Source organism: Daphnia pulicaria, chromosome 6, assembly GCF_021234035.1.
Source record: "Daphnia pulicaria isolate SC F1-1A chromosome 6, SC_F0-13Bv2, whole genome shotgun sequence".
Taxonomy (NCBI): Eukaryota; Metazoa; Arthropoda; class Branchiopoda; order Diplostraca; family Daphniidae; genus Daphnia; species Daphnia pulicaria.
Window position 1 is genome coordinate 3480208 of NC_060918.1, and position 72089 is coordinate 3552296.

At 40.3% G+C, this 72089-nt stretch overlaps 1 protein-coding gene and 1 long non-coding RNA gene across 2 annotated transcripts; one reads left to right on the forward strand and one right to left on the reverse strand.

Moving 5' to 3' along the window:
- Positions 1 to 798: 798 nt before the first annotated feature.
- On the reverse strand, positions 799 to 28008 carry LOC124344620 (leucine-rich repeat-containing protein 15-like). Its single transcript, XM_046798223.1, has 5 exons — positions 27597 to 28008; positions 5053 to 5370; positions 4353 to 4932; positions 2448 to 2816; positions 799 to 2376 (listed from the first exon to the last, which is right to left on the reverse strand). Exons 2-5 carry the CDS (start codon positions 5359 to 5361, stop codon positions 1433 to 1435), a joined length of 2202 nt encoding a protein of 733 aa, XP_046654179.1. The 5' UTR covers positions 5362 to 5370; positions 27597 to 28008; the 3' UTR covers positions 799 to 1432.
- Positions 28009 to 39261: 11253 nt separating this feature from the next.
- On the forward strand, positions 39262 to 40499 carry LOC124341992. The gene is made up of 5 exons (XR_006918702.1): positions 39262 to 39379; positions 39921 to 39974; positions 40041 to 40164; positions 40218 to 40286; positions 40348 to 40499. It is a non-coding gene; the product is annotated as an uncharacterized LOC124341992 (long non-coding RNA).
- The last annotated feature ends 31590 nt before the right edge of the window (positions 40500 to 72089 follow it).

Sequence of the window (72089 nt, forward strand, 5' to 3'; positions counted from 1 at the left end):
GGCAATTGACAATGCGCGAATCGGCAGCATATTTGACTGTTCCTTATTCCGGTTCCGTTTCCCTCTGTTAGCCGTGTGCGAAGAAGAAAGAAGTAATATCCTGGATTAAATTCTTTCATGCTATTGTATTACTTAAATGACGCACTATATGTGCCCGCAAGGCGAAGCAATATGGGCGTGTAAGTGCTTCAGTGCTTTGTGTCCTGCAAAGCTGGCCAAATTTGCATTTAGAATTAAACTTATCAGTCTGTAGGGATGTTCAAATTTTTACTTGAGGAGTGTATGCGTCGTATTGTCCATCAAGTGTCAATTATCGAATCTCTAAAGGATGATTTGTTATTTGGTTTGGATTATGTATTTTGCTTCACGTGGACAACAGTACAAGATTTTCAATTTCCATTTTAATAATATGTATATATATGTAGACGCTGTCGGACGCAGTGTGGACGTAGCTATGGTGTTAAGTATATTGCAGACACTCAAATAATAAAAGTTCTTGAATATTTTCAGAGCGTGAAGCGTGTCGCTGCAAGCTATGCTTTTTCCTTATGTGCCACCAAGTATACTTACTGTATGTGTCTGAAAAAAAAATTTGAACACGACAAAATACAAATTACACATCGACAACATATGAAACCAGAACACACAAACGCCAACACACACATAGGATCGAAATCCACCTTTTTAATTTTTTGGAGATGTATGAAGTTGTTTCGCATGCACTGTGCTCTCTGGAGGTAGAAGGCACCATTAAAAATACGTCATATAATTGTTTATTGTTTATAAAATATGTGTGCCCGTCGGATTCAGACGGATATCTCATGTGTATATATGTACAGTTCACACACTGCCAGATCAATTTAACATATTCATTTGTTCGGACAAGTTGGGCCTTAATTTCACTCACTTGCAAACCATTTCTCCACAGACGAAACGAAGAAATTTAAAAAAACTAAATTAAAAACTGGCTGCTATATATGCCGTTCATGTCACACGAAGCATATAATATACCGCGCACTTCAATTATAAAACACATTTCCAGATTTTGTTTTTCCATTTGTTGCATCCGAGAGACTTTCTACACAGATGGCGTAATTTGAATGTTGATTGGTGAGGAGCGAACCAATGAATTCCTCGCATTCGGGGTGAATCGAACAACAGCGCACTTTTTCCGATTTTTAAATATCTCCCAAAGGCACTGGAACAGTCCCCCGTATAGTAAAATATGAACATCAAGATCGACGCATCGACTTACATGCCACACGCCACCGAAATCCGCACACTCGCACTTATTCCGAAAAAGGCAGGGTTTCTTTCTAACAATTTCCTTGAGGTTGGATGGGGTTTTTAAACCAATACAGTTCCCGGTTTGTATCCAATCTGAAACTGCATTACGACGAAGAAGGAATGAAATACCTAGAGAGTGACAGCTTCAAAAGAGTGAGCGTTCGTGATGGTCAGTCGACAAAGGATAGGCGTTGATGACGGGGCAGTTGACACCACGACTCGTGACGCTAATGGTCACTGCCCCGTTATTACTGGCCCTCGTTATTGGCGACGGCAGGACTTGCTCTGACGCCGTGTCGCTCTTCGCTCGGCCGTTGTTGTTTTTGCTGAGCTGTTGGCTTTCGATCTCGATCACATTCTTGAGCTGATCGCTCCTGTTCCCCTTGTTGCTGCTCTCGTCTTTGGTGACGATGCGCCCTCGATGCCGCTGTCCCCTGGCCGTTAGCGGGAACAAATCCTCCGATTCTTCGCTCGCTCTCGAGTCGGCCATCTGCCCGATCTTGTTCCGCTTCTCTTCGTTCGTGTAGTAGGAGGCGGCGTGGCGTGACACTACGGCGAAAGCGGCGCAGACGGCCGCTACGGCCAGCACCCCGACGCCACAGACAAGCGCCAGATAGAGCGGATTCTCCAGGAAGATGACAAAGCGGCCCATGGGCGTCAAAGTGGCTCCGGCGGCAGTGGCCGGCTTGCTGGGCAGCCCTTGCGAATCGATGAGCATGGGCGGATAGTTGCACGTTGGCAGATTGACGTGATCCAGCCGAGGCAATTCGACTCCGGCCACTGCCGGCGGATCTTGACAAATTGGGCACGGCTGAGCCCCGTCGTCGTCGATGTAGTCGGCCGTCAAGTTGCCGGCGTTGGTCTTTAATCCTCGGCAGCCGTCCTTGATGTGACGGCTGGCAGGTGAAATGTCCAGCCACTTGAGCATCGGGCCAATGACACAGGCGTCGCAGTACCACGGATTCCCGTGCAAGTAGATCCGGCGTAAGCTCTGAAGCGCCGACAGGGCGCTGAGCGAGAGATCCGTCAAGCTCGATAGTTTGTTGTACGACAAGTCCAGCTCGCGGAGCGACGGTAGCGAGCGGATCACTGTAATGGTGGAACAATCGGATGAATATTAATTACATAGCTTATAAGAAAATCAAAGTTGATAAGTGTACCCTCGACTGGTAGGTAATTGAAGGAAGTGCCGGAGAGATTGAGACTCCGCATTCCGTGATGGAAGGAGAAGAGATCCGTCTGGAAGTGCTGGTCGCGGCCGATGGGGATGTCCGCCACGTCAAATTGACTGAGATTGAGTTGGATTCGCGGACTGAGAATCGACGACCAGAGATGAGACACTTGCAGCGGATTACCGCCGATCTTCAAGTTGCGAAGTGACTGGTTGAGTGGCAAGAAGACGAACGGGTCCAAGCTCTGCAGACGGTTGTACGACAGATCCAGTTCGGTTATGCTGACGTTGATGAATGAGGCCGGGTCCAGCGTCATCATCTTATTCCGGGCCAGCGACAACGTCGTCAGATTGTGGCCTACATAGCGGGTGATTGCATGGAAATGAACAAAACGACAATAGACGAATTGATAAGCTATTATTCCTTCTTTGGCTTCTTAGTGGAATCGTTAGAGTTGAAGGAAGAATCCTTATATTCTTGACTATATTTTTATACAAGCTGGACGACGTACGTACAAGCATCTAAAAATAATCGTAATGTCCAGCTCTGTGCTATAACCAAAATAAAAATACTCGAGAGACTGTATAGTTAATAGTTATTCTTTAAGTTATCTTATTCTATCGGAACTACCGTCAACACAATACTTGGCTGACGACGTAAACTCCGATCATCTGGAAGAGATCGAATCAAAGTACCGGTACCACAGCAGCAAACAGATTATTAATACTGGTCCTTTCCCTCTTCACGGATGGTTGCTCTTCTTTTTAGCCATCAGCAGTTGGGATGGAGCCCAGGGAGCGAGCCGATGGAAGACCGAAAATATCTAGGAGTTGCTGGTTGGGCTGGTTCGCTATGGCTATTGGCTCCTGCGATTGCAACTTAATCAATAGCTGCTATTTTTTACGATACAGAACCTTATCTTCGGTAGTAAACTTTCTTTATAGTCTGAGAACCCTGCTAGCTATTTCGAAAAATTGAAGAACCCCAAATTTTGCTACTGCATTACCGTAAAGATTATTGCGAATAGAGTTGCCTTGGAAATTTTTAATCGACTTTCTCAGAGGAAGCGCGTAGTGAGTATTAATTTACCCAAACTGCTTATAGTTGATTTCTTCCGAATTTTTTCCCATCCTATTAGCAATCATTCGAATCACGTATACGTACGATAGCAGTCATAATTGATTATACGCATCGTGAAATGTTTGGACTAAGTTGACAAGGCGGCGATTTAATTTGCAGATAAATAAAAACGCGAATCTTTCGTTTCATCGAGGTTTCAATGGGTCTTGTCGGAGTCAACCCCGACGATAAAATAAATTTCCCTAAAAGTCTAAAACTTCCTTTTATACCGTGAAAAAGAATTGTCTTTTATAAATGTTTCTAGAGTAATGCTCTGAGTTTTTTCTTGTCATGCCTTCTTTCTGAGTTCTTATTGTCATGCCTTTTCATTTTTAAACGGAGAGTTTATTGCACTATTGCCGGTTCGATTACGGCCAGATAAAACTGATTCGCTAACGGAACGATGTGGTCCTGAAAATTATATCGTATCATGCGCACTCTTTAGTTACGCTACTTTAATACGCGATCAAAAACCGTAAACTTAAAAGAATTGACATTGAAACAAAACAAACAAAAACAAAAACAAAAACAATCAGATGATCTCACACTTAAAAATATCTATACAGTATGTACCACTCGATTTCGGCACACTACCCTCTAGCATTAATTTGAGATAATGATCTGGGAATTTTGGAGAGGGGAATTCATCGTTTTACCAGAGCGTAACAAAATTGAACGTATGAATAATTTTGCGGGTGAGTGTGTGCCACCTCTATAGGGAAAGAAGATGTCCAACTAGTACGAGGGGAAAAGGAAAAAGAAAAATAGGTTCACCTGTTAATACGCCACTGGTGAGCACGGTCACCTGATTCCCATCTAAATGGAGATGTCGAAGCTTCAAAAGATCTCCGAACGCGTTTTTATCGAGGTAGTGAAAATTATTATCTCCCAAATCGAGAGTGACGATGTCTGGCAGCAAGTGAAGAAGCAGCGGGTTGATGTAAGTCAAACCGCAACGTCGACACCTCAAAGCTCGCAAGAGGCGGACGTCGCGGAATACTTCGGGCTCCAGGTCTTGCAGCAGGGGGTTGTCACTCAACTCCAGTTCCTCCAGTCGATGGAGACCGTAGAAGAGGCGGGGCACGAATTCCGAGAGACGGTTGCCAGCCAGAGAGAGCCGCTTCAAGGCCGGAAGGTGTCGGAATGCCGCCGACGGAATGGAATCTATGATGTTGCCGTCCAGCCTCAGATCTTCCAGCGAGATGAGACCGCGAAAATTCGACTCCACAAGAGCTGAGATGTTGTTGAGCGATAAATCAAGGGTTCGCAGAGATCGAAGACCCCAAAATGAATGCTTGCCAATAGCCGGCACGAACGAATTGATGATTTTCAGCTGTTCTAACTTTGCCAAACTCTGAATAAAATAAAATATACAGGATATAACAATTAAGAGTATTTACGTTATTAAAATGGTGTTCTTATTTAGCTTTGATTGTCATTTTATTTAAAATTTTCAGAAAATGATAAAAATCACCTGAAAGATGGGGCCGATCGTCAAAGAATTTGGTTTATCGTCAGGCGCTGCTATAATTAGCACCTCGGTCAATGGATCCATAGTTCTGATGGGGATGGGGTCTCCCAGGTCGCCTCGGTCGCAAACGACTTTGACACGACCGCGGGGGTCCAATCCGCATCGACAGACTTCCACAGGGCAGTTGAATGCTTCACCGTTATTAGACGCTGGCACCTCAAGGGAGCCTCCAACCGCTAATAAGGAAAAGCTCGTCACCGCCATAACGCTGATTATTACAAAGACCCGGAGATCAATTCCAGAAGCAACCATCGTTGGAACCTGAAACAAAAAGTCGATGTAAAATCGACAAAATATTATGAGTATTCATTTAAAAAAAAAAAAAAAGGTGAAATTGTTTATGCTTCATTTGGAAAAGGCGTACAACAAACGACATTTGAGTAACCGGTGGACCCGACTAGGAGACTGCAGCATGCACTCGTTTCCCCTTATTTTTGTCGGCATCCCTACTAGGCTATATACACTCGGGCGCCCGGCGACGCCGACCTAATTAGATCGGAAGCGTTACGCCGTCAGCAACGGCGTGAAACATTACATTTTGAACGCACCGAAAATCGGAAGCGCTGATGCTTGTCATTCCACTCTGCTGCTACAGTGACGGGGTGGTACACAGCAGCATTCTCTAAATTTTTGTGCGTTTATTTCCAAGACTCTCGGTCTTGTACATATTGTAAAGTTGGAAATCGCGGGATTCCTTTGGCGACTGTGAATTCTAGCGGTAACCCTCGCACAAATGCTATACACATCGAATTTGCGTGAAAGCCAGAAGAAGTTCAGCACTGACGTTCAATGCTGAAGTTCGCCGCAATTCACTGTTGACATTTACAGAATTTGGGGCTATTTTTATTTTCAAACAGGGCCTGTACAGACGAAACGGCGTCTCCTAAAATTGCGATGACGCGCAATGACGCGATTTCATTTGTTAATCATGAAGTCTGCAGCCTTCCTACTTATTATGGCACACTTATACTGTCATTGTCACCGGAAGAATAATTCAATTTACGGAGGATTGAAATCCAATTGAGTTAAATCCTGAATTCCTGATGTAAATCCTTGTTTAGTGAGGTTGTATAGCAGATCAAATGGTTTAAATAGTTACAGGCTTTTCCTACGGCAAAAAATAAATGTTTGATTCCGTCGAAACACTCAAACAAGCACGATTCAAGTTCGTCGGTGACTGTCTGCTTGTTTGCTTGACAGTAATGATGTCTCGATACGTGTCAAGCTATAAACTGGGCGCATCACGAGATATATACAGTCTAGCCCGCACGCCTGCTATTATACGGATATTTTTGATTATACGGCTGACTTTGAACTGACTCTTTATTTTGCTTTATTTGTTGTTCCTACAACTAGCAACTTGGCTTTGTTACAGTTTTCGCTGGATTCATCTATACGTCACTCTTTCCGAATCGATCTGCATATGTGGCGCCGTGTAGCACACGCTATATAAAACAAATCTAAAGAAAAGAACGGAAAAGAATATGCTATATCCCACTCTCAACTGTGCTGGTATACTCCCGGTGTCCCGGAGATATTTTTTTATTCTTATTTTTACCGTTTGCTTTTCAAAACCATTTTGATTGCTGCAATCTGCAAGCAGTGAAAGGGAAATCAATAGTTTTTTTTTTTTTTTGTGTGTAATAAAGTCTGTGCAAATTGAGAATCGATCAGTTAATATCAATCGCTTTCGATATTAAACAAGAAGCGGGTAAAATAGACTGCGGAAACAATGTGTCCATTCTCACACGTTCGCTACGATGTTAAGTACAAGGTCTATTAAGAAAGATAAGCCGAATACTACCGGTACGGTATGTCCTTGAGCGAACAACTTTAATATGGTATTTTGAAAATGTTATCCCGATGAAAATAGTATGTTGTGTCCCTCCGCATGCCGCCTGCGACTTCCTTTTCTTAGACTCAGCGGAGCATTCCTCTCTATGTACCGCTGGATCGTCTTCACTGCCCCTCATCCGCTATAGCCATCAGCCCCCCAAAAGGAAAAGACGCACAAAGCGGTACATTGAATTTTTTCCCTCTTGCGATTGCTCTCGAGTGAGAATGAAGTGAAAAGCTTCACTTTTTTCTTTTTCAAAACTCGGAAGGTTTTTCTGCGAGCGCTGGATTCAAAAGCGGCTGCTAAGGCGAATGTAGCCCACCGCGTCGTTATTGGAAATCAAAGAAGAACCTTCTTGATAAAAGGTGATTAATAGTTCGCGGTAGGAAATGAAGGGAGAGTTTGCATTTATCATTCCTTGGAGCTATATGTATATGCTGTGATGTCAGCGTTGTAGAAGTGCGACTGTCTGGGGGAGATCTTCTGTGGAATCATCAGTTTACATGTTGAGAGAATAAAGATTTACTTCTTTTTTCGTTTAAGACGCGAAAATATTGAATGATGGCACCAAAGCTTCTATGTACAAGCGGTCTAGATGGGATTAATGATGCGCAACCCACGTAGTTTTTCCTTTTCTCTGATAGATGAACAAGATTTGAACTTTAGTGTGAGGTTAGATCCAACGCAAAGAAAACCTAATCAATCCATTAATCAAGAACACAATCTACCAGCTGGCCAGCTGCGCTGCATTATGCTGTCTGCTGAATATAGCCTAGAGTCGGTCGATAGAAAAGAATCGTTTTTCTTTTTCTAAAAGAGTAAAAGAGGAGGGATAAATAATTCGTCATCGTGGAAAAAAAAAGACGCAGTAGCTGGTGCGGATGCAACTCCAGGATTGCTACCGCATCGTCTTCTTTTCTTCCTTGTTATCCGCCGATTGATGATCCGGGTGCTGGGTTGGCCGCCCGCTGCCGACCTTTATTTTCTATTAGTTCTATAGCTCTCTCTCTTTCTCTCTAGCAGCATTGACTCACAATCTGCCATGGCGCGATATCGTTTAAGAAGGGGAAAATGGGCTTCCATTTATAGTTACTTTGTCAGCTATAGAGCTATACGCCGACGCCGATGGGGAAACCCAACCAATATTTCTGCACGCGCATCACGGCGAAAAGATTTACCTCCCCTGATTTGACTAAATCCCCCCACCCCAAGAGTTGATTCGATATATATATAGTGTAAAATATATACGCTCTTCTCTTCGTCTGCTTGAAAGTCAAATTTTGGACTAAGGACATTCTCGGCACAGGGACACGCTTCAACGGGTCTTTTGAACTTTCGGTGGCAGCTCTGCAAGAGGGAGTGGTTTCAGGTGTCAAGACGAGTGACAGGGGACTTTTGATATTGTCATAAAAGAATTAATGAATTATATATTCTACGTAGCCTATACAAGGAGCATTTATATAACTCCTCTTTGCCCTAATATTTCTCTGTATCTAGTATAACCGGATGTTCTTTACTGCTGATTATAAACGAGCTTACCACATCAGGGCGACCACACAGTAAAACGAATAACAACATTTGTATTCGGCTAAGACTTCCTGCTGATCAACGCTGATCTACAAAGACATAAGTCTTCCACAATTTCATCACAAAAAAATATCAAAGCTAGAGTTCTAAATTGAAGGTGTGTTTACTCTCACCGTCGCAAGACATGGGCAACGTCAGATACAAGCAAACACATATCGTGTTACGTAAGCCATAAGAAACATGAAGCTCGTTTGCTCTTCGTTGTACCGTGCCCGGATTTTATTGATATTGTCTCAAGCGTCTCAGTCTGATTAGTGTTGATCCAGCACTTCCAGCTCACGGTGGGGAGGGGATTTCGCTTGGGATTTCGTGTTATGTGGCGACGCCATCACACTTTTCTAAACCAAACATTCTGATGGTTGTCAGGGAAAGGGGAAAACATATATGTTGGGGGAGCTAGCTTTCATTTCCTTCGATATTCCGCCGGAAACCACGCATCTAGCTCGGACTAACTAGACGCAGCCTAGACAAACACACTGCGCGCATACACGTAGGCGGAGACGAGAAAAAAAAAAAAAAAAAGGCTATATTTTTCTCTCATTCCATTTTGAGGGACGGAGAAGAGTACGTATCTCCTCCTCCTCCTGTTCGGTGTTGTAGTGTAAAGTTGAAAATGGTGTGTCGTGTGTCCTGACGACTTCACACTAGCAGTAATAGAAAAGCTTCTAGACTCGGTTGGAAAACTGGTAGGACTGATGGGAACAATGAGTCTAAAAGGAAAGAAATAACTTAAATCAAATCAAAAGTTTGCAACTTGGGAAAATCAATCACCCCATTCCTTTTATCCCAAATGTTAAATCAACAATCGAAGACGCGTGCGGATTTAGATTTGGTATTTGTTTTTTTCTTTCTCTGATGAAAACCCGAAAGTAAATCAACATGTTTGTTTACCGATAAGCATATGCCATGCGTGGCAAAAAATAACCCCCACCCCAGCAAAAAACCAAATAGTGCTGCTGTTTAGTCGAATGCGCTGGATCACATCCGTGTGAACACCGCGAACAGCTCAGTTCGGATCGACCTTATTCAATCTCGGAGGGGGGATCAACGGCCTCAGAGAGACATATATATATATACATACACATTTATGTATTTAATAATAAGCAGCTGCATTTCGTCTCCCTCTCTTTGGGGTGTATTTGTGCGTAGGTATAGCGCCGGGGGAGACGGTGGGGGGAGGGGGTGTCTGGCATCACACCACGAATCGTTTTTGTCCGGTGGCAGGGATTTATCTATATTATTCTTCTCTTTAGTGTACATTTATGTATGTTACTATGACTGCGTACCATACAATATTTTTTTGGCATGGCGCAGGGTAAGTCGTTCACCGAGCGACGAGGGGGTAAAACTGAAAACTTATACTATAGAGAGAGACAGTATTACCCCACGAAAAAATGATGATAATAATAAGATAATAACGAAAAAAAAAATTGTGTTGATAAGTAATTGCCTTTCAGTGCTCCCTTTGAAAATTAAACCCTTCGCGTTGCAATCCGATTCCGTTTTAGGATTTCTTTTGACTCGATACTTTTGTTTCAGCTATAGGGTACATCCTGCTTATTCAGTGCTTTTTTGGCTTCAGATAAATGCAACGCATTACGGAACTGAAACGGAAACGACTTTAACGTATAGGAGACGTCTAAAATATCACGGATATTTATTTGATTGTGTATACCCTATTGGATTTATGAAATAAAGAAATTAATTTTTTTTTTTCCTTTCCTAGCAACGAATATTTGAATAAATTGAAATTCACGGCCCGATGAACACCGAATGCCACAATCGGTGTTCGTCAACCCTTACTTGCGGACGTGGGTGTGCTACGTATATTAGCTCTGGGAACATTTAATAATCAATGCAACTCCAAGTCTCGAAAGTAAACGTAAAATTGTATCACAACTTCAGCTTGCATGGTTTATCATGTCCTGAACTTTGTTAAAAATTCAATAGTGGATTCTTTGGGCAAAGATCACCAGGATGTCTATACGTCGTACGTGTACGAGATTCAAATCAGTTTCGCCTGTTTCTCTCGTAACGGGGAACGCGAAAGGGGAAATAAATCGATGCTGGGCGTTGTTGATGCCTTTGGCTGGAAAAAAGAGGTACTATAATATTAAGACTAAGAAGGACGGCTCCGAGCAAGGACATTGGGATAGCCGCCTGACCTTTTCTACGATGGCCACGGATGGGCCCCTCTCCACCATATCAATATCATGGTCTGCTGTTTCAATTCTAATTCGCGATGCTTTCACGATCGGAATGTTTCAGCCCTGAGTGCTTCTATTATATCGGATCAGTTGACCGAGTTGTCTCCCGTAGGACAACAACAGCACCAAAATGGAAAGGAAGACGAATTCGGATTGATCTTTCACAGTTTTCAACTTATACGGCTATTTATCAAGCGCAACTGGCAACGTATATGAGACTTGACTATAATCAATCATTCATGTCAGCCAAAGCGCTTCAAGTTAAATTTACAGAAATTCGAATGACGTAAGAATTAATGTGGTTATATATCTTAATGTCAAAATTTGAATTTTCAAAACATTTATCTAATAATAAACTAAGCTAGTGTGGGTATAGGCAACCAAAAATTTTTTAACACACCAACAACGTTGTTCTATAATGGAAGCCTGCTGGTCACTCAGCACAAAATTGTTCATGAGTTCAAAAATCAGAAATGCGCAGAAAAAGGCTGTGCGTTTGTTGCTGGACATAACCGGCGATATCACATCCACGTGAGATGAATAACAAACATCTGACCATCAAAATATGCTAATCAAGAACACTAAAGCAATGTCACAATATAAAAGCAAAAGGTTATGCATCGAAACGGTTGAAGAATTTTTGGATTTTTTCAAATCTTGGTATAGTTTGATGCTGATGCATTTAACTTCGGGGGCTTTGAAAGCTATAAAATAAATTATGCAGAATTCGTTTAACAAACTAATAAAAAAAAAATCACAGTCGTACTCTGGCAATCCCCAAAAAATAAGATTGTTGTCGACCCGTGGCTGTTCCTTCAGTTAGTTCAGTATTCTACGCTCTGTTGCCAAGACGGATGTTATTATTATTTAAAAAAAGAAAACGTTATAGTATTAAAGCCAGCAAGACTGTAATTGATGAAGCCAGACACATCTTTTCAGACGGTCAGATTCAAAAGTCTTACCGGATGTAATAGGTCAACCAAACTGGTGAGGGACACACATCCGCGGCCCACTCTTTTATCGTCATTCATTTCAATTTTCTTCAGAAATTTCTTTCTCGATAAATTTATTGCGTCTCACACAAAAGTAACCTGGCGGCGGTCTCGAAGGCTACGCTATACTTGATTTGATGATGAACGACTTCAAAATATTGGACACGCAGTATTTTCTTATAGTATATACGTAACGTTTTTCCTTTTGAATGCCTTCTCCAAAAGAGAAATATTTCTTCATCATTTTTTATTTTTGAATTCTTTTTGTAAACGTTCACGACTAACACCTACTTCCCCTTTCTCTCGCTTCAGCACGTCCAACATTGAACACATTGAAAGTGAGATATGAAAGAAACTTTTACCGCATCCAACAGAAATTGTAATTCGAGTCATTTATCTGAGGATTTAAATTCTCGAAACTTTTTTCTTTTTTTTTTACAAGCAAATACGTTTGTTTTGTATGTCATCTTGGGTTTGAAAATTTATAAACTTCTCACAACACGCAAGTTGACTAGCTAGTTTCGCCATTTGGCGTGTGTGTTATAATACCGTGTTGTTTAGTAGTGCGGATATTTCCAAAGCACAAGAAAGAGGAGGGGCTGTTCGTAAGAATATAAGCAGGAAGCTGTTTCTTTTTTGTGTGTTGATTTCCAAATTCACAAAATGGGATTTTCTGAAATCTCTCAGACGTGAAAATTTAATTTGAACTGAGGTCGTCGGGAAAAAGCTACGTGATACGGGATGAGTTACATTTGAGTAAATGCTAGTCCTACGTGCGTTGAAATGCGTGACTGCATCGGCAATGCTAGAAAGGGGGATCGAATGTGCGCAATACCTATACCTACTACGGGTCTTTGGACACCTGAATCTTGTTCATGAATAAACTCTACTTTTCCTTGAGCTCACAAAATTGTTTTGTTGTTGTTGTTGTTGTTCAAATACGAAGGAGAACTACAGACTTGGGGAGATGCGACTCCGCATCAAGAGGGTACCAATTTGAGAAAATCAATTTCTGCATTTTCAACTTTCATTTCAATAGTTTTCATCCAATAAAAACTGTTTGGCAACACAAAAGGCATCCATATTAGAAGCCTCACATGTATATACTGAAACATCTTCCGTGAAATCCAAAATCCGCAGATTAAGTTGTGATGTCGCAAAAACTTTAGCACAGGTGAACTGTGTGCACTGTTTATGTAAATGGGACGAACTTTGAGTGAATGAACTCAAACGATCCCGACGATCCCTGCTGTCTAATATAACTAAACTTAAAGGTGAAAGTGGGAACGCATTATTATAATGAAAGTTGCGCAATAGTTAATCTTATCGAAGACTAAATTGGTGGGAGAGGGGAAATTCAGCAGATGGACGAGAGAGTAGAGTACCCACGGGCTTACGGCTGACTGGATGGATGAGGGGCCAGCCCAGCTCGGCAGCTAGCAGCTAGCCGGGCTGGGGTTCGTTAATCATTTCCTCTCAAACATCAACAGCGACTCCTCCCACTTGCCAAACTTGACTGCTGACGACTGGGATAACGAGAGCAAAACAACATCTCATTTTCCATTTCCCTCTCAATTTCATCAGTTTTTGAGGGAAACGAACTGCGCTGGCCAAATTCATCCGCCAGCACCTATTGCAGTCGACGAATTGCACACGCGAGCTTCATATATTCCTAAAGTTGCTATCGATTATTTTCTTTCAGCAACGCGCATTTCATTCGTTAGAATAATTCTACACGTTGCTGTCTGCAATATAACCCGCCTGTAATCAAGTGCATCCTACTTTTTTTTTAAACAGTGGAAACGACAAATTACTGAACGATTTCCGGGCAAATTCCTATTTCCCGGAACAGCGGGAATAAAAATTTCAAAATCATTTGCAGACGGAATTTCACGGAATTTCATTAATGAATTATTTGATTTCCTTGGTGCGGAATGCTGCTCTCCCTGTAACCCCGTTATTTCTCAACTATATTTGAAATTTTAAAAAAATCTAGTTATTGGATTACTAAATAAACTAACGAATCGATAATAAATAAGGGGGGAAACTGCTGGCTATACCGGCGAAATATTTGCGTCGATTATTGTCGAATTCCGGATTCCGGATGACATGGCGAGAGACCAGCCTGGGCGCGTCCTGTTATTGAGTTCAAAAGAAAAACGACCGCTATGTATATACATAATAAACGGTTCAGAATTCTTTTCCGAGAAGATTGTGCGCTCGGCATACACAAGGTGGACTCATTTTTTTATGTTTTCTTTTTGGTTTGCCGTCGCTTGTGTGTAGTTGTGCTGCTGCTCCAAATGGACCATGGTTCCTTCTAGACTAGGCAGCACGCGGAGAGAGCTGGTGCAATACTAAGCACCCGACATAAATATCCCATCAGCGTGCGCTTTCCTTTCACATCTACACATTGATGAGACATTAGTACTCGCAGTCTATACACTCCTATTGACGTTCTGGGCTTCCGGTTAGCTCACAGAGATACGCTCACGTAGCCAGAACGTGAGTCTATCGGCCCGCTCTATTTCATGTTATAGTGGCCATCTCTAGACGTAGGCAGAGGGACTGATATATCAAAAGAGGTTCTGCTCCGTCAATCAACGAAGGAAAACAATTCCGCCAATTATCAAAAATTGGTCGCATCTGTATAGATTTCGGTTTTGAGCTTGGGCAGCAGCAGCAGTAGCAAGCTATTTTCACAATTCCGCGACGTGCGTTCTTATTCGATCCGGGTCACGTGTCACTGACTTTGCCATATGTGCGAGAGAGCACCCGGCTCTCATCCGAAACGCGTCGAAACGACGCCCGGCTGTCCGCGCACACATGCAGATGAATCTGTCACGCATTATTCATCCCTCTCTCTATTCTTCACCGCGCACTTTCGCCGCGAAACTACTATATACGATTATTACTTTTATTATTGTTGCCCTGAACCCACCCCCCATCTCCCTTCCTCCCCCTCCACTCCTGTCGAATCCAGCCGCGGTAAAAAAAAGTGCCGACTACCGATTCTCCTCTCCTCTAGACACGGACACGTACGGCATTTATTTGAACAAAAAATGATAATAATAACAACATAATAATGGAATCGACATCCCCAGCAATGGAGGCGGTTATAGGTTATATAGAACGAAGGGATTGAGTATAACGACAGGCTGGTACCCTGGCAATTTCGTTGGTTTTGTTGTTTTTTTTTTTTTTTTATTTAATAACATCCTGTATGTATGGTTTACATGCAGGATCTATTTATTTAATCGATTCGTCTGGCATCAGCGGGCAATATTATAGAATAAGTGGAAAATCCATATTCATTTTGTCGTCGTCCCGATCGATTTTATTTTATTTCATTTTATTTTTAAAGCCATAAGTCGTCGATAATCTTTCGCCTGTCAGGATACATCAGCGTTGAGGGGTGTCGAGAAAAACTGGTAGACCTCGTCACATTTTAAAAAGCGCGCAAGTTATTTCTCGATTAACGGAAGATGGAATGCGTCAGCGAACGCACCGGAACCAGTGGGTTGAGTAATATAATCACGTCACTCATCAGTTTTCATTGAAGTCGTTTAGATATTCAACCCCGCATTATGATGATGCATGTTACTCGATGTTACTATATAGCTGTCGGGATTTTCAAAAGTCTTTCAAAGCAGAACGGGATGATGATCAACGCTTGATGATTCTATTATTAAACATTCGGAAATGAATTTTTATATAAAATAAACCGAAATAAACGGATATCGTTTTTTTTATTTTTTTATTTTGGTATCCCTCTCCGTTAGAATAATAATAGACAATGATTGTAATAATACTCAGGGTTGCCCATTTAGCCGACTTGATTCTCTCCTCCTCCTCCTCTCTTGATAGAATAAAAGGCACAGCATATGCCGGTGGATATTGTCGGCTACTATACAAACTGAGCAGGTGATGGGGTCGACTGTTTGTTCACACTCGGTTGACCAACACCCCTCCCCCACTTTTCGGGAATAATGCAGTCGTCTGAAAAGGCATTGTAAAGAGGAGGACGAAGAACCAAATCATCTGAAAGTATTGCCGACACATACAATAGCCAACATGAAAGACCGGATGCCTCTAGTAGTCCACATAACACAGCCAGCAGCGGTAGTCAATTGAAGATTTGAATAGGAAGGACGACGGGAAACAGTCTGGCCGCCGTTATTACTTTTGTGCTTAGGCGCGAGCTAAGTCTACAACTATTTGGGCAGTAAAGCACTTCCATATCATATACTCACCCCGCCCACCGAATTCTTTTTCCTTTTTTTTTTTTTCGAACTTGTAAATTACGTCAACCAACAACAAAATTCAACTGCCCACGTACGTACGAAAAAAAAAAAGAAAAAGAGTCACATGGCGCCAAAGTATAATATGTGCATGTAGGTTCAATCCGGTTTCCGCTGTGTCGTCACACCGGAATCCGATCCCTCCCCACCACCCCCCTTTTTCCGTCCACGATTCAATAAACACCCAGCGAATATTTTTGTCATTTTGTTTTTCTCCTTATTTCCAATCGCCATAGTGAAATATTATAGGCGAATGAAATGTGCTGGGCATTTGAAATCGAGTTTGGCAACGAGAGTCGAAATTGGCGCGGCATTTGAAAAAAAGGTTAAAACAAAATTTGAAACGATTCGTTCCCCACGAACTTTTGAGTTAAAAGAGATGACGCTGCTGGATGGATATAGAATAATGTGTTTTTGAGCGATGGCACGCGTGTTATTCGCCTGCTCTTTTCTCGACTGCCTATTTAGGCGTACGCGTACGTAGTAAATCTTGTTACGGAATATAATAATAACAACTGCTGGGCGCTCTCCCACCACCAGCAGCAACTCGCTACGGTTGCTCCTTGCAACTGTTACGACTACTCTTTTTTCAAGCACAATACTGTTCCGCTGCGAGCACAAGGTCCGTTTTCCTACAATGTCGTCCAAGAAGTTGTTCGGTGTAGTACAGTATACCTTCGTGTCGTTCCGCTTTTGCTTTGACTCGACTTTAGGTTTGATCATGACGCGACGCAATAGCCTAGCCCATTTTCTATTTCTTTTTTTAGTTGTTTTTTAAATGCGAGTTTCTTTCTCCCTCCTGAAGAGTTTGGGTTTCAAAAAAAGAGGGAGGCAACCAGAGGCAACGTCACCCCCATATAAGAGGGAGAGTGTTTATTATATTCTTCGCTCCTCCATCCACATGTATACGCTGATGCATTGTCCGTTTAAGGATCGGATAACTCAATTGTTTGGCCGAGCTGTCCTACTGAACCATCCAGGCGACGACGACGTCTATAGTTTTTTCCCCTTGTCATTTTCCCAACGCACTGGCCGAAACTGGAGACCTCCCATACGTTCGAGTGAAAGACTCAATTAGGGATCAGATTTGATTATTCAACGTGACCTAACAATAGCTTCCATTATCATTATTTTCCTTGGACTGCATGCATGCACCAAAAAGTATAGACCAACTCTCGACAGCTAATGCACAGTGCTATATATATTATATTTTATTATACTTTCCTTGCTTGTATACATAATAATGGCGACTGGCTGACTTTGGAGCGATCTATCCATTTCACAGCACATATGGCTATGACGGATGATTACGTCGATGAGAGAACAAAAGACTCGAGTCGTTTTGTTCCATCCTATTTTTGGGGGTGAAAAGTCTATTCTATTCGGCGTATGCTGGGCATGCCGGAAACAATCTGATTATATGCGGCGTCGAGCTCTTTTATAAATATATATACATGGGTACACCATTAGAGCGCATCAGCACTCTGAAAAGTCAACTTTCAACCTCTAATTGTCTTTGCGCAACGCGACGTGCTGGATGGTGTTGCTGGGCTTATTCAGAAAAGAAATCCGTTTGAATGTTTCATCAGCAAGTTCGATCGCTCTCCACAAAATGCTGGACGACTTTTGTTTTCCACAGGCTGAGCAGAAACGGAATGGGGAAAATGGAACTTCTTTTTCTTCTTTTTATGGGGGTCCCATGTTATATGTAGTCCTAATGCCATTCCGTATAGAGTGTGTAGAGGAAAGTTTGAAGAGAATGCCGGAAGTCTTGATGGCTCAGCGGGATTTTGTGTTTTTAAAGACCCCCCTCGCTCGTGCTGGTTGCGCTGCAGCACAGTGTGAGAGTTGCTCAACTTTGTGACGTCGCCCCCCTGTAACAGATGAACCTTGTCGTCGTTCTCTCTCTCTGCTTGGCGCGAGGTGTTGGCACCACACAGAAACGCCCAAATGTGCGTCGCGCAGCCGAGTGGGCCCAGCAGGAGACTAAGTGCCTCCCGTAAAAATAAAAATATAAAAAAAAGGCGAAACAATAAAACAAAAGGGGGAAAGAAAAGAAAGAAAGAAAAGAAACGCATAAATAGGCTACCATAGCTGCCGTATTATATATTAGTGTTTTCAAATCGAGTTGGGGGGGAAAATGGGATTTTCTCTGATTTTATCGCGTATAAGAGTTGAGGGAGTCCCTTTGGCTCACGACGACGACGCAATAGCTGCTGCCGTGTAGAGTCTGAACCATTTGGAGTGAAGAGAGATGATGAGGAATAAGCTGTCGACTTTTTTCTTTTTGCTTCTGTGTGCTGTGCTGTGCCTGCTGGTCTCGCTCCATCACCGCTCGTCAGCAGTCGCGATCGGGCGCCGGCCAACGTGTGTGGGTCGCGCCAGCCGGGCGCGCTCGAATTCTCTCTGCTGCATCCATCGCTATACACATGCAGTCGCCAGTCGGCAGCAGACATGGCGGAAACATCCGTCATATTTGATTTGTATGGAGGCTTTTGTCTAGTGTCTTTCGGGCTATACCTTTGGCTGGCCTGACGCCTGACGCCCACTCCGCGTGTGAGCCGTCGGGTAATAACAGACTGTTGAACATCACAAAATGAGAGGATCTAACGCTCTGTGTCTATATCTCTCCATACTACTCCTTTATTTATACGTCGGCCCATCTGTGCGGAGCACAAAATTCGGTGATTTAATCCGCTTAAAATGGAACAGCTTATACTATTCGTTCTATTCGCTCGAAAAAAAAACTTAACTATTTCCCGTGTGGAAATAAAGAAATGTGAGGCTGATATCATATAGTAGATTGATGATCTATTCAAAATCCTCTTTGGAGAGTCACACACTGCTGCCACATCATCAAAGTAGTTAAACAAAAAAACTTGCCCATATATTGAGGTCAACATTTATTGGGTCGGCCCTGGCACTATGTCCGGCAGGAACCCCTTTTGATCTGGTCTTGGAAAAATAATAAACCAACAGATAGCGAGATGTCTGCTGTTAGAGCCACAGGAGGACTTGGGGGCTTTTGTGTCTAACGTAATCGACACGCATCACGAATCAATTGACTCGCGGGGAGTTTTATGTAGATGCACACGTGACACGAAGCTCACTCGGCTTGCGTGCGGATGCGTTATATATCTCCCCCCAATTCCTGACATACCGTACGTCAGCAGCAGCAGCAGCAGCACGCAATTCCCTTTCCCAAAAAATGTTCCAACTCTTATGGACATGAAAGAAGAAACAAAAATGAAAAAATGAAAAATTGTGTTGAATATTCTATCTCTCTCTATAATCTCGTGTGTAGAGATGGATTGTGTCTTGTCTTTTCTTCTGGATGGAGAGATTCACCCCATACGGAGCCACAGCGCAGCAACTGCGCACTGTATACAAGTCGCCTGATATGTGACTCAAATATGTATAAAGGCAATCTTCTGCTGTGGATTTTCATTTCATTTGCATTCGCTTCTTATGCGCAGTCAACTGATACGACTAGAGCTAGACAGCTAGAGAGAGAGAGAACTGAATATTGAATAGTTACAAAAAAATGAAAACACGTGGCTTTCATCTTCTTTGACGTTGTGTGTAGAGTGATAGGCATACATATACGCCGGCCTGCTGTGGGCCCCCCTATATCCATTTGTGTCCCCCCCCCCCCCCTCTTGTTCCCTCTTATTACTGCCTATTAACCGATCTCAAAGGCGACTTTTTCTCTTTCTCTCCCGGCACAAGGAGGAAATCACATTTCGGGATTGTCGAAGTGAAAGGAAAATATACTTGTAGGGTGGAAAAGAGGTGCGTGGAAAAGATGAAGAACGGCCAAAATCAATTCCTATGCGGAGTATCTTATATTCTTATATGCGCACATTTCTCTCTTTCGTCTCCGTAGGCATTGATTCGATATTCTAGCAAGTATTTGATACCTTCTACTAATAAATCAACTGCCGAATAAATATAATATTTAACAGCTGAGCTGGAAAAGAGAAAAAACAAAATGCATCCATCATAAAGGTTTATATTTTTGTACTTGATATTTCTGGGCTTGTCGGCTTTCTTTTCTAAGAAATTCCGTCAGAAAATGAAGAATAGGTTTTTAATAAGCGTAAGGTGAAATTCACGAGATGAATGTAAGCACTCGACGAAGCGCCGAAACAAACAAGTAAAAACAAATTAGTAGCAGCCGCAGGAGGGCGCTGTCTGTGTACATCTAGTCGGAGATAGATAGTAGACCAGCCGGGCTCAAGTTTATTATTATATTCCTCACATCGTCGTGTTATGATTTCTAAAGAAAACGGATTCAACAAAAGAGAAAACAAACTTTGTTTTAGGTCATTACTGAATTGTTTCTCATCCAACTCTTGATAGTTTTTTATTTCTTTTTCTTTTTCCAGACTTTTTCAAACAAAATTAGACCAAAAGTCTCGACTCCCGGCAGGGCTATGCTGGAGAGAGAGAGACCCCGTTCCTTTCATGTCGGTTTCAATTATTCATAGAACCATAGGATAGTAGTCGCAGCAGTGGACGTATGTCTGTATATGTATGGATGCGGAGAGAATATGGCGCATCTCTCTCGTCGGCATCTTTTTATCTTATTTCAGCGGGGGGCTATTTAACATCCTCACGTTCTCTAGCTCATAGAGAAAAGAAAGAAAAAGACAATGCACCAGAAATTCGAGGAACCTCGTCCCCCCCCCAAAAAAACTGTCGGTGAATGAAATGATCCGGGCACACATTAGTTGACGTTGTAATGCGGACAAAAAAAAAGAAGATTTATTAAATTTGGACTCTTCATTTCTTTTTTTCTTTTCTTTTTTTATTCTTGTAAAATGCACCGGGATGTATGGATTTTTGACGATGACGTGCCAAAATAAGTGGAAGAGCGCAGCAGCTCGTTATATAATAGGAGCGATGGCTGCTTGCCCTGTATTGACATGTCAACGTCTCTAAAAAAGAGGATGAACCATTTAGGGAATAGAAGGGCGTCGAGGATTGGCGCGTGGCCATTTACTGCGACTGGTGTCGTTGCGAGAGCGCGAGAAATGAGCTGGAGCGTCAGCTGAAGAATGAGTGCGCGTCGCAGGCGAGCAGTTGAAACGACCGTGTCTCTATACCATATAGACGGCCTTCCATCTGCTGCGCAACTTTTCAGGCTTAACTCATGAATCCAGATGGACGCCCAGCGTCTCGGCCTATGTGTCCCAGCACACAACAGTGACTGCTGGGGAAGAGAGAGAGAGAAAGACGAGCTCAGCATATCGCCACTGTGTTTTTCTCGACAAGAGGAGACCATTTGGAGAGGTCGTTCGGTCTGGCACGAGACGATGGCCAAGTTGCGACAAAGTGCAACGAATAGAGTCTGAGAAGGAACACAATAGCAACACACTGCTGCAACAGCCGGCCTTGTTTCAGACTTGACTTGAGAGAGAGAAGCGAGTCAATAGACGGACCATGTGGCAGAGCCTGTAGAGGTCGTGTCTGTCTGTCTGCCGGAATTGGAAGGAAAGGAATCATGGTCTTAATGAACTAGTTCCTTCTTAGACAGGCATTTAGGAAAAAGAGCCCTACTCGTCTGCGGTGTACACAGCGGCCTATTATATAGGCTGTTCTTTATTCTATCTATATACGTAATAATACTTTATAATGTGCGCTACGCAGGATGAGAAAGCGAAGCGGGAAGAGAGGGGAAGAGGGGCTTTCGATATGATTTCCGTGTAAAGCCAGAGACGGATGAGAAACGGAGCTGTAAATGAAATCCGACACGGCACGACTAATGGCTGAGATGAACTGGCGCTGGTGCTGGGGATGCGTAATGTAAGAGGAGCAGGATGCGATTGAACAGCCTCAGCTCAAAAAATAAATTTCAGGGTAAATAGAAGAAGAACAATCAGACTGGAAGGACACAGACGTAACCACAACAACATGTAACCGAGTTTCATTCGAAAAATTTGCTTGCCTCTATAGAGCTTGACGCTATTAGAACAGCCGCTTTACTCTGGCATCGCTTATTTAGCTCCGACCCGCTATTTCCACCACAAGACCGCGAAATTTCAAAAAGCCGTTGAACCGAGATCGTCGCATTATTTATTTGGCAGTGTATAGCTACTACAATTTTTACGTTTGCAAATGCGACACTGAAATTGTGACAATGTATTCGCTGTTGACAGGTTGCGCATCATCGCCAAGCAGAAACACTGCATATATCTACACAATGCAGTGTCATAAACAATTGATTTCCCTGTGTGTTAACTATATGGATGATGGCGAGTGCGCTGGCAAAAGAGCCCTTTATATGCTATGCAGTTGTAAATAAAGATAGACGGCCAACTCTATTTCCCCAATGGCCAATATAAGACTAGATTATGATGCTATGTACATTTCCCTCTAGTCTCGTCCACGAAAACTGAAATTTTCCACGGCAACCTCATCTGCGTCGACTTCAAAGGCCGACATTTGGCTGGGCGTGCTATTATACCAATGCCAACTCGATTTGGCTGAGCTGAGCGACACAAAACTTGATGCGACTAAATGCGGATTTCTAGGAAATTAAATAACCTTGTATACGTACTACGTACGCGGTATTAAGAAAAGCAATTCACCAATTGTTTCACTTTATGTGTATAGGATTGCATTTGTTAACAACCATGTCCTTCATCATCCCAACGAGTTGCTTCAATTGTTTTATTTTCACAATAAATCGATAGCACTTATTGTCTGATTCTTGTTTGTTTTTTTATTGTTGATTTCCGTAACAATGATGATGCCCGGGGCATTGAATTTCAGGAAACTCTGAACGACCGGCCAACCGTATATTAGTCGGTTCAATTTATATTAAAAGTATCAAATCAAATCAAAGACCCGAAAGACAAATTTATATTTAAAGAATATGCTGACCCTGTATACATATAGACGGTGATCAAAAGTTGTCTATTCGTATTATCTTTTGACTTTACTACAATTACTAGAAGAAGAAAAAATGATCATCCGGACTTTTATTACACGCTAACCCCTTGGGAAGTTGACCATTTTGCCCAATAGATTATTCGACTATGGGCTGGCACTTATTTGTATTAGGCAGCAACTCCGTTTTACGGCACATCACGCTAGCGTTCGTGGAAACTTTGTAATATAAAGTGCTGGTACGTTACTGCTATATGTGCGCAATTAACCTCATCCAATGTATTTCTCTTTCTCTTATTGCTGGTGTATTATCTTCCAGGTTCGATAGCTATTTCTTCTTTTTTTATATAATCACGGGATAACTTGAGTTAATACATAAACCATAGTCCCAGCAGCAACAATCGTTACGAAAATTGAGCCTTTCCACATTCCACAGTGATATTAGTTTGTGCGTAGTATGCTACACCATCAAGCTCGCTTAACGACCCAACTAACCAGCTGTCGGATGATTAAAACAATTGGCTAAAGAAAAAAGAAGAAAACAAGCCTTTGTATATATATGTTCGTGCCAGGCGTGTTTGATGGCGTTTCATTTTGCTATCTCAATTAAGTTGATGAGTTAGACCTTTTTTGCTTTTTTCCAGCAGAGAGAGAGAGAGAGATGAACCCCTAACATGCACGTTATTTTTCCCTTGCATCGCGCGCAATCTCGTAGGTTTACTCCGCTGAGAGACAAAAGTGATGAGGAGAAAAAACATAAAAGAAATGATTGATCAAATGATGTTACTTTGCCGTGGCACTTATGGGAGAAAAAGCCGCTGAAGATGCGCCACATCATCGTTGGAATGAGAATCAAACCGCTGGCCGTGCTTTCTTACGGTCTGCTGCGTTCCTTGACAACTTACTACGTCCCGGTCCCGTAACGAAATTACTCCAACTTTCTCTCTCCTCTCCTTTATTCTTTTTTTTTTCTCTTTCTCTCATTTCCATTTGATTCTCTTTGACTTGACATTTCTTTTCTTTCTTTTCTTTTTTTCTGTGTGTGTTATCTATTGGTTTTTCAAGCGTGCACGCATCTAACTAACCCTTTTTCGAACTTTTATTTTTCCTTTTTTTATCCTTTCTTTCAAATTCTCCCCTCACGCGCGAGATCGGAATTATGCGCATATGGATTATTATTATTGCTGATGATGGGAGTCGGTTGTTATATCCAGTGCTATTATTGGCGCCCTGAATGCTGTAGCGGCCGTCATCATCTTCAGTTGGGCCATCTGCTGCCATTTCTGCCCTCTCGTCAAAAGTCAAATCAGAAAAAAAAGCCCATGTAGTGAAAAGGCTCATTAGTCATTACATCATCGTTGCCACCAGCGCCATTGTATTTGCTTTTTTAATAATAATAAAAAAAACTTTCTGATTTTTTTTTCGCCGTTAAAATGACGATGAGAATAATAGAGGCATATGCTATCAAAATGTTGATGGCGATTTTTTTCTCTCCACTCTACCATTTTTTGATGGGGGGGGGGGGGGGTTATACGTTGGAATTGTCTCGTTTCACTCATTGTGCCATGTAGGCGTCCCTCTCAACACTTGACTATTGTGCTGAGAGAAAAAAATATATACTCGGCTCTGAAAGAAAATATCGATTCTTTTGTACGTCAACACCCTACGCTCTGTCCGTTATTATCGACACGGATAAAAGCTTGGAAAAAAAACGCCATCAAGACGCCATCTGCAGTGAATCTCCAATGACGACGTAGGTACACAACTACACATACCATTTCATACTTATATATCGGAGGAGGCTGTTATACTCTATTTGGATTATATAATGTTATTTTTTTTCCCCATCTTCTTGAAATAACAACACGCTGTCTGGCTCCTGTCATACATGTAGGGAACACACACATGTATAGATTTGCGCAGCATAGATCTCTCGGCCTATATGGAGCACGTGGCTTGTATAGTCGGCCACATGTGTTGCGGTAGCGACAGAAATTTTTTTTCCCCTTTTCCCCACTGTACTTGAAATAAATTTTTTTTCAAAATTTGATTTTTTCCCTTTCACATCATCTTCATTCTATATACTCTTTGCAGCATGGGGTCACGCGGGATTTTGATGTGCTTAAGTTTTTTTTTTAAGCGCGACTGGTTCTCCTTATGTTAGACTTCCGCACGAAAGAGTTCAATTTTTCTATTTTCTTCTGTCATCTTTTTATTATTTTATTTTGCAGCGCGGCTCGGCTGTTTCCTTTTAGAAAATGAAAACCGTGAAAATTGTCGGTGCGGAGGATGACAACCTATAACGTCGTTGGGCGACTCTTGCGCTAAAGTTGCTTCGCACGCGCGAGACGACGACTCTATAACATCTTCTTCTTTCTATAAGGTAAAAAGGATGGAGTGTACTTTATTATGCGCATTCCGCCCAAGTTGGCGCGTGTCAGAATTTTTTTTCCCGCTGTATTTGTGTCATTCTTTCGTGCGTAACCCAACGACAAAGACATATATCTGCCCATTAACTACACAAGATGTGTCAATGCTTTTTTGTTGTTGTTGGGACTCGCTGCAAAAAGTTTCCCGGTGAAAGTTCCCCACTTCTTTTTTTTTTCCTGAAATGTCACTTTGATTTGTTCGGAGATGCGCAAGGGCCGTGCGATATCAAAGCCAAAAAAGAAGAAACGAAACAACACACAAAAAAAAATGTTTGCGCGTTTCACGCGCTCAACTCTTGTCGTTTCTCGTGTGTCGATTCGATTCCCAGTTGTTCGTGTGGGCAAGTAAAAAATGTCGAAGAAATTTGTGTTTCGATAGATATGCCAATGGCTCTCGTCGCCAAGGGTCAAAAGCTCAAAACAAAACAGTTATACGCTAGACAGTGATCTCTCGCGCTACGTGTGTTGCGATGCAATGCAAACTCGGTTTCTTGAAAGCGGGGGAAAAAAAAAGGGTCCTTCGGTCCGACATAATGTAGAAAGCTTATCCTGGAAAAAGTCCGAAGGAGTTGGCAACCTCCAGACAAAAAGTTGACCGATAAAATATTCACCGAATTTCTTATACAGCTTTATTTCAAGACCTGATTATAAAAGGATTTCGGCTTAAAAACCTTTCTACTCTAGTGCGTACTTTTGTTTTTCAAATATATACGCAGTAGCCTATACTTTGGTTTGAATTAATTGTTTGAGAGCAACGCGGCTGTCCGTGTCGACCGAGTTTCGCGGTTCGTGAATTGAATTCTTTCCTCTTGTCACTCTAGCTCGAATGGAAATGAATTATCCGTAGAAGGCGTTGGCGGTTTTGGGGTTTAGACTTTAATTTGAGAGAGACAGAGGTCCTCAAATCGATTGACTTTTGCTCTACGAATGAATGCGCGCGCGCGCGCCTTCGCTTGCGTTCGTCTTAGTCAATTGCAGTGTGGGTTGATCGTATAATCTTGTCGCCAATCACATCATTTATCACAGGAAGAATACAGGCGGGTTTTTTTTCAGTTCATCGTTTTTCTTCGTCGATCGAAACGGTTGTTTTTTGTCGGAAGAACGAAACCTCACGAAAGCGTCAAAAGTTCTTTAGATCAGCGATTAGAACTTGGTGAACATAACGAACAACAAAGCAAATGAAGCAGCAAGCAAACAAAGCAACAACAGAGCAAATGAGATTATTTCTATTTGCTACATATTTACAGACATTAAAACCTATCATTTCTGTTCCACTCTAATGAACCTTGGGACTTAAAACCCGTTCAAGTCTTCATTTTTTTACAAGTTCCGTACCCTGAGCTCAAACCATATTATATCAACACATATGGACGGAAGAATTGTGAACCACAAGTCTAAATAATGCAATCTAGCCATTTGATATAATAAGTTGTAATGGAAACTAGTTTTGGGCTCGTGGACTATAATCACTAGAACAATAAAGAATAGGTTACACTTATTTTTTTTTCCTGCAAATAATAATTGTCGGCCGGGTAATGTGTCTGGCGAACAGATCCGGATGGGGAATCAGAAGCTCGAGGGGGGAAGTACGATTTCACGAATAGTTCCTCATTACGGTAATTAGGCAGCACGCTTTTATTTTTTATTTTTTTTTTACTTTTTTTTTCCTTCAGATAACACAGTGAGCGCTTCCACACAGCGCACAGCCTCCCGGGCGTTAAAGCTCCCAGTGACGAACCCGATTCCTACTGTAGAAAATAAAAATAAGAAGAAGCCGGAGCGCGCTAACTAGTTTTGGTTCAATTTACCTCTCGGCTGAGGAGAGAGAGAGAGTGAGAGAGGGCGGTAGGGAAACGCGGTTGTTAAATATATATCTACTGGTGCTTCTCGTATTTTACTTTTTATTTTCTCGGCTCAGGCTCTCCCGATCTTTTCGAGGTTATTCACATCCGATAAGCTAATTATCACCTGAGGTATGGCCACGTTAGTAGTCGAAGACTATATCTAGGCTCTCACAAACCACCCGCTGCTGCCGCGAGGGTATTGTAACAATGTTATGAGACTTGTGATGGATTCGGTGCTGGATATACATCAACGGCGGACACGTTCTCAAAACACGACAGACCACTGATATCTATCAAATGATGGATTCTCTCTTCTAGTTTCCTCCCATATGTATCTCAAACCATTTCAAAAGGTGTTGGGAAAACCGCTTTATTTTCAAAGAAAATCACACTCACCTACAGCGGTAATAGCCTGAATGTCGGTGGGAGATGCAGCACAGCAGCAGAGTCGATCTTTGTTGGATAACAAAAGAAAAACAAACTCGTTGCACAGAAGCTCACAGGATCACAATCACAACCCGATCATTGTTATATTATCCAGTGCACACTATAGAACTGCTGATCCGGTTAAAAAGAAGAAGAAGAGATCCTCTGTTTTTTTTCTTCGAATTGTTAGTTATATAACGATGATGTGGAATTGTGGAGTTCTGGACACTTTTTTTTTATTTCCGTTGGCGAAATTTGGTTTCGTAGAAAACTAAAGATATATTTGATCAAATATATTCTTTCGTTTGTTTCTTTTTTCGTACGAGGAGATGTGATGCGGGTCGACGAGCGGACGATACACAACGCGACTGACTCGGACGGTGGTGCGTCTGCTACTGAATTGCTCACGTTGGTAGCTCCTGGTTCAAAAGGGGGCTTCCTGAACAACAACTTAAGGGGAATAGCGCAGCTAGCGTATATACAGCAGTGTGTAGCAGCAGTGAGTATAGTATATAGGTGGAGGTCTTTAGAGCATCTACACCAGCATCGTCCACCATAGAGAGAGACCAGAGACGGGCGCTTTTGTTAGATTTATACTCAAGCTAGAGCCCTAGATGAAAAACACCAAGAGAGTGTTTAACTTCAATTCGATTTCTATACAGTCTCATGGGCAATCTATATAGGCTTCACACGCGATCGAAAGAGGAAGAATATAACAACTGGACAAAATCTACCAGGGCACTATATAGGCGACTTGTCATTCCCTGAACCGCACCAATAGTTCGGACGCAATGAATAGTTCCTTCTCCAGCCCCCCTCACTCTCTCTACCCTTTTTCAATAGCTTATATTCTTATTATTTAGCCTACACGCATTTCTTTTTTTGTATTGTACTTTAGACTATACATGTGAAGGGGGGAAAATATTTTTTCTAGCTCTCTTTCTGACCAATAGCACATCAGCTCGTCTACATAACATGTAGGCCGCTTTACAGGAAACGCGGAAAGAGTGAAGTATGTATAAGGGCCGTGAGTTGAGACAAACACGTATCAGACACGCTATGCAGCAATAGGCACAAGTGGAGCGTTTATCGTCCGAGTATGAAGAGTGATTATTATCAACGAGAGGACCGTATTGTTTCGTGGGCAAGAGTTCCTCGAGTTCCTTTGTATTATATATCAAGACCGGGGAATGGGTATGTGCAGGCTAGATTCGTATGCTTGGATGTCTAAGCGTCTTATATCGAACGCTGAGAAGCTGTGTGGGCTTTGTCTGCTGGGAGGGGGATCAATCATAAGGTGGGTTACCTCGTAATTAAAACGACAAGAAATTAATTGCGAATGGACTTTAAATGATCCCGATTAGCAGACGTACAGCTCAAGATATATCTCTGTTAATGTATAACTTAACAACTGCAATTACACCATCATGCATTTATTATGTACGAGGTACCGGGTACAACCTGGTACAACATCATCCAAGATTATTGGTCTCAAGTTGGGTAATACTGCTGTGTTGTTTTTAAAAGTTGTGCGAGATGTGAAAAACAATTTTAGGAACAGAATGAACACTTAATTACGTTTTTCAATCTAATATTATAATAACGTTATTGGTAGGGAGTCTTTTTTGATGGATAATTTGTCGGGGATCACGTAATTTGCCGTGGCTTTTTTTAGCTTCTCTCACATAGAAAATGGAAATGAAGAATCAGGTTGAGTTGATAACGTGATCAATAAGCTGCAGGCTATTCCAAGGTACGTAAAAAAAGAAATATGTATATACAAACCCCTCAACTTTGCCAGCGGGAAATAACTACGTGCCGCAGCTCAAGCTCTGTTTTCGACCTTTCCCTCTTCACCTTTACAATTTTACAGTATACATATATACTATTACTCATATAATAAGAAAAGGATCGAAGACCATCCAGCAGGTAGTATATATATACATCGGCGTTTGTCGGTGCTTTTCCAGACGGATCTCATCATTTCGACTATATACTCGTTCCACGATTGTGACAGTTTAATATGTAGTTCGCGAGTTTTTACTAAGAAATCAAAAAGAAAAAGGAAAATAAGATAAGTTCTCTCTTTTCTCCGACCAAGTGTAGACAATGGCGCGTGAATCGCGCGCTCGACTGCGCACGCCCTCTCCACAAAACGAGAAGCGCCCCTTCAAGTGTTCATCTTCTGTAATCATGTGTCCATCACTAACGAGCCATCCGTTGTTACCCAACGCGTGTTATCTCTCTAAAGTGCGTAGCACTGGTCTATAGTGCGCAAAAGGACTTCTTGAAAATATCTACCTCATCAGCGCGACGACTATAGACTTCCACCAGTTCCTACCTCCTATACCGGTGTGTATACGTACGTGATGGCAGATATTTCCAGGTGCCTCTATTCTAAACCAGAAGATCTTTCTCCGGGTCTCATCCATTTCTGCTCTCGAGTTTACCCATCAATCCTTTCATCGGAAAAGACTTATTCTCGTTTCCACGTACGTTCTGCAATATTCATTTAAGCTATAGGTACATCACCGGAACTATAGCAAGTAATTTGAGAATCGACCATTTATTATTTAGATATTTAAAAAAAATATATGTAATTAAATACGTAGATATAGTATAACCTTTATTTCTTTCCAATTTCATGCGCGCATACGGCGCATATACCATAACTCAATCAGGAACGAAAGCTGAAATAGGTTCGAACCGAAAAAAAAACATCAAACGATTGATTTATTGGTAGGCGAGGGCCTCCCCCGCCAAGGCTGTCCATACACACATTTTACACAAACATAACAAAAGACCCAAAAAGGAGGGGGTGCCTTAGGCGCAAGCCCATAGCCCAACTATTTCGAATCCAATTGGCCAGTGAGAACAACACCTGCGGACCTTTCTGCTGTTCAGGTCAAAGTACTTAAGAAATGACCATCATCATCTCTCCTTCCTCCACTTTCAAATAAATGAAGTTAAACCATACGAAAAAGAAAAAAAAATTAAAATACATTTTCACAATTCATTTAAAGATTGTTGTATCTGAATGCGTAATCTTGTCGAATTACTAGAGCCAAATTGGCGAAACACGAACAGCGGAAATAAGTGCATAGCCGAAAGCCGCCTATTATTTTTGAAACAATCATCGACAGACAGAGATGCAAAGTAGACTTAAAAGAAGTACTAGACAATAACACAATAACATTCCAAATCTTATTTTGTGTTGATGGGCTTTTAGCGCCTTTTGGCCATCACACGGAAAATAAATCGAACCTTTTTTTCCCTCCGCGACTTTTTCCACTACAACAACAACACAAAGGCGCGGATGCTTGGCCAAAAGTCTTTTCAGACGTCATTCACATAATAGCTGTTTACCAAATTCCTTATATATTTACTACACTTGGGAGCCCATGCAGTTATGCTGGAAGCGTTGGAAGCCTTTCACTTTTTTTTTATCTCGTTTGCGTTGATCGATAAGGACGAGGATACAAGAAGAGCCGAAATGAAAATGACGGGCCCAGGAGAGATGTGTGTCTTGCTTCCGTGTAGCAGACGAGATGACTGATGAAGAGAGGTGTCAAGCTGACGAAATGAACTGATGTGTTCTGGCCGCGGTACTTAATAAATTCGAGTCGTCGGCGATGATTCATCACTGCTCTACTGATTGCATCGCATATCCATCAGTCTTAATGTGGCCGCCGAGCCCAGCTCTACTACACAGCAGTTGTTCTGTGCAACCAGTTTTATTGATTAATCATTTGTTCACCAAAGGAAAACTAGCCGGCGATGAAGTAGATGGACGTGTAGAAATATAAAGAAGAGAAGAAAAGAAAAGAAAATAAGAAAAATGTTCTGTGCCTGTCAGAACTGCCAGCATCTCAATTAGGCTGGACGAGTAAACATACCAGCAGGAGTAGCTCTATACAGCAGACAAGACGCATCTTCTTATAAGATTGAATTTGTGAGTGGGTAACAACTAATGTATAATTGTATGCTCTATCCCTATAGAGTCGGACACAGGGTCATCCGAGATCTTCTTCTAACCAGGGACTGAAATGCCACTAGCATCTTAACGATTTCTCCATCAACCAACCTCTCTGATATTGCTGCCACATTCCTCCACTATACGGTCGGTTGATACCGCTGGCATCTTACGAAATAACCCTCGCCATTTAGGCAATCATGCGTTCGTCTAGCAATTCAGTTGTGCCGCCGTAGAGCAATACAACTTATACAAGAGGATGAGAACAACAACAACAACGAAAAATGCTCACACTTCCATATATAGGAAAGGAGATAACTAGGCAAATGATATAACCAAATTGCCTTCAGTTAGAAACGTGGTAAAGGAGCTGGGATTTTTTCAACCTTGCTTGTCTTCTATAACTTCCCATAATTATATGGCCTGCTGTGGTTTTTAGTTAGTGCTCATCTTTTTCTCCCTCTCCTTCCCAATTTATTCAGTTAATATTTGTATAAAAAAAAACACGAAAAATTTACAAGATGCTGCTATTGGGATGATGAAGTAGTTCTTGGCATTACTTTTCGCATCTGATTACATGCCTCGCTTTCCATTTCAAATGTTAACATTCTGAAATTCTTTGAATATATTCAGTACGTTAATTAAAATGTTCCCAGTGCAATCCTTCAACTTGCACTTGGCAGTCGCCTGTTCACGAGCGATACGAAAAGCGAGCAATAGTAATTGATAAATAAAATTGAGCAGTCAAATGCGGTGAATAAATTCTGCCCAACTAAAAAAAAACAGCCAATAATTATGTGTTACAATACACAACAGCCAACTCACAGTTTTGTAGAGTTCATATAACATTTTTTATGAGTAGTATATCAGCGTGAAGTTTCCCTGTTCAACAGTTTGAATGTTGAAAAGGTTCAGAAAAGACTCAAGTTTATAATCAAATAGATTGCCATCCGGTGAAATTACAAGGAAAGAGATACTCGGGTTGAAAAATAAAAGCTTTGATCAAGACAATCGGGCAAAGAGCTGGGGGAGTTTAGTGTGACAAAGTCATTTAATAAACGGGAAGGAATATTATCATTCCGCAAAACGCTTACTGAGGAACAGAGACTATAATAACACGAAATGCAGATGCAGACCAGGATTTTGGTGCGCTTGATCGCTTGTTGTTTAAAATAAGCAGGTAAATAAGCGGCAAAGTTCGAAAAAGTGGCATAGAATTATGTATTTAAATGGTTTAGTCTGAATTTTCTCGCTAAAGTTCGATTTCTTCTCGCTACACGTAGTCACGTACGCAAATTTTTAAAAATTTTGACGATGAGGTTAGAAGGCACTTTAGGTACGAATCCGTATCGACAAATGGCGGCTACCAAAGGACACCTTTAACACCTTTGAAAGATGTTATAAAGTTGTGATAAACGCAACTGGGCCGTAACTTGACTTATCGATTATAGTTGGTGTTATCTTTTTTGCTTTTGTGTGCGTGGTCATTCGTTGTTTGGACAGCTGATTTCACTCTCGATTAATTTGGCAGAATCAAATCCTCATTCAGACGATTTTGATCTTTTTACCATCTTAAGATTCGGGCTGACCGGGCCTGGCGTTCACTTGACTCATCTTATCCTTTGTACTCACTGACCTAGCTTGAGTTATAACAACAATTCTATTTGAGTTATGTTACACCAATTCCGGCCGGATTCTGTCTCGTGGAAACTTTTATTCTCACACCTTGTGTTTATTCAATTTGCTCCACATCTGTCAAAAAAAATAACCTGAATCTAAACTATGTGGGAATTTATTTCACGGGGGAATAAACCAAACCAATGGTCGTTTTTTGTTCAAATGACAATTTAAATTCCACAAAATTTTACATCAAAAGTGTGACGCGCCGTTTGGCTATGACGCGCCGTTTGGCTCACTACCCCTGGCCGACATTGAAATACCGTTGCGCCACCTAGTGAGCGTATGTGTAACTATCGGATAGGGGATGCTCCTACACCAGCCACCGTGTAGTGTAGTGGATGGCGTAGTGTAGTGTGGTGTAGTATGGTAAAATCCCGATTACACCTGCCTGTCTCCCATATAGTGTAGTGTATGGCGTAGTGTATGGAACGCCATAGTATGGAACGCCATAGGGACAAAAAATTAACTGCTCCAAAGTTAGCATTAATTTAGTGCTCTCCAAAAATAAGTGCTCAAAATTAAAGGCTCTCTCGCATCCGCCCTCTAGCGGGTGGTTCAAAATATTTCGTTTCTCCGCCTGCTTGTGAGAGGAGTTAGAAGCTATCGATTAAAATCCAATATTTAGCTTAACTATGGGATTTCTGAATTCGAATGCTTGCCCTTTTTCTTGCCTCATCACCTTTGCCAAACCCCTTATGTCTTCCGAAAATCCTGAAATCCGTCATCCATCCATTCCGGATTCCGGCGATGCTGAACATCGGAACATGCCAGGACTAATATTGTTATTTCTGCTGGAGAATAAGAAAAAGTATCGACGAAGAACTATAGGCACGAAGATTACTTCGACAAAGATGGAATCATAAAAAGACACGATCAAAATCACAGGACAGAAGGGTGGTGGCGGAGGTGATGGGGCAAGACGCTGATCGACGCTGATGTATTCGAAAATTAGACTTTAATCGATATTCAATTGTCAATATTTTCATTGATAGCGAAATATTTTGAACCACCCGCTAGAGGGCGGATGCGAGAGAGCCTTTAATTTTGAGCACTTATTTTTGGAAAACACTAAATTAATGCTAACTTTGGAGCAGTTAATTTTTTGTCCCTATGGCGTTCCATACCATAGGGACAAAAAACTCCAAGAAATTAACTCTAAGGACAAATTTGTAGAAAGACCCGTTTTCACTATACTATACTATTACTACACTACACCATACACTACACTATATCAGGAGTCAGAAAAAAAAACGGTTTCACTACACTATGCTACACTACACTACGCCATACACTACACTATATGGGAGACAGGAAAGTGTAATCTGGATTTTACCATACTACACCACACTACACTACGCCATCCACTACACTACACGGTGGCTGGTGTAGGAGCATCTGGTATACATCACCTACATTTCACAAAGATAGACCTCTTCTAACAAATTCTCTAAATCTTCTGCAAACTTTTCGCGAATTTTGCATTAGTTCAAAAGGGCTTTTTCCATAAACTTAGATAGGTCTATCATGAAAAGCTCAAAACATTTGATGTATTTTTTAAAAATTTGTTAGTGAAGGGAGCCGTGTTTAGACCACGTTGTCTGCTTGTTTTATTTTTCCAAGATGTTACGGTACGCGTCACTCTCGTCAGTCACTTTCACTTGATTACTTCCTTTGTATCCTTAGTTTTTTGCTTTCTGGTTTTAATTTTCAATTTATGTTTAGTGGAATCGTAATAAGGGTGAAATGTACTTTGGGGACATTTACATTCCCCAACACGAGTCCCATCTGTTACAATGGATGCCAATGGCCCAAGATTAATTATCACCCACATTGAAAACTTCTACTTTAACAATTATTGTTACTGTCGTCCTATATAATAGTCCAATATCTGTAACCTCTGTTTGGGAGCCTATCATTGACTTTCCGATAACTAGAAAATATAGTTTAGAAAAAGTATCCAGGGGTGATTTAAGGAGTAACAATTTAGTAAAAAAACACATATTTTCATTAGAGAAATGAGAGAAAACGGAAAAGTGAAACTGTCCAACATGGGTCCGATAAACCCTACTTTCTTAAAATAAATATTTAAATTAGTTTTATGGTTTTGGAATTCTTGAATTCTGTTACTGTACAAGAATAAATTTATTATGTTTTAGCTTCCCCTACTTTGAATTCCTTGGAATTTTTGGCTGGACTGGTTGAGTGGATGGACTAGAGTTTTTTACTCTTTCTTCTCTAACCTTTTTGCCTTCTTTCATTAAAGAGTCCTCTTCTTTTTGTTCGTTATCAACCCTCTTCAATCAACATCTTCATAATTTCCGTCTAAAACTTTATTAAAAATCAATTTTTAACGTTAATTATTTTCACTTAGGCATCGTTTGGCATGTTACCAGATTCGCTGACAAGTCCATGTGTATTCTGTTGTGTGGGGGTGTATTCCTTACTATTCCTATTAACAGATTTTTTATGCTAAAAATTTTATCACAAGCTATTGTTTTTTAAAAACAAAACTTAACATTTTAATTTAGGTTATTACTTGTTAAATGCATTTAAAAGTGATCAAAACATTTTATCAACCATCCAAGGAGGCTTCGTCATTTCCTGGCGCAAACCTTCTTTCTATTTTTCCTCTTGATCTGCTGTTTTAAATCAGGTATTAAAAGCTTTTACTATTTAGAGGTGTTTAAATATACCACATCGTATCCTTGATACAGTACCCACCACAGGTATCGGATCACCCCGGTCCGAAACAGGCGTTTTAACCCGCGCGAGATAGGCCTAACGGTGTCTCGTGCTGGATTTTTAAAAAAATACTTAGATTGGTCGTACGAGGTTTATTTTTTTTTGCAGAAAGATAAAGAAATATTCTTCATCTTTCTGATTTTTAATTTTTAAAAAGTGTTAAGGTTCTGTATTTAAATTAACCGTTCATAAATATTGGATCACCCTAAAAATATGCCGCATGGCCTGTCCCTACCCGCGGCATGGCCTTAGGATATGGCAAACAAAGGATTCCTCCCCGCCATACCCTAAGGCCATGCCGCGGGTAGGGACAGGCCATGCGATAAATTTTTAGGGTGATCCAATATTTATGAACGGTTAATTTAAATACAGAACCTTAACACTTTTTAAAAATTAAAAATCAGAAAGATGAAGAATATTTCTTTATCTTTCTGAAAAAAAAAATAAACCTCGTACGACCAATCTAAGTATTTTTAAAAAAATCCAGCACGAGACACCGTTAGGCCTATCTCGCGCGGGTTAAAACGCCTGTTTTGGACCGGGGTGATCCAATACCTGTGGTGGGTACTGTATATGTTTTCAGTTTCTCTCACTTCCTCCTATTCTGGCACTTTTGCTTCCTCCTTATCATAATCTACACCATTTCCTGGCGATCCTCCTACTGACTTCGTCCTCATCATCTACAGAGACTTCGTCCTCTTAAAGCGGCCTCGTACTCATAATCTGCAGAGAAGACTTCTTTTTCATCATCTTCAAAAATTGGTTCTTGAAAATTAATTTTTCGTAGTGGTTTTACCTAAAACAAGACTATCCCACAATGTAATACCACTATGCATCTTGTAACCGACATCTTTCACTCCCTCTTTTGTCTTAACATTTAGAATGGAATTCATTTACTTAGCATTCTTGTCCTTTCAACCTTAATTCAAGGTTTTCATGATTAACTATAAATCAACATTTAATTTATCAAAGACACTGGCTCTATTTTATTCAAATATCACCCGATTATCGTCTTTTAACTCTGTATTTACATTAATTTTTATTTGTTTACATTTTACCCACTAATAACATTTAAATTTTTAAAGGGAACACAAGTTTCTTCAAAGTGGTTGCTATAAAGGCTCCTCCAACATCGATGTTGTCAGAAAATTTTGGTAGACTGGGTTGTTCAGCTGATAGTTTTTATGAGACTTTTTCTTGCTTGTTTTTCTCCATTCTAGCTCCTTTAGCCTTCTTTTATTTCGTGGCTTCTTTCTTCCGTTTAAAAATACTTCCCTCCACCTTTTCATTCTTTATCATCTTCTCCATAGTGAGACTGCGTCCTCTTCATCTACAGAGACTTCGTCCTCTTCATCTACATAGACGCTGCGCCCTCTTCATCTACAGAGATTTCACCCTGTTAATCTACAGAGACTTCGTCCTCATCATCTACAGAGACTTCGTCCTAATTTTTTACAGGGAAGGCTAGGCTACACGAATCTGAATGTATGAATTAAAGACACCCAGGTCATAGGTATCCATAAAACCAGCGAGAGTGAATTGCAGAGTGACGGTGTTTTGGTTGATTTCTTTGTCCAATTTGACGAAGAGTGAAGCGGACATGGACGATCTGTCTTTGTGTAAAAACCTTCTAATGAAATGAGTTGCCTTTACATCAAGTTGCTCACGTCGTTCTGGCTTACGGCATCTTCATGATCCTCTTCGTAACAGCCATCATTGTTGTTTAATTGCTGTGTAAGATTACGATGAGCCGAGGGCTCCATAACTCCGCCTTTTCTCAGGTGATTTGTTATTTTTTTAACGAAATCTTGAATTCAAAAATTTTGAAATCGATATTATCTTTATTCAAATTTGAATCATATATAAGGGTCCGAGTGTAAAAGCAAGTGGCACTCTTGACAGTGTAGCAATGATTTTCAGAGATATGAGCAACGAGGGATGCGGAAATGAAAACTCAAATTGATGACATGATTCTTAATAAGGTGAAGACTCATCTGCTTAGCCTATTGTTTTGTTATAGACTCGTTTCTCTCAATGTACAGGGCTCTGATTTCTGACATATTTTTGTGATGTCTTTAAAACATTTTGCCTCAGATGCGGCGTTTATGTATGGGTAAAATGTGTTGCAGATGAAATTATCCGGATGATGGATCGGATGGAAGAGGTAGATAAAGGAAACTCATAAAACGCCTATTATCTTGGTGCTATAAACAAACGTGGTTATTCCGGAGAAAAGATCAAAATTTCAATGTTGGACCGAATCAAGTATTTCCTGAACCAAAATCTCGAGAAGCAATTGATTGGCTGGTATATATCAAAGCGAATGGTGGAATGACCCAAAAAATCGAGGAATGGTGTCATCACTGTGTCATCACTTTCTTTTTTGTTTGCTGGAACATTAGCTTTGCGATCATCAGTGTTTGGAACGTCAACGGAATTGAGCAATTTCTGATGTTTAATCAATCGTCACCGTCAATCGAAAACGGTTACGTCAAACGTAAAAAAATCAACGTCAGCGTACCGTCAAATCTTGTTAACGTCAAATTTGACGTTAAAACGTTGCAAACACTGAATAAATAACTAAAAAGTGAATAATAAAGAATTTTTGTTTTATATTTTTTTTATATTTTTTTTTAATTTTCAAAATAATTAATTTTTGCAGCAAGCTATCGGACAATCTTTTTCTCCGTACCATTAGCACGATTTCTGCAATAATAAAGAGTTGCTCGACAGGAGCGCTTGTCGGTATAGAGGTGTTATACCTCATGAACAAAAGCTTTAACTTGGGGGTACTTGTTCAGCATTTCGATTGAGGTATCTTTATACCTTTAAAAAAAATCTACTTCGTCAAAATCTTCTTCTTTTTCAGACTTCTTATCTTGGTTTTGTAAGAAATCGCCAGCTAGCGATTGCCGATTGCGTTCTTTCACTGGTGCAAGTGCTTCAAATACCGGTTGCTTCAGTTTCAATTTTGTAATTTTGGCTGCTTCTCCACTCATAAACTTAATTAACATTTAAAGAAGGGGTGAGTTGCAATTTGAGAAAGGGTGAGTGCAATAAAGTAGCATTTATTATCAAACCTTCTCAAATCTGGGAAATACAAATTTTAAGTTTGAAATATCCGTTTTTAAATAGATCAATTAATACTTTCATAAATTTTCTGGATAATCATGTCACGCATTGAACCAAGATTGACGAAAAACTTCTCACGAAGTTGTTTCTTAATTCTTGTTAGAAGAGGACGTACCATTCCAATCCCGTGGAAGAATTTATTTTCTCCTTGAAGTACAGTACCCTGCACAGAAATTGGGACAGCGATTTTTCTGTCCTAAACCACCTAGCGACTGGTCACAAAAATGTAAGTCTTTGTTTTTGGAAAAAAAGGCTGAATATTGAGGAAAATGATGCACTTTCCAGAGCAAGAAAAAATTAATTTGCTGAAAATAGGAAAAATACGCACTTTAAGCACTCTAGGCTACGTCTCACCTTGAAACGAGGCAGTCTGGAATGCTAAAAAGGGCGTTTTTCCAATTTTCACCAAGTTTAACTTTTTCTTGGTCTGGAAAATAAATCAGTTTCTTCAGCATACAGCCTTTTTCTAAAAAAGTCTTAGCTTTTTTTTAATATTAACATTTTTTTAGAATTTCAAATTGTTTTTTAGAGGATGTTGGAACTCTCATGTGTAATAGGTTACGCTGCGTGGGCGCTTAACTCTACTTGCATAAGAATTAAATATATGAGAAGAAGTTAATTACTAAAAGCTTGTATTTACCGCATTGTAACACTTATAAGATGATGCAGGGCGAACAATCGATAATACGGCTGGTCAATACAGTTAGGTCAAGCATGTTAGTTACCTAACTTACTTAAGAGAAGTTTAATCAGGATTTTATTTTAAGATATGGCTGTCTTCATCATTCCCTGACAACTGAAAAGTGCGGAAAAGTGTCCCAGTAAGTAATATTTAAATCACATGAAACATATATAATTAAACAACCCAATGTTTCAATACCTATTAGCACTGGAAGAGGGTGAGCTGGTTGAAGACGAGAAGTCTGTGGATTTTGATTACCCTGGTGGGGATCATGATTTTTACGAGGGAGATAAGGATGACCAACAGATGGATGCCAATTGACTATAACAGTAACTTAAATGGTGTTATCTTTAATTTACAAAAATAATACATACATTTACAGGTGACAAGGAAGACAAGCAGGGAAGTGGAAGGGATGAGGATGGCGAAGATTCTGCTGAAAGTTTGTCAGGTAAGAATGATGAGCCTAAGCACAAAAAGACAGTTAAAATTAATTTCAAATTAAATTTTAGAGGATGATGGGCAGCCAGAAGCCAAACGAATGGAAATTGAAAAATGAAAAACGGAAAAAAATGCATCACCTACAATACCTATACTTCAGATTTAAAATTCTCGTTCTTATATTCCATACCTGCCATTTTTCTTTCTACTTCTTCGCACAAGTTTCCAGGCTTGAAAAATAAAATATATCATTCTGAAAAGCTCATATCTCTGAAAAGCTTGGTTAATGTTTGAATAAAAACTTGTTCTCTTCAAAAAGGATGAATTATCCTAAACACAAAAAAATTATTTTAGATACCGAAAAAATAGCAGTTTGGAAGTTGTCTTCGTCATTCACTACGCAAAATACAGCTTAAAAAAAATGAGAGAGAAAACTCGGCCATAAAAACACCGTGAACTATTTGTGCTCCCATTCGCATCGAATTGAAACAAGCTCTGGATGAAGTGAAAGAAGCATACCAGAAATCGGCCCCAGCCTCGGGTAACCCCGAGATTACAGGAGCTGGTTGCTGAACTGGCGATTCGACTATTTTTTGGTCTTCATCTGATGACACAGTTTTGTCTTCGCCTGTAAGCAACTACATATTATTGAAAGCTAAGAAGAAATATTTACTGTAAGTATTTACAATCCTGGACGGAGCAAGCTGGTTCATAGGTTTACTTTGTAGTCTATGGTAATGTATTGCATTTATTCATTTGTCTGATTATTTTGCATACATTCAAACATAGCAGGTCGCAGGAATACAAAAGTAACACAAATGAGATTATCCTAGCGATGATAGTGAGGTTGATGACAAGTCAATACCAGCTTGATTCTCAACATCTCGGTAAATTATATTTGTAAGGATCAGTAAAGCAAAATGGCGCTCTTTTACGTTTACTTTTCTTTTTCGTTGGATCAAGGAATGATTATGCCAAGAGATCCCATGCCCTTCAATCATCAGTTAGTAATCCACCCACATATAGAATAAAGAATATAATACCTTGAAAGCCATTTTAGAGACAACAAATTGTGATTGATCAAACTCGATCGAGGAAAAACAGTTTCAAAAAGGGTTTTACTTCTTCACACAAAGTTTTGGGCTTGCAAAATAAATTATATAATTTCTGAAAAGCTCGGGGTAATGTTTGAATTTTACTTGTTCTCTGTAAAAAGGATGAATTATCCAAACCACAAAAAAAATTATTTTAGATAACGACAAAATAGTAGTTTGGATGTAAATATAGAGGAATAATAATATATTCCCTAATAATACATTATACAAAATTTAGGTATATTATGCTATCCGGGAGGAAACGGGCGGGAAGTTTCTGGAACAGATGCTGAGCCTCATCCCTGCTTGGAGAGTGACGCCTGCTGAAGGTACCACAAATATTTTATTTTATTTATCAATTTTTTTCTCATATCGTCACCATCATACATCAATTATTAGCATTAGCATAATCTTTGTCTAGGTATAAGTCCCTGCCTCTCTGGTCATTTTTACTCACAAAACTGGGAATCCAAAGCGTTAATTTCGTGTCCAAATTTTCATCCCAGCTTTCGTTTATTTGGTGTCTATTCTATTTCCTATCCATCGAAAGTTATTTTTGTAAACTTTAATTGGCACTTGATTGAATAGCGAGGATTTGAGTAGGAGGATGCCATTAACGGTATTTTATTAAAACATCATCACATACTTTTTTTCACCTCTTGCTTCCCTTTGTCCCAATCAACTTGACCTAACCCCTATCATCACAAACATCAGCTGATTACAGCCAACAAAGTCCAACACAAGAGCTGAGTTTAGTGTTAATCCCTAGCTCTTTTTAAGTTAAGATTGTAAATAATGGACAACCATTAGATCACTTTTTACTTGTGCCAAATGTAAGTATGTTAATTACTTAACGCTGTTTTTATCGTAATTATCGACTCGCTTAACGACTTCCTGATGAAAGGCTTGACGTTCGGTATGTGCTGGGCATTCAGACCACTCTTGGAAGGGGATGATTTCCTCTCTGGAGTCAGTGGTATCATCCATGATGAAGACTTACGCTTAATGACCTCATGAACAGTTTCTGCGGTGTCTAGGGCTTTCTCCGACGATGATGAAACAGGTTGAAATGACCTGGGTACTTGAACCGGTGCCCTTTTACTTACTGCAACAGGTTTAGTGCTTGAAGCCACAGGTACAGATTTTATGGCTGCTGTTTGTTGCTTTGTACGGTTAGTGAAATTGGAAGAACAGGGAACTGTCAGCTTCTGTTTTTGAATGCTGGTTACTTGAGTAGCTGGATGGGCAACAGCCTTTTTAGCTGAGGTTGGGATGGATTTGAATGATGTTGCTCGTTTCAGTGTGGCTCCTCCATTAGCTAAATTTGTTGTTTTACGACTTGTTGCAGTCTGACCAAATGATAAAGTTCTTTTAATTGGTCTTGATTCAGATTTGGCAGCATTTTCTATTTTAACAGCAACAGCTTCATTGGGCTTGGTTACTGAAGTAGCCTTTCCTGTTCCTTTTTTGTTTTTCAACGATTCTCTCAAGGCATCCAAGGATGAAACATTTGGTTTCACTTCCTTTTCAATTTGGGCTTGAACAGCTTCTTTGGATTTGACAGCACTCGTTGGTGCTTTTTTGCTTCTCAATGTTCCCGTCAATGCTGCTCAAGATGAAACACTGAGAGGATTACTCAAATTGCGACCCAATCTCACCATCAGTTTCTGTTTTCTTTCCTCACGTCTTTCCTGAAGGGTTCTTCTATCAAACATTAGTAAGATATTAGCATACATTAGTAGTTCAACGAATTTAGGTTATGTTTAAGCTTTTAACCTAATATCTGCATCTTTGTCTAGAACTGTTTCTGACTGCTCCATTTTTCTTTATGAAAGCCAGGTTATATCTTAGCAGAAGCTTATTAACTATGTAACTATTTCTGACAAGAGTGACAGCCCAACTTATTGCAGCTTTCCTTCACACTTTTGACTCTTAATCAAATGATTTCCTAAATCACTAAATCCTAATAAACGAGTTTGCAAAATTACGCGTCTAATCAGGGGCACCCCACCACTACGCCATTGCCAGAGCCATTTAATATGGTTACGGCTCTCAACGTTAATGGCTCTCAATCTTAATCAAAATAAATTTCTAAGAATGAAGAAAAAATAATTAAAAGTTTTTTAAAAAACCTAAAAACGGTCCAGCTACCCCTTCAAAAAACAACTTTGCAACTGCAATACATTTTTATTCACTAAACATATGATGGGATATTTTGGACAGAGTCGTCAACAAAACTACAAGTCCTTCCACAAAAGAAACAAAACAAAGAGATTAATTAGTTTGAACGGTCTGACGAATGTCACCAAAACGGAGTATCTAGAAAAATACTATAACTATATCAACCGATTAATAGCATACTGCAATGGAGTATTGTAATTCCCTGAATCCCCTTGTAAAATTTTGGATGACAAGACCAAATTTTAGCTGTGTTAATTTTATGCTTCCACGCGTGCCATGGTTCCTTTGCTCCATCAAGGATAACGATAACACCAGAACGGAAAACTTGCGTTACTTTCTGGCAACCAACGATAGCCGGTAAACCCTAAAATAAGAACGTATACAATTATTATCAATTCAGAGGAAGACAAACAATGTGAATTACATATTCTCGGGCCAGAACAGCTCCATGAGAAATCAGGCCACTGAGCTCCGTCACGACGACAGACAACAACGGGAAATACGGACTACATCCAATGTCTGTGCTCCGCGTGATGAGGATGTCTCCGTTCTGGATTTCTTTGGCTTCTTTCAGATTCAAGGCGACACGGACTGTTGCTCTAACGGTTCCCTTGAAGACTGGCGTTCCCGTCAACTGGACTCCATTACCGTCAACCGGACTCCATCAGCACCCACCATCTGAAACTGCGATCCTTATTGAACTATATAGGTTCATTGATCTGGTTTTTTGCTCAAAACTTCAAAGGCGCGCTTTAAATTGCTTAAAATCTACCTAACAATATTGAGAACTGTACATTGTACACATAACAAAGCTCACTTGCTAGTCTTTAAAAAAAAATTCCGGGAGTATACCGGAAGTAACCCTAGCGCCTCAACCATTGAGCTGTCATCAAATTAAACCACATTATTATTCGTGATCTCCATGAAATTTGGGGTCGATTAGATGTGATTTAAACGAAATCCAAAATTTGGCCAAAATCGAGAATTTTCTTCAAAACCGGAAGTACGAAAACGTACAAAAGAAAACATGAACTTTACCAAAAATTTGACGAGGATCACGAATATGTGGTTTTTTGTACGTCGAATGAATATTTACTGAACTACTGACTGAAATGAGAAAACCAGAAGTAGAAAAAAAAGCAAATGTCGAAAATTTTACAAGTGAGCTTTGATGGTGGAATATTTATCGTCAGTTTTCACTAAAAAATTTCCACACAATAACTGCCGATGAATATTTAAAGAAATGTGCAAAGTAACTGAAACAGACTGTTTTGACAGCTGAAAATGATCGAAAAGCCATCTAGCGTTAGAAAAAAAACAACGTCTAAGTAACACTTCGTTAGCGCGCAAGAACGGCCTGATTTTGGAATTATTACACAGACACCGAGTTTAAATAAGTCAATTATCGGGTACCTGGGAATAATTCCGTGGTGAGTGACAGTAGGTCTGTCGTTGCGGACGGAAGGGACTGGAAATCCATAAATGGTGGGGATCATCCTAAAAAGGGCAGCAAAGAACATGCTCGACGTACAGCTCTACAGATCTTGCAGGAGCAAATGTGGACCACTCTGTACTTCTAGTAAACAAAACGGCTTCCGGATTATTCGACAATCTTCCACTTGCAGCGTTGAGGAGATTAGCAAGTCCGATACAATCTGCGCTAGAACAGTCGATGACGTCAATCTTGTTTGCGTTCCTGAAACAAAATTTCAGGGCATCTTCTAAGTGGAAAAATACTTGAATGTCTGCAATACGACTTCGGTAGGAATTCACTATGTCTTTCAGAATTTTTTGGCAGGTGGGTAAAAGAATTTTGTCTTTGACTGACGTTATTAGTTGTTGATCTTGCGATAATGGAAGATAGTCAAGGTAAGGGCACGATGAGTAGTGGACGTAGTGGACTTGCCATTGCTCGGTGTTAGGATTTAGAAACGACGAATTAATACACACTGTTTCCAATTCATTTTGAAGTCGGCAGCTGCCTCTTAATTCGTAAAAAGCTTGAAATTCCTGCTCAATTATTCGCCCCACAGAGTCTTCCAGGTCTCCAATCGCATTTCTCTTCATTAAATACTGGGTGATCTCGTTTACTGCTCTTGAATAAGCTTTGGCATGGTTTATTTCTTCATCTGAATTGCGAGGGGGCAAAAGAGGGTTATAGGCAGTAAAAAAGGGTGATATGGATGAATGTCGTTTATGGACGGGATTATACTTGGATCTTGTCCAATAGAAGCTGGGCTGATGTCAGCTCCGATCCCTCCCGTATTTTCACGGTATTCCCGAACAAAGCCTCTCTCCTCAATTCCGCCACCAAGACCGAATAAAATTTGATAATGCCATATGTGTGTTTGTGTGTTTAATTGTTCAGCCGAAGATGGTCCAGAAGGCAAATCGCAATGCAAAGCAATCAAGAAAATTGAGTTGAAATCATCGACTTGCGGGAAAACTAAAATAAAAATAAAAAATTCGAATTTGTATGGCCTGGTTTTTCCGGTTTCGTAGACTGAAGCCCAATTTACGTTTTCCAGGAACCACTTGTTTTTTTGGAAAACATCGAAAAAATGCAGTTTTTTTCGCTGATGCCAACTGTGTTTATAAATCTTAGTAAAAAAAACTAATTAATAAGATATTCTAATTTTACTTTCAGGAGTAGGGGTAATAAGACAAAACACCGGTGCCATCTAGCAGCCAAGCACCCTAAGCTCTCAAGAATATATGCCACAAGGTAAAAGAGAGTTAGGCAGCTATGTAAAAGCAATAGAGATAAGAGAGTGGTGTCTCTTTCTTTAGGTATGCACGAATGGGCATCTGTTTGCAGACTTCCAATTGCTTAGGAGGTTTGGTTCCTAGATGGCACCGGTGTTTTGTCTTTTTTCAAATTTTCCGTAAAGTAATTCGCAATATCTCTATAACCGTATATTTTAGGTATAGGACCATTAGGTAAAACAATGCATATTTTTAAATTTCGATTTCGATTCTCCCGGAAAAAATTTTACATGGCCGACATTGGAAAGGCCGAAGAGTCCCGTCCTTTAGTTACAGTAGTCCATGGCGGGTGTAACTAAAACTCGGGGGTCAGGGCTCGGGGGTCGGTTAACTAAAACTCGAGAAAAGACAAAGGGAGAGTGAAAAAAGGAGGGACCGACCCCTTTCTTCCCCAATCTATTTTTCCCTTCCTTGACTGTCCTTCTATTCGTACACTTTTCTTATGGACAATGCCAATGCTTTCCAGTTGTGGCTGCACTAAAAGGGGCTAAAACCGTGCCAAGATGGCAACCTCAAACAACTCTATAGGGCCAGAGCCATTAACTATAGTTACCCGACTGTTATAGTGGAAGATTATCTCGGAGACGGCGTCGTCTTGATGGGTCCTCTACGGATAGGAATCCTTCAAACTCTATTCTTCCCCTCGATTTCCTATCGAGATGGTACCGCCACTAGCGGTGATAGTCTACACTTTTTACAGAAAACGGCGAAAGCTGAGCCATCGTATCAAGTTCTTACGAATTGATTGTAGCAAAATGCATTCGTTTTCAATAGGAAGTAGCCCAGTCGTTAGAGCGTCGAGGTACGGATTTAACGATCATAAGTTCAATCCTAGCAAATACAAACCTTTTTTTAATATAATTTTACCTGAATTTAATTAGCTTGCAAAATATTTAGAGGAAACTAATTAAGACAGTAAGCCAAACCTATAAAGACTAAAAAGTAGAGCAATAGTTTACCAAAACGTATTGTTAGAACTTAGAAATTTCAAATGGTAGTAAGGTGGCGCCTGGCACGCAGTGTTGTTACACACCCACCAGGTGGCAGTGATTGCCGATAGGAATTCAAGACGACAACAAAAGCTTATGGAAGCCATTAACGTTGAGACCTGTAACCATAGTAAATGGCTCTGATAGGGCTGTTTGACATATTTTTTTACATTTTTTGCGATCGCGGCAACGCAGCATTTAAGTCCAGATGATGTCTGCTACAATAGCCCGTCCTGCCTTGTCTGACCAATTGAAGTAGGTCACATGACGTCAGATTTTGTCTGACGTCATCTGACCTTCGTCAATTGGTCAGAAAAAGCCAGACAAGGCAAGGCGGACAATTGTATCAGACATCATGACAATGTCAAGATCAATGACAAGAGAGAAAAACCTTCTTTTATTATCGTAGTATGAAACACTAAATGTGTGGGTAAAAACAACTAAACAAATTTAGTTGTTAGTGATAGATATTAGTGAAGACAGTGAGCAAGCATACAGTTGTAGAACTTTATTTAAATTTAGGTTTAGAAGATGCTATGGGAAGGGAAATGCTCTTGGTGCAATTAAAACCAATGCCCATCCAGAGATGCCCCTTCGGTTTTCTTGACTTTCGCATTTCTATCCAACTAAATCTTTTCGCTTTAGCCTTTAGCTTCGTTTGTTTTTGTTGGCTCTGTAATTAAACATTTTTTCAACGGATTCCGCCTCAACTATACCTTCATTACGCTCTTCTTGTGGTTCCTGATTGAAGGTTGCTTTTTTTCTCGATGATATCTCCTCAATAAGACAAGCCAGTTATAATATCAGTAGGGGAGAGCGGGGTCACAAAGGACACGTACTAGGCAGGACAGAAGCATTTCAGGTCTTGGTGATGATTAACTGGGGGAAAAATACTGGGATGTTCGCAATGTAAATGTCTATGTGTGACAAAAAAATAGTAATGAAATTCTGAAAAATTCATGAGTTATAGAGGAAAAACGAAAAATTTGTTGACTTCTGATCTTTATTGACAACACATTTTTTGGTATGCCCACGCTATGACTCGTCAAAAATTAATATAATAGATAAAGTAGCTAGTTCATTCATTTATTTCTGCATATCCGTTAAAAATTTTTTTTTACGGATTAAAGTTTAAGAGTTGTGAATGAAAAGAGACCCTCCTTAGGGGTAATTCTGGACTTTAAGCAAAAGATAGGCAATATCTGAGAAGCCCCTTCCCTCTTCTCCGTTCTGTCCAGTTCTACCCCACAACTTCATTCGTTAATTTTCTTCTTCTTAAGATATTTTTTTGAAATTTAATTTTCGCTACAATAGATGTTCTATTGATAAAGTATTTAGGCAAGTAAAAAAAAAATTAATAACTAGAAACTCTTAGTGTAATTAACCGTGTCTAGTATGGGACACACTCTGTCCAGTTTTCCCCCCACTTTTTTCCTCAACCACCATTTCCCCCAAATTTTTCTAAATTCAATAACTCAAAAAGCTATGTAACATATGGCGCTGAAATTTTTTTTTAATGTTATAGAAACAACTTTCTTAACACTAATCTCATTTAGTTTAGCATAGCATTGTTACACAGTGAATTACAGTTAAAATAAAGTTTTTGTCCTGTGTAACCCCGCTCTCCCCTAATCTCTTAATGTGAAGTAAATTATTAAGCTGTGTTGTTTTTATTTTGCTTTGTTTAAACTATTAATTAAGCCCCCACATGCATTGTCTTACACCGCCCGGGCTGCTGATAATCTTATCGACGATGTGTCTACTGGCAGTTTTTTTAGCTGTCTTCTGCTGTTTTCACTCCCTTTTACCACACTGCCCTACGAAGTCTTTCTCCCTTGACTAATTTCTTTCCAATCTGTCTGCTCTTTCGCTTATCGTGGAATCTTCCACCTCACAGGATTCGATTGTAGATCAATAATATGGCTGTCTTTGCAGTCTCCTTGATTGCCATGCACCTTTGTGGACGAAGGACGTCAACCTTCGCCCTAGCGCTTCTTGCATCAACGAAGAGGTGTGGCGACGGAGGAAGGCACTCGGGAAGGCTGAACGAATTGGAGACAGCGAAAGCTTACCGTTGATCTCGAGATTTTCACGGATTGTCGACGCGCTTTCAATCGGCTTCTGGTTTCTACTAAGTCATTTGTCTTGAAGAGTAAGGGGGCTGATAGCGGGCAAGACAGTCGGTAGCTATTTCAAATGATCGGCGGCATCATGGGGGTAACTTGCGAGCGCCCCCTTCCAACGCAGCATCCACCAACGTCACTACCTGGCATCTTCAGTGAGTTTTTCTCAACGAGAATCTCTTCTATTCGTTCTGATCTCTACGCCACCTGCTCTATGCAAGGACTTTCGACTCGAACGATGGGCCTTCTTTTCTCTCGGGTAACCATGACTCACAAAGTTCTGCTGTTCTCCCTGTCTACCCTGTCTACTGAGGAAGTCTTTGCTCTTATCAATAACGAAGCTTCCAATAAGTTTTGTACTCTTAACCCTATTCCCACTAGACTTTTGAAGAGTGCGTTGCACGTTCTCGCTCCGGTTATCACTCGCATTGTCAACCTCTTCCTCTCCACTTCTTCATTTCTTTCCTCTCTGAAACATGCCATCGTCACTCCACTTCTGAAAAAGCCCTCTCTTGATCGTGAGGTGCTTGGGAACTATCGACCTGTGTCCAATCTCTCCTTCCTATCAAAATTTATCGAGAGAGCTGTCAACTTTCCGCTTATGGGACATCTTGATGCCCATGATCTACTTCCTGATCGACAGTCTGCCTACAGAAAACACTACTAGACAGAAACTGCTCTCCTTCGGCTGTTTGATGACCTTCAACGCGCTGTATAAATAGAAGCGAGACAGTGTTACAGTTGGAAACTGAATCAAACAACGTTTTGGATTGGAAAAAGGTTAATTTTCATCGTTGGTTTTGAAAGTGCATAGTGAAGAATCGCGTTTTTTTTATCTTTGTTAGATGGTAATTTAACAAGCTGTGGCCAGTTAGCACCTGTACGGTTTCTGCATGTACTTGTCTTTAATCTAGAATCACCGGGTGAAATGTCACGAGCGGATTAGCGTGGGTTTCACGGAGCTGTGGCTGACCAGTGGTGTAGTTTCACGGAGATGGCTCTGTGATTGCACGAGTCCAGAATTCTCAAAATCACTGTGACTGTCGTCACAACTGTGGGAAAAAATAATTTAATTTGCAAGGCTTTAGCAGAGGTTACCCATTTGATTCCAATTTGACGCTTTTGTCTTAAAAACGTTGCCCGAAGGAACTGCCTCACAATGCAGCCGGAAGGTGGTTTCAAGCAGTGCTGTTGACCAAAGACTTGGCAGACGGAGTCATAGGGAAGTCGTCGTCCAATAGCACCTTTTGGCCTATACGTTTGATGATTTCGTAGTCGTTAATGAAAATAGGCTAGGACTAGTGCTGCAAGAGTAGAGTTAGATTTGAACGAGCGTGCAGCAATAAGCGCGAAAGAGCGCTGGGGTGACGGGGACATTTTTTTCATCAAGCGTATCTTAATAGCAGCCCATGCGTGCATACCTAGATAAAACAGTGTACATTAGCAAGAACTTAGGATGCTTCGATGGCACCGGCGTTTCCTCCTTTACCCCTGCTACTGGAGTTATTATGAAAATATCTTTTCTACTAAGATCTGTATACAGTACCCACCTAAGTTAAGAAACACGACGAGTGTTTCCGCACTTTCAACACGTCGGCTCACGGGTCAAAGTGTTCCCCTTTTTTCGCGATAACTCACGTCTGAGTTATTACAAAGAAAAACTTACAAAATTCTCTTGTAGAGGGAATAACAAGCTTTCACCATAATTTTTTGAAATGATTGTGAATAGCAGTTTGCCCGCAAATTAATAGATTTAAAGTTTGGAAACATCGGCGCTACCACCATATGTTTCCATGCATCATGTGTGTAAAGTTAAAAAATTGCCGAAAAGAGAAAGAGAACAAAACAACCAAAAAATCCCTAGTTAGTCTCATTTTAAAGCCCATTAACACTTTACTTTGTATAAATCAGATTTCTTATAGAGAACACAGTAGAAAATTTATTTCAATTAGAAGTTAGATTATCTTCCAAAACTGCTTAGTTGAGATTGTCGTTCGAATACAAACAAAGTTGACGTATTGAAATTTAAATGTTTTTGTATTAATACTTTTATAAAACTATAACATTCAAAAAAAAGAAAAATGAAATTAAAATTAAGCTGCCCAGTCCTTGCTCTTTCAGAAACTTCAAACAAAGAGTTTCTTGCTAAAATGAGTGCACGTAAGTAGTCTCGTCGTCATTAAAGGATCGATTAATCACCCAAAAATTTTTTATTCTAACGTAGCACAGGCCTTATCGGCATATCTGAAAAAGAGAGCCTGAAGGAAAATGTTGACTAAATTTTTTCCACAGACAAACACATTTTGAAGATGACCGTCAAAGAACAATTGTGTACTGTGCTTTTGCTACAGATTAAACTTGGTGATTTAAATAATCAAGACCAATGCTGCAATTGAAGTTTTATAAGAAATTCGATCGACGTTCAAAAAACAAAAGCTCGAGACTGTCAACCAGAGAAGAAGGAGGGCAAAAGCCACACCTCCCGAAGACTGAGCCGAATACTTAGTCTGGAAATTAACCCATCGCCGAAGCCTTTCCCTTCTGGCAGGAATTAAGCCGGACCGGATCGTTTAGGATCAACAACCTCCACCCCGTCGATCTGCTCGAAGTATTCGGGTTAGAAAAAGACGAGTTGATGATTCCTTAGTCGTCTCCACCCACATCGAGGAGGGAGATAGCAGTCGAGGAGCGATCGTTATTTAGACTAATCTTGAGCAAATCCGAATCTGAGCCAAGTTTCTTTAACGTCAGCAAGCCGCGAGAAGCAGTTGATCACATAAGCTGAAAAACGAGAATTGTCAGACAAAAATTTTCCTAAAACAAATAGTTTTTTTATCTTTGCAATTTCAAACCTTTTTTACCCCCACAATAAACCGTTGAATTTTTTAAAATTATACATCCCGCTGTACAGTCCTTAGTTAGCACAGGGCTAGACACAAAAGCAAGTGACTGGGTGATTAAAGCAACCTCCTTGTTGTCATAACCTGCGTATTTTGTTTCATACTCCTCCAGCTACAGCTCCAGTCCAGTCTCCTGTCCTCCTCCTATGGGTTTAAATAAACCCAAATTATTATAATTATTTTGTTGTTTATGATAAATCACATTTTGAACATATTATTAAAACTGAAGAATGCCCCAAATAAAATAGGTAGCTTCACTGTTCGACTCTTGCATTTACTACATCTCAATCAACATGTATAAATGGAGCCAGGTCACAATTCCCATCAATCCAAAAACATCAATTCTTGTCTGTCTGAATTTTTCTTCAAAGAATTGTGTAAGCTCATCATTAAGAGGTTTTTTCTTTTCTATTTGGAAATTAACTTTATTATGTTTTGGTTGTGGTATTGTGGTACAGGGATTTCGCTCCATCTCGAGATGAGTTGAAATGTTGATCGATATTCTATCAATTGATTATCAAAGTAAACACCTAAAAATAACAGTCCGAAGCTTTTCGTCTGCTTTTGGGGCATTAATTGTGCTCCTCATACCAAAGATGGCTTCTGTAAAATACTTGGAATCCCGTACTGGGAAAAGGTCCTCTTCCTCAGAGCTTGTTCAATTTGTTTATTAATTAAAGAATGTTCATTATGGAACTCCCTTACTTAGTTATTTTATTTACCTTGATCATTGAAAGGGAAGAGACACAGAGAAAAAAGAGCAGGAGAACAATGGTAGATCACACTGAGTTTCAACGTAGTGACAACGCAAGAAAAAAAGGAACGATTTACGTCACAGAAAAATGGGATATGAGTAAATCCTTGTCTAACGCTTCCCTTCAATCAAATTGATTGAAGGGAACTGAGTTGACACAAATAGAGTAAGAGTAATTTATCATATTCTTGATTAATGGTGGCGTTTTCCGGGGTGTAGATGTCGACTTCCCCTCAAGCTTAAGGTTTCAAGAGTGACGGGTTCCAGGACGCCAATTCTCTACCGGTTCAGTTTGAACGCTGGACCAGCAAGTGGCTTCGTGAGGATGTCGGCGAGCTGGTCGCAGGGGGGGGGGGGATAGAATCAGTTGCAGTATTCCGGGGAGCTTGCCCACGGATAAAGTGATACTTCACTTCAATGTGCTTGGTGCGATCGTGGAATTCCATATTGTACACCATTCGAATAGCGCTATGGTTGTCGCAATGAAGCGGAGTTGGGCCAGATTGACCGAAGTTGAGGTGACGTAGGATACCCCGAAGCCAGACATTGTCGCTGCTTGCATTGCCAGAAGCATAGTATTACGATTCCGCTGTCGATTGGGCAACCAGTTTTTGAAGACGAGATTTCAAAGTTACAGGTGCCTGGTTCTGATACAGAACGCTAGTTGTAGAGTGACGAGTGTTGGGACAGCCGGCAAAGTCGGAGTCGGTAAATCCTCTCAGAACGTTGGAGGAATCGCTGTCAGAGCAGCACAGGCCGTAGTTGATCGTGCCAAGAAGATACGCGAGAATGTGTTTTGATGCCTTCCAGTGAGTTGGACCAGGATTTTGACAACAACGAGAAACAGCGATAACAGCGAAAGCAATATCGGGACTTGTCAGCCCCATGATATACAATAATGCACCCACTAGCGCACGGTAGGAAGTGCTGTTTGAAATGTTGAAGTTCGCTCCCGTTTGGCAAATTACTACGATGAGACGAGAGCAGGGCTCGGCGGGGACGTCCGGCAGGTTGCAGTCGTTCATCCAAAATTTAATAATCAGTTTCTCGATAAAGATGGATTGGGTGAGGTAGCGCTTCTTTCGTGTGCAATCTCTGGTGATTTCAAGACCGATGAAGCAGTCAGCCGATCCCGAGGTCATTTCAAAAAAGCGCTCCAGGTGGGTAACGATTGCAAGAGCTTTAGCTTTTGATTTGCTGGCAGTAAGGCAGTCGTCAACCCAGAGTCCGATTACGACGAGGTCGTTGGGATCGTCACAGAAGCAGAAGTACATACATGGATCAGCGGTTGATCGAGTAAGGCCGAACAGGACGACAAAACAGTCAAATTTCTCGTTCAATTTTCTGGGAGCTTCTTTTAGGCCATACAGGGGTATTAGAAGACGACGGAAGATTTTTTCTTTTCCGGGTTTAATAAAGCCTTTTGGCAGCTGGACATAAAGTTCCTCATCCAAGTACCCGTAGAGGAATGCTGTTGTAACTTCAAGTTGCATGAGTTCGAGAACCAGAGCGGTGGCAATGAATAGCAGAATGCGAAGAGAGTCGTGTTTAACGACCGGCGCGTAGATCTTTGTCTCGTTGTAGTCTATCCCGGCCACCTGAGAGAAGCCCTTGGCGACAAATCGAGCTGTGTAAGTTGGTGGTCTGGTCTTGAATCTAGGTTTGAGTTTGAACGTCCATCTACTCTTGATTAGGGAATGATAAGTTGGAATTGACACGAGAACCCAACTGACATTCTTGGTCAGAGAATCAAATTCTCGTTTAGTTGCGGCAATCGACTCGGATGCATTTTTGGACGTCTTGGCGGCTTGGTTGATTTTGACTTGATCGGGGTCCACTTCCCCTGTGGCAAGAGCGGCGGACATGGAGAGAAATGCCTGTTGTTGACGTGAGTGGCCATCCTGACAGAACAGAGCTGGATGAGTTTCGTTGCTGTCCCGCTGGGCTCGTAGACGAGCCGATCGGCTAGATTCGATGAAAGACACAGGCTCTGAAGGAACGGACGACTGCAGCTAGGGAAGATGGCCAGGTTGCTCGGGATCGGAAGAAAAGTCAGCCGGTTCCATGGCAACTCAATTCCTGTTGAGAAGCGTCGACAGAATCTCTGTGACTGGATCGAATAGCGTAGTAGTAGCTGGGTCTGTGGGAGAGCCAGCTGGAGTAGCACCGGTCGTAGGAAACACATCGACGCCTTTCTGAAAGTTGGGCCGAGAAAGACAAGGCATCATAGTGGTGACCAACGGGAGAGACGTCTTGGCTGACTTTGACATTGCCAGTGGTTGGTACCGATCACCCTTTTGAGTATCGGAATTTCTGACCAAAAAGCAGGGCAGCCCTTTGGCGTCCAGTTTGCATCTCAGCTGATGATCAACACGTAGAATTTGGAACCGAAGACTCGAAGATTCGATATATCAGGCTTGAATCCATACCATGCTTCAAAGTGTGTCGTAAGAGAGTAGGCGGAAGAAAGAGTTCGATTTGGAGTGTAGACGACGCAGTTGACAGCCTCCGCCCAGAGTTGAAGAGGTAAAGCCTTGTTGGAGTAGAGAAGAGTGCGGGCCCCTTCGACGAGCATGCGGTTGTAACGTTCCGCGACACCGTTTTGTTGGGGAGTATAGCGAACAGTAGTTTCGTATCGAATTCCTTTTTTCTTTAGCCAGGGGTCAAGGGGTAGATATTCAGTCTCTCCGTCCGTGCGAAAAACGAAAACATGTTCTCGCGTTTGCGTGTGTAGCATGGCGAAGATGACGTTGCAACAATCAGTTACGTTGGATTTTAGTTTGATGAAGTAAACGGCTCGAAATCCGCTTAGCCGTCCCGGAAGGAAATGTAATATTTCTCTCCCCAAAGCTGTTCACAGGCATCGGTTCGCAGACGTCGCTGTGGACGAGTGAGCCGATTCGTTGTGATTTAGTGTTGCTAGAAGGAAAAATGCACCAAGTTATTTTGGCCGTGGCGCAGTCATGGCAGTGATCAGTCGGAGGTTGGCCGGACGGTAATACAAGACCGAGGACGGCTTCGGTGTGAGCCATTTTTATGATGGTCTGGTAGCTGATATGGTTTAGGCGTCTGTGGAGGTCTTCGAAGGAAAGGGAAGTTGAACGAGCGAGACAGGCGTTTTCCTCGCTCAAAATCAGAATGTCAAGGCGGTAGAGGTCTTTTTCGAGTCGACTGGCAGTTATTTCTAGTACTCCATTCCGTCCAATAAAAGCATTGGAATCTGTGAAGTGTATGTCCATACTTTTTCCAGCAAATGCGCAGACCGAAAAAAGATTGATGCCAATACCAGGGGCCAGTAATACCGAAAAGCAGCAGGGCAGCAAGAGTATTCAATGATTGGAATAAAACTAAAAATTGTGCCACAATACATGGGGTATTATTGTGCAAAGAGAACAAAACCATGTAGAAGTACACACTAATAGAAATCGAAAAATATAACAATACGAGCTCTGTATGTTGAGAATAGAAACGAACAATGCTGCCCAACGAAATGATGGGATCAAATACAAGTTACTGTGTATGTCAACGCATAATTTTCAATAAAGTTCTTTGAGGATATGACTTGACAGGCAACGTATTCATTGAGACATTTTCACCCTCCAACGATTTCACGGGAATTTATGAAGGGCGATTTAATAGAAAATTGCATAATTTAGCTACTACTCAACGAAAGAAAAATTACAAACAATGGATTATACGTTGTCATGTCCAAATCATGGTTGCCAACAGGTTGTCAAGCAAATAAGGTAACACAAATGACTATAAATTTGTTTTCTCATTTAACAACTGCATCGGCAGGCCTCACGAAGCTCAGGACTCATCAAGATCATCTTTCATCATTTTTTTTTAAGTCTGACAACTTGAATTTAAATGTAAAAATCTAAAAAAGGGTAATGTGTGTATGTTTTTTAAAGAATTTGTTATGCCCCCAATCCTTCACAATAAATTCCTTTTGTTTTCTGTAGAAGTCATAAGTTAACGTACAAAAACGTAAAAACGGTAAAAACTGTCCAAAGAGGTTCTCACGATGAAGCTAGCGTGGTCCATCCTCTTCTTGGTTATTTGTAATGCGGAACAAGTCACCGGCACATTGCGGTGTAATAGCGTCGATCATCCAACGACAGCTATTACTCCGGTCAACGGAAAACATCTTCGTTTGCTTGCTAGTCCAGTAAGTCGCGTTTTATTGTAGTCCAGAATGATGATATTTTATGAAATTTGTTTCGGCATCTTGCCTCAAAATGCCGCAGTAAACTACGATGCGGAAGGTGTGCCATGAACCACCCGACCCACGAATGCTGCTCCGAAACTCTACGGTGCTGCAACTGCAACGGTAATCACATTTCGGGATGCCGATCCTGCCCAGAACAACAACGAGAGCTAAGGCGGTACGAACAACTCTTCTGTTAATCATGTCCCAAAAAAAATAATCAATCAACCTTCTCCTGTCTCCAAATTAACACTCGTCATTGAATGGCTGTTTCCGCCTCTCTAGCCCAACTTACGACTGAAAAATTACAATATTATATGTGTACACGAACCCTATGCCTCCTTCTCATGTTAACCTCCACCCTACGCCAAGTCCAAAAATATCAAATGTCCCACCTGGCTATAAATGTTACCACAACTTAAACAGCGATCACGCCTACGGCGCTCTTAGTTTTGCTCAAGCCTCTCTAAATGCCCACCTCTGCCTTAAATTGTCAGCAAAAAATGTCTCCGCTATCGAATTTATACGCAACTCCTTATCCATTTACGTCATATCTGCCTATATCTAAGACCGACAATTAAAAACCCTGACGAAACTTTATACGCCCTCTGCAATCTCATGAAAAACGACGCCCAAACCACCATTTTCTGTGTTGACACTAATGTAAAGAACAAACTTTGGGGCACCTCCCAAACCGACTCCAAAGGCCGTGGAGTGCGCTATCACAGCTAAAAAAAAAATAAATAAAAAAATTAAATAACCTAGACAGAGACCCCGACGAATGTGAATTCACCCCTGTAGATACTTCCTTCATTGATATTATACGCCTGCCGGCAACAAAATAGCAAAAGCTTTCGCCTGCCACTTTTGTAAACCCGCTCTACCCTCCTCCGACTGCCATACACCCCAAACTGAAAAAATTGAAAAAATGAATTTTTTTTCATGCCTACTTTATATGCCTTTCATACTCATGCCTGCTTTGTGTACAACATGTATCTGCACTGTAGTCTGTAGAGTATCACGAGTGTTTCAAAGGTGGTTGAAGTTCGAACACATCCTTTTTTCGTCCTCCTGTTTTCAAGCAGTCGCAAAGAATTAAATCAACTGTAATACGTCATCTTACTCCATAATATCTCAAAAAATCCAAACAGACACGTAGTGTACGATTTCAGAACATATTAATAGATGGATCAGAAATTAAAATTAAACTTATTTTGGAAACCTCTCTTATTAATTTATCAAATTTTCGGGTCCATTTCAGAATATTAAAAAATTTCAATCGTGATTGAACTTGATTGCTACGGCTTTAACTTGATTGCCACGGCCCCGGCGTTGGCCTATAAGTTGGTTGGATCGGGGGTAGTCTATAGTTTGACACGGGAGAAATGGCCCATTGAGAAACCCCGGAAACATATCACACACACTACTGGCTAAGTTATATATTAGCCGCGTCAGGGAGGCCCAGGAAGGTTGGTAGTAGCCAACGCGTGTCACACTCGAATTTCATCTGATATATATGACGATCGTTGCTCTTTTGAGTTTTTCACGGGTTGAGGTACGGCGACGAGTCTACCTGTGCACCACAGGGGGTGTCTCCTGCATTATTTCTTACTCCCATCTCTTTCCAATTCTTTATTTTTAAAACATGTCGCCATCGTCAGAGCGCTAGGCTGCTGCTGCCAACTCGTCGGGATTCATTTCCCCAACAAAGTTCTGGATTTTTGTCTTTTTGTCTTTTTTTATCGGCCTCGGTTGTATAATGGTCGCCAGCCCGCTACACGTACTATATACGCCGTCTGAAAACGAGCTAGACCCGGGTCATTATCACCGTGAATGATGACCCTGTGCTTCCTTTTCACGTCTTTTTTCCCTTCGTCTCAAAGGCTCTTTAGAGATGGGAAGTTGTGAAGACAGATGGAAAATACTGAGAGAGAACACAGTTCGCTTTCTCGTCAACGCTCCAGCGGATTTCTGAAGTAAGAGACATGCCACCCGATTATACACAGACGGAAAAAAGAGAAAAGAAACGAGGACGCGGGGGAAAAAAAGAAAAGAAAAAAGTCGAATTATTTATATGTTACGCATTTATTTTTCTTTCTCTCCTCTTCGTAATCTATTTTGAAAATTTTGCGACAGGGGAGAAAAGACGGATCGGCCTTCTTGGCACCTTGTGTGACGCTGTCGTCTCTGCTTTATATATTTTGTCACCAGTAGTACAGACGGTCTGGACAGACGGCCAACAGGGTCACATAATTACATAATCGTAGAATGATTCTTGAAATCAAATGAATCGCGTCGCCGTGGTGTATTTTCGGCTCTGTCACGCCGCCAGTGATTTATTTGTTTGTTTGCGTTTTTCTGGCCACTGACAACGACAGCAGGAAAGAAAAAAAATCAGAAATTTTCACTTTCTCCTCTAATAAATTTATTGTAGGGGGATTATTCAACTCCCGTGTACACATCGCTAAACTTTACCTTCTTTTATATATTCATGACGCATTTTGACTGGAAGGCAAACAGACGGCGATTTGTAAAAAGGTGGAATAGATTTGGTTTATTTGGCTAACCAAAATAATCAAAAAGTGATCGGTTAAACAAAATAAATGCATAATTTTATTTAAAAAAACAGTTTACTGCATTTTCTGTTCACATTTACTTAGTTAAAAACTCACATATCCTCCCCGAATCTCTCTATTTTAAATTATGCACTTAGAATACAGCGTTGACATTTTCACAATTGACTGAAATTTTGTGAAATTGTTTACACACAGACGTCTGATGGCCCCAAGGCCCCTGATAATGACGTCTGTCTGTCGGAAATTAAATAAAGTTTATACCCCTCTATTTTTTTAAATATAGTCCAGATTTTTTAAACAAAAAGGATTTTTTTACCGTTCCCGCCGACTCCGGGATCGGGTCACGCTGGAACGCCCCAGCCGCCAGTCGACAGACGTAGATTTTCGTGTGTGTCATACCCCCCTAACCATATTTTAGCCTCAAACCTTTTGCTAAATCATCGTCATTTTTTTTGTTGCCCAGCTCCCAGACTATTACTAGTAATTCAAATATCGTGGAATATTCCCGGCGACTCGATTTACAGAACGTCCCTTGAATTAACCACTCTTGTCAATTTCAGATCTCCTGGGATTCGTTAAGTGCTAGCTCTAGAGTGCTCACTGTGAGTGGTATGCGATGTTGCCAAATAAGATATTAATGTTTTGAAAAAACAGAAAACAGAACGTTGTGCCCTATCTATAACTCCTTAAAAACCCATAAAACTAATAAATACATTGATTAAAAATATAAATTGTTTTTTTTTTTTTTTTAAATTCTTACTGTGTAGATTTGGCCCATTCTTAAGGTATTCGATGCCATTTACAACTCAGACATAGTCTGTTACAATTTGGCGCATCTGCGCAATTTACTGGGACATGGCAGCTTTGTAAGGGGTATGGAGAGAAAGCTATGGGGATCTCTCCATACCCCTGGCTTTGTTAAACACGCTTTCCGTGCCATGTCGAGAGTAGGCATGGTTGAGAGTACTCAAGGCATCATCTTATTGGGTAAAATGTGGCATCACGTGACTTTTGGCAACGTCTATTGGGAGTTTGACTGTGTGCAAACTTATCAAACCCCTAAACTTACCCCTTAATCTATATTCAATCACGACCACTAGATGCCATGATATGTTTTTATTTTTATTTTTAATACCAGCCAATAGAGGGTAGAGGTTGAGGAAACTCGCCAAGTAAAGCAAAGTTCCCATTTCTTTCCAATACGCCAAGCTGAGAGGGTATCTGAGAGGGAGCTTTGAATTATCAAAGCTGTTATGAAAAAAAAAATTTGCATTAAATTCAGGTGCTTCCGCAATAATTAGAGGAAAGATGTGCAGACAAAGGGGGGAACATAAAAGAAGGTTCGCCCTGTTTTTTTTCTCTCTGTTTTAAAGAACCCTTCTTCGCTGTTATGCGGAAGAGGATTTCTTCTGTTCGTTGGCAACTAGGTTTTCCATGTGCCTCGGAGTCTGCGTGTGTTTGTGCATGTGTTTGATGTTCCTGTTCAATGTTCATCACCATCGATTTTCCGCAGCATCAACTGCATGCATGCAATGGCATATGTTGCACTGTCGACTAAAGCAAATTGAAAAATAAATAAAGTTTTAAAGATGCAGAATACAATCGCAGATTGCAGACTAATTTCAGTATGTAGCATTTACCATAATAAATCAGGCTTTGTTGATCGAAATAGTCCGAACACTTGTAAAACATTATGCAGAAAGCTAATTGTCCAGCACGGCCTGCTCTTCCACATTCCTGGTAATAACTCTCAATCGACTTGGGCATAGATAAGTGAAAAACGAACCGTACACCTATAAAGAAAATAAATTATTATTAAATAGGAAATAACAATTTCAAATAGAATTTACCAGGCTTATTGATGCCCATACCGAATGCTATTGTAGCACAGATAATCTAAAGAGAAGGATTTCAGATTACGCCGAAAAAAAAATAATAATCTAGTTTAGAACAATCATTTTCAATTTTAAAAAGAGAAATTGAAAATGAATTAACAAAAAAACAAGCAATAATAAATAGAAACACACCTTTACTTGACCACTCATCCAATTTGCTAGACGCCGTTTTTGTTCGTCTTTAGGTACCTCACCGTGGTAAAAGGTTGCCGAATAACCCTCCTTCACCAGAAATGTCGAAAGCTTTTCACAGTCGGCTTTCTTGATGCAGTAAATGATTCCACACTGATTCGGAAAATCATCTTTTAAAGATACATTCATCAACTTGAATTGAAGCGAATGAAGTGTAGCCGTAATATCTCTTCGAGTTTGGTCACTAGCAGTACCACTTAGTGCTACAACCGGTACAGCTGGAAAACAGTTGCGGAAAAGTGAAAGATTTCCATGATCCTTTCTATTAAAAATTAAAATTAAGAGATGTTTGTAATTTTACTTTGGAATTAATAACCTTAAATCAAGTCCCCAGGTTGTTGCACACTGTTCCTCAACAACAACTAGACGCAACAGCTGTTTCCTTTCGTAGAGTTTTTCAAGCAGATTTTTAAGCAAATTGAGTACATTATCCTCTTTCAAAGCGTTGCACAGCTTTTCCGGTGTTAGGTAGAGGAATTTAATTGCTGTAAAAAAGTATTGTAATAAGAATTTAATATTTTAATACCCGTAAAAAAATGTGGATTGGAAATTTACCACATTCGCTGCTCGAGTTGTTCATAAAAGATTCAATCATAATAGTTTCAAACGGAAAAGACGTAGCTTGGACCTATGACAAGAAACAGACAATAAAAATTTAAATACATTGAAATATTGTCGATATTTCAATTACTCCAAGTGAAAAGAGCTGTGTAATCTGGTCGTCTATCAGCGCATTCAAAGGAGATATCACAATTGTGACTCCTTGTTGCAGTAGGCCTGGCAAGAAATAACGAGTCGATTTGCCTCCACCGGTTGGCATGATTGCAAGACAGTCGCGGCCTTTCAATACGGCGTCTACTATCTCCTTCTGTTGGTCCCTCAAATCACTGAATTTGAAGCAAAATATGGTAATCTTAATTACACATTCAAAATTAAGATTACTAGATAGAGCAAATTAGTATGTGTATCCAAAGAGTTCCAGTACGGTGGCCAAAGTTGGTTGTGACGACAGTGTATCGGTTAATTTTGCATCATAGTAGATTAAGCACTCGTCAACTGACATGAGCTCTTCTTCCATAAACACACTAAAGATGTAATAGAAATATTTTAAAATGGATTGCCGTAAAGTTTGAAAATATAACATGAAAAACAACACAACTCACCCACTGTCGTTTTTTCCCACTTCCACACCAAAGTTATCTAATAACTGACGCTTCTTCGTCAAATTATTTAGTAAAATGAAGGCTAACTCATGTTTGTTCAACTTCGATGGGAAAATCGGGTACACAGAGTGTACAACCGCAGCAACATACCAGTCAAGTTTAGCGATTAACAGCTTTTTATCCTATTATTGCAATATGAATACAGATATTGTAATTATTCGAGAAAACATTTAAAAGAGACTTAATAACTAAGAATTACTTCATCTGAGGAGAGGTTTTCACAACTGACGTTGCTTAGCCAAGTTAAAATACTTGCATATAATTGCATCCGGTTTAGCGTGAGTCTTGTGTCTGTAGTAAAGTTGAAATATATGTTTCACAAAAAAAAACACAACCAATAATCTCACAGAACTGAAAAGCTTTATAAAAAGTAAGCAAACCATACTCAATGTTGATTTCAAACAAACAAAATCAACATTGACCAAACATGTTCAGAGAAAACAACCTGTGAAAGTAATGGAGAAGTTTCTACATCATCTGCGGCTCGAGCAATCCATCCAGAAACGAATCGTCAGCTTTGTTGGCATTCAGTAGCTCTCCAAATGTTTCCTACTAAAAAATCAATATTTCAATTTTAATTTTTAAAATTTTTTTGTGCTTCAAATTATTACCATATGATCATCCTTTAAGAAGACAGCGAATTCATCTTCTCCAATTAAATTTGGTGTCATTAACTCAATGGCAGAAAGAATATTGTCATCTGTTGAATTAGTCAGCTTTTTCATAATGTTTGGACATTGTTTCTCCAAATCGTGTCGAATGCAAAACATGAAAATGATTATGTAACCTGGTAGTTGTCATGAACATCTCTATAAGTCGTCGCAATACTGACAGAAAAATTTATCAAATTGATTTCTTTCCTCCTTTCTCGTTTTGGTAATATCATGATTCACCAATTTGTCTAATGGGATCATTAGATTAGAATCTAATTTAAAAATATTATCTATAAAGAGAAAATAAGATTACACAAATAAATTGGTAATAAAATAAGTCTAGCTACCTCGATGTTTGGCAATAATTAGCCTATTTGTTTAAATTTTGTTTGCAATTGTCGTTTTTCTGACGAAGGCATCCATTGCACATGCCACAGACATCTTCCGGACAATTGCTTTAGTTTCGTCGTCAGCTTGCTTAATTTGAAATGGCAAGTTGTTAGTTGTTTAATTAAAAATGTAAAATGTTTAAAGGAAAGCTACTTACAAAAAAAAATTACGATTTTCTTTATTCACTGTGTCCTGATTAAATTTCTCTAAACGAGTCCAGTCCGCTCCTTTTCCAAAGAACCCAACAGGTGTGAAATACGTAAAGAAGCTTTTTTTTATAATAAGCTTCTCCGTCTCAGCTAATAGATTCTTAATTATATTTAAATGTACAGTTATCTAAACAGAACGTTTTATTAGATTAATGGTATCACTAAAAACTTTACAAACTAATTATCTACCCGATCTGCAACTGATGAATGAATCTTAAGGAATTTTTGATAGTTTTTTTCAGAGATTCATTCCACGGGAAAGTTATTATCATCGAGCTCACAATCTTCTAGTGATGCAACTATTTTGTTCAATGTACGCGTGAAAAACGTGTTTTTGGGCGAGAAAGAAAGAGAAGAGAAAGAGACTGGTTCATATTTAATTTGCTTTAAATAGGTTAACTTGTAAGCGCGTCCTACCCTGGTGGCGGACATGACGGAATTCCTCGTTGTTTTCGTCCAGCGTCTTTTGCAGTTGATTCACTTCCAGTTCCGTTTCGTTATACTCATACAGTCTGCTGTGACTTTCGTCATAATCTTGTGGCTTCAATTTAGGTCTAGGGACTCTATAATTGGGAAAGAAGGAAATTTAATCAGCTATTGCCAGTAAAAATTTTCATGCAAATTACTTTGTTTTTTAAAAAAAAAGTTTAGATAAATCAAATGAAATCGAAGAATTACAAAAAAAATTTTAATCAAAGTCAAAATCTTAAAAATCGGATTTCAATTGCGAAAGCTTTTGCAAACATTGGCTCTTGGTTTTACTCGACCAAGGAAAAAACTTACATGGCTTATCTAAGTGGCAAGCTTGATTTTTGACATTTATGTCGTCCGGCATCGGATCGCGATAATTTAAGCTACACAAATCAAAAAGGGAAACTATGAATGAGGAGACAACCCAATACCATAATATTTTACGTACCAAACAACGTGGCAGTCATAAATGGGTTCCAGCTCTTGAATGGGAGATTTAAGCGTTCTGTTAAAATTAATGATAGATGATCATAAAATAATGAAGGAAGTTGATGAAAGGAAAACTTACTCTCCAGCCACAACGCACTTCTCGGAGGCAAACACCAACCCCGACATACCACTAAAGTAGAAGGATTCCATCTCGAAAGCTAAAAATTCTGCGTCGTAACTGTTCGCAACTTCACCGGCCACACCTCGCATAAAGTCATAGCCTTTGTGGTGTTTGCTCACGAAAATCCAATTTTCTCCAAAGACATTTCTATGTTCTGCAAATTGAAAAAGTAATACATAAGTTACAGGACGAGAGAGATATTTGGTGAAAATGATTTACTTTCGTCTTCTGTTAGTTCATCAAAAAGAGACTTGACGGATTCCTTCAGGCGCCTTCCGTCAACAAAAGGCAAAAGAGCAACGCCTTGCCAGGCAAATTTCTTGCCGTTCAAATCTATTCTGAAGTCTTCCGGGTAAAAGTCAATAATTGGAGAATCCTGTGAATACAACAAAAAACCCCGATGAGATAAGCTACATGCTTAAGAATTTACTGTCGTCCTACATAATAATATAGGACGACAGTCACAATAATTTTTAAAGTAGAAGTTTTCAATGTGGGTGATAATTAATCTTGGGCCATTGGCATCCATTGTAACAGATGGGACTGGTGTAGGGGAATGTAAATGTCCCCAAAGTACATTTCACCCTTCTTACGATTCCACTAAACAACAATTGAAGATTAAAACCAGAAAGCAAAAAAATAAGGATACAAAGGAAGTAATCAAGTGAAAGTGACTGACGAGAATGACGCGTATTGTAAAATCTTGGGAAAATAAAACAAGCAGACAACGTGGTCTAAACACGGCTCCCTTCACTAACAAATTTTAAAAAAAATACATCAAATGTTTTGAGCTTTTCAAGATGGGCCTATCTAAGTTTATGTAAAAAGCCCTTTTGAACTAATGCAAAATTCGCGAAAAGTTTGCAGAAGATTTAGAGAATTTGTTAAAAGAGGCCTATCTTTGTGAAATGTAGGTAATGTATGTCTATCCTTTAAAACCGCCAAATTGAATTTCTGTTTTATTTTTCAATTTAATTGTTATCCCTTTAACCAACAACTGAATTATTTTTCAGTTCTGTACTCATTAATTCTAAGAATTTCTGGGAACTAAGTTTTCTTTTAGTTTTTGGGTCCGGTGTAAGGTAAAACATGACAGGTTCCTGTATTTTCCTGGTCCTGCATTTTCTCAGAACTGACATACCGGATACCGTCATCAGCGAATAAACCCAAAGGGAGTGATCTAACGGATCATTACGGTTGATAGAAATTAAAATACAAGAGTCAATAGTGATGCTCATCAAATATGCTCATCAATAGATCATCAAATATGGTCGATAGGTTCAATCCTATTTGGGGATGATGGGTAGTGTTCGGGGCGTGATTGCGACGCTCTCGTGGGCTCGTAAGATGTCTCGAATTTTCAGCTTCAATGTCACCTTCCTCCATCTATTCTTCCTCAGTTTCTTTGAGTTCGACATTGGATTCAGGCAATTCTTCTGTTTCCTCCTCAACGGGAGTCTCAATGGGCTCTTTTTCTATTTCAACCACATGAGTTTCTTCCATTTCGCCCACAGGCGCTTACTCCGTTTCAACCGCATGATGAACCGGTTCTTGGATCGGTTCCTTCGTCGATGTGGAGCTTTCTCCATCCTGAAAAATTAATAACAACAAGTTAGCTTTAAAAAAAATGAAGCACGTATAAATTACATATGACTTAAAGAACCATCTTTAATTATCTATCAAGGAGAAAATTGAGCGAACAGGTAATTGCGTAATAATTCACCTCGCCTATAAATTTTTTCGTCTGCTACTTTTAATTGATCCGGGCGCGTAGCACAATTATCACGCAATTCTCTATTAGCTCGAATTTTTTCCTTGATAGCTAGTTAAAGATGGTTCTATCAGTCAAGCAGTGGTATCTAATAAAAGAAGTTGTCGATAAAAACCCATCTTCAAGGGTGGCTGACTTGTGGAAGATTAGAATTCAGAGAGCTAAAAGTTTAAAACTCTAGTCGAGCTCCAAGTCGGGCTCCTTTATCTAGCAAAATTCGGCCCGAGCAAAAGAGAAATCGGCATTTGACCCGCCAACGCGGAGAAGTCGCTCCATGGACGGGCCTAATCCGAGAGCCACTCTACAAAAACACCGGGGAAGGTCGGCGTGAAGAATATCGCAACCGGCCAATCGTCTCGTGCGCAGTCCCCCGTCTTAGAAAAATCAAAGAAGCAGACGACGCATACCGGCACCTTCACTGAAATACAAATCTTTTCGCTTTCTGAGCCACAAGTTTTTGAGATATTTGATAAGTAGAAAGAGCTCTTTGAATTTGCAATATGTCTGAAAATATTGGAGAAAATTTGGAGCATTCATCGATAGTAGTGAATCTGTGTGAAAAGTAAGTTAATTAGCGAACAATACTTTCCAGATGAGAGTGTCTAACTTCTGTAATTTTTTCAGATGTGGATTTATGCACAACTCAACAGATTCTGCTTGCGCTCTCCAAACAGTTTCAAATGAAAGCGGGGAACAAGTATTGGAACTGATAAATGAACTCGATGGATTTTTTTCGATGATTTTTGTGGAAGATTAGAATTCACACAGCTAAAAGTTTACCTAAAAAACAATCGGTCGATAGAGAAATGCTGATGGAACTGGGTTTGTCCAGCTCTCCAACTTACGGCTTTTCTTCCGATATTATTCACTCACCAGATCACTATGAAGAGGTAAGTTCTATTCTTACTTAAAGCACACAATTAAAATATCTAATACCCTAACATCACCTAACTCAGGTGCATGACCTGATTTTGTCCGACCCAGGATGAGATGATAACTTGGGACCAACCCACCCAAGTTTGAACAAGATTTACAGAAAGAGAATTTTGGACCCATCCATACCTGAAGAAAACAGGAGAAAAATGGATATTTTGAGCCCTATTCAGTCAAGAGTGGTTGCTGTGGAAGAAATCGCACAACAAATGATTGATGGAGTCATAGCTACAGTCTGAGAAATCTTACGATGTCACAATAACAGAAGAAGATTTTGCAATTGAAATTGAAATTGTAAGTTTAAAATATCATAAACTTAAAAGCAAGGAATATGAAAAATAATTTGCCTTTTGATGCGCCGTGCCCCAGTGGGTTTTTTTTCTTCTCGACGACGACGTCTTATCCGGTCATGTTCTCCGAACCGCTTCCATACGATCCCGCTCGACCGGGCTGATTATAGTCTAGCAGCTCGAGCGCGCGAATAACAGGCTCGCCCAAGCGCGTGGGTGTACGTAAATCGAGATTCCAAATATGAAAGCAGTTCCTATATTGTTATATATCTATATATACACACACGTATAGCCTATTCTGTTTCGTGTGTGTATCTGTATATACATTTATGGGCCGATACGAATAAATATGAATAAAATTTGAAATTTGTTGTCAGACAGATTTTTGAAATCCTTCTGACAACAAAATTAATTATTTTACAGACAGCTGACATTTGTCTCTTTATTTAGTTTGATTGGACCCGTTTTTATTTTTACTTTCGGTAATAGGCTTATACATATGAGCGACGAATTATATACCGACGCCCGGAGAACTGCTCACAGATTAGTTGTCCAGCTAGTATACAGTGCGACTGGGAACATTAGACTTTTTGTATTTATTTTTACGATTGTCTAGCTGCGCTTCCCCCCTTTCGTTTTTATGGTCACGAAGAGAATCAAGCGAATATGATATTGACTAGGAAGAGAGAGAGAAAGAGCTGCTGCCCCAGCTGCTGCTCTTTTTTTTCCCCATTCACCCAACCAGTTGGCCCCGTCGTCAAATCTCGAAATTAATCGTTTGATTCTCCTCCGCAAGTTTGTCCTTTTTGGGCACCTTACCGACTCTCAAAAGTGGTTGCAACTTTTTCTCCACACAAAACACACAGTCAATTTTAGACGACAACTTATTATTATTCGCTATCGACAGCCGGTGGGGGGGGGGGGCAGTAAGTCGAGACTTTTGTGATTTGTCTCATTTTTGAACTCATGTTCACATACGTTTGAGAAAATGAGGGTAGACACTAACGGTGAATCGGAATCGCCATGATGGTGGTCGTCACTCATCGTCCATCTTATTTTTCATCCTCTCCGTTCTCTTCGTGTCAACTTCATTTGCTTTGGCCCCACCTAGGTGGGGCTGGAGAATTCCATCGTGTGTCGCTAACAATCTCAGGTAATAAATCTTAAAAAACTATTCCTTCCAAAAATATAATATAATTTTTTTTTTTAGGTTTGCCGGAGTTGGATATATCGGTTGAATCCGATCAAATATTAAAAGGACGAACAATGTGTGCATCACTCCTTTTCAAGAGGCTTGTACGTTTGGAGTACATGACCAAAGACGAAACGTTAGTAGTTTAAAATTTTTATGTTATCCTCATTATTTATATTATCTATTTCTATTTTTATTCAGACGTGGGGCAAAATTTTTCTTGGCAAAATTCGCTTTGGACTGGGAGAGAGGGAACAATCTTGGCGGGTGGGACTATGGCAACTCCAAATCGAGAATCCTTCAATTAGTGGCCAGAAACAACATCCACTTAAACATGCGGGAAACATCTTGGCAACGCCAAAATCGGACCGTTTTTAGGTGTAAGCTATCTATTCCTGATGGTATGTAGTTAATAAAAAATTAAGTGTTTGATTATAAAATAATTATTGTTTTCTTTACAGTTTGTGTAGCGGACGAAACGAGCTTGGATACAAAAATGGATGCTAATCTGTTAGCACATATGGTTTTAGCACAAAAACTGTTCAAAAAAAAATGGTGAAAAGTTTCGAATACTACACTCAAGAGGCGGCTCGTAAAAGAGCTGAACGGAGGAATCTCCACTTGGAGATGGGTTAGATGGAGGAAAGTTTGATGGTTAGAGGAGATTACGAGTTCTTTTCATTTTTATTTCCTTTAAAACCCCTGTTATAAAGACAAGTGTGTGTCTAAGACTGCTCTTATAAGGGCATCTCTATATACATGTTGAAATAGAAGAAGAAGAAAAACTACATGTTAAGTGTGTGTGTGTGTATATATACTCGGTTGGTTGTCCGTCGTCCAAATTTGACAGCGGCTTCTCTCTCCCGTCTTTTTGGCGGTTCCAATTTTTCTTTTTGATTTAATTTTGTGCGCATCAAGCGGATAACAAGCCATTACAGGCTTAGTTCCTTTGTTGAAGGACTTAAATGAATTGCGCAAGGATTACTGTTGAATTAGTGTTTCGACAACCAACATTTTAAACTTTAGGCTTATCTACCCTTTCCACCATAAAATCAACCGAATCTGCGACGACAGATTTCATCAATTTCTCGCTCCCGAAGTTTCCCACCTTCTCTCAGATATACCCTCTCGGCTTGGCGAGTAGGAAAGAAGTGGGAACTTTGCTTTACTCCGGGAGTCTCCCTGCCTCAACCTGTACCCTCTATCGGCTGGTATAGAAAATAATAAAATATATATAATGGCATCTAGTGGTCGTGATTGAAAATAGGTTGAGATGAATATGAGTGATTGAAATAGATAGAGGTAAGTCAAGGAGATTTGAAATTCATAAGAGTGGTTATTTCCGGGGACGTTCTGCGCATCGAGTCACCGGGAATATTCCTTGTTCTTGGAATTATCAATAAAAACCGTCTGCTTGTCGAACAAAGGATTTGGCCTAGATAGGGTGTCAAGCGTAATAACAATCTTAGTTCTGCTATCGGCCCCTGTGGTGCGCACTGGCGTAAACTGCGCACGACTTTTTGCTCGACTACTACATTTTCATTGGAATAACATCTATAAGAAAACTTTTTCAGTTTTAAACATATCATTTCCAAAATTTGTATGGGGTTTAACTACATTACCATCTACATTTCCTGATTTTTTCATAATTTTTTATTCATCCTATCCCTCTTTTAATACCCTGTCTAACATGGTACAGGCGTCTGTCCAATATTACCCCGGCCTGGTAAAAAAACACGAAAAAATTCAAACCTCAATAACTTTTATACTTTTAAAGGTACTTAACTGAAAAAATCATGGGTGTGCGGAAACTATTTACGCGTGTTTTTTCAAAAAAAATTTCTCTTTCTCGTAAGGGGATGGGAGATATGGGGAAAAAACCGGAACTGTCTAATATGGGTCTGGTCTCCCCTACCTAAACACATTTTTCTTTACTAAAATTTATTTTGTCAAATTTTTCACTAGTTGTGTCCAGCCACTCCAGGGGGCGCCGTTTTAGCCGTTTTGCGTGCCGTTTTGCCGCTCCAGTTGGCTTCAGCTTGATGAGTCTCCCAACTCTCCTATTGTCTATTGACGTTTGTCGCGTAGTATACTTTTACATTTTTTTTTTACTACAAGTCATTTCGCTTGACGGGGGGAATTTATTTTGAATTGACACGTGACGACGTGAGCCGTTTCGTTGGGACCAGCGGCTGTCACTTGGAGAACATGACATTTAGAGATGCATGAAATTACTAATCCCAACCTTATTGGTAAGGTCGAGTATATTTATAGTATTTAAATTTGTTTGCATTAATTTTGTTATCTCTATCGCAGAAAAATGTCTGAATTCACGTGAGCAGATGAATGTATTTCCTGATATCGCTTTGAAAGAACGAGAAATGCGAGCTC

Coding starts and splice junctions, on each gene's coding strand:
- LOC124344620 (XM_046798223.1), bottom strand. CDS start 5,361: ATGGTTGCTTCTGGAATTGATCTCCGGGTCTTTGTAATAATCAGCGTT. Junction 4,933..5,052: donor CGATCGGCCCCATCTTTCAG/GTGATTTTTATC, acceptor TATTTTATTCAG/AGTTTGGCAAAGTTAGAACA. Junction 2,817..4,352: donor CACCAGTGGCGTATTAACAG/GTGAACCTATTT, acceptor CCCGCTATGTAG/GCCACAATCTGACGACGTTG.